The sequence below is a fragment of the Peromyscus maniculatus genome, chromosome 6 (genome assembly GCF_049852395.1).
Source record: "Peromyscus maniculatus bairdii isolate BWxNUB_F1_BW_parent chromosome 6, HU_Pman_BW_mat_3.1, whole genome shotgun sequence".
Lineage (NCBI taxonomy): Eukaryota > Metazoa > Chordata > Mammalia > Rodentia > Cricetidae > Peromyscus > Peromyscus maniculatus.
In genome coordinates this window covers 10516146-10588234 of record NC_134857.1, presented here as the reverse complement: position 1 = coordinate 10588234, position 72089 = coordinate 10516146, and the positions used below count along the sequence as shown (strand labels likewise).

Here is a 72089-nt window from a genome sequence, read left to right as displayed (position 1 = left end):
ACAGCCACAGATCTCAAGTTTCAGAAAATCAAACTGAAGCCCTCATTGTAAGGTTGGCTGAATTACAGCAAAAATTCAAGTCCCAGCCTCAGAGGGTGTCTGTGGTTAAAGTAAGGACATTAACTGGTACAGAATGGGATCCTGTAACCTGGGATGGGGATGTGTGGGAGGATCCTATTGAGGTTGAGAACTTTCAACCCTCAGATTCTCACGGGCTTATCTCATCTGAGGACTTAGTCTCTCTACCCTCAGCAGAAGATGTACTCCTACTGCCATCCCCTGAAATACTGACTTTTCTGCCTTCACGAAGGAAATTAATATTCATTAATTAATCACTGCTTGCTAAGCCAGCAGTGACTTTCTCTGAAGGAAATGCCAGGCAAAACAATTGTCCCTCAGGGCCCACCAGGCCTCTCGAGCCTACAACCAGACTTAAGGCTAAACAGGCTCCTAGAGGGGAGGTAGAAAGTGTAGTCCATGGGGAGATGTGCTATACTACTAAAGAGATAGTGAGTTTGCTAATTCGTTCAAGCAGAAATCTGGGAAATATGTATGGGAATGGATTTTAAGGGTATGTAATAGGAGAATATTGCCTGAAATCCACGGAGTCTACTTAATGTGCAAAGGAATTTATTTAGGAGAGAAAATTCATAAGACTAAATAGAGAAAATTGTCACAGGAGTCTGGAAGGGTGAGGCATGGTCCAAAGCTGTTCTCTGGTGAGATCTGCCCTGGTCCATTCCAGCATCCAAAACCACAAGGTAGTGAAAAAAGAGCTACATATGTGCATCCCAGGTCTATGGGGTCCTGAGCAGCCACACCCCAGGGGCATGTACTTCAAGGTCATAGGCAGGTGTAACCGTTACCTGCTACCTCACTAGGGACGGTGCTTCAGGACATGTGAGAAAAGCTACCCACTACATATCCCCCTCTTGTCTAAATAAGAAAGTTCTAGCCTAACACAAAACTATATACAATAGGAATGATTATTAAGGAAAAATAAAGGGTAATGACATAAACAAAATGGAACTACAACCAAAAACAACATCAAACAAGAGACATATACTAAATCCAGAGATGTCCAGAACATAGGTAAATGGCATATTACAGAGATTATTCCAAAAGCTGTCCTATACTGAAGAATCTGAATCTAGTACTTAATATGTTCTAGCTAAGATACAAGAAGATTGAAACTGTAACTATCAGTCTTCAGCTCCATCAAAGACCTGAGATGGAATATAATATTACCTGAGAAAATGGGAAATGCATGCAGGCAACCTTCAGAAATCTTGCAAGAATAGACAGAGACAGCTGGCAGCCTGGGCAGTCACCTGAAGTTTCTCAGCATTGTTGGGATATCCACTTTGGCTACAGGCCTAGAGTCCATTTTCAGAAGCAGGAATTCTGAAAGACCATCTCAGCCTGTCTTAGCAGAGTTCAGTAGTCACTTTTCCTTGTGTCCCATGAGAGCAGCTTGTGGTCCATGTGTGTCCACTACAGGTGTGGGACAATGGTGGAAGGAACATAAACTCAGTAAAGTTGAGTATGTTGAGATGGACCCATTAAATGGAGATTCTAGGGTTAATATGGAAGCTTATTAAAAGATGTCAAAAGTTTGTTTGAATGGTTGGCTGAAGCATTTGCCAAAAGATGGCCTACTGAAAAGGATTGGAGATGCCTAATATCCCTTGGCATAGTGTTGATGGAGGTATTTTAAGGCTCAGGAAATTGCAATACCAGAGTGGGTGTGCTGTGTAAAACCTAATCTTCCACCATGGGAAGGCCCAGAGGACCCGCCCTTCACTAATCGTATAAGAAGCAAAATGGTGAGAGGGGCACCAGCTTCTGAAGAGCTTTGTTGTCGCCCTTTTCCTTGTGCTGGACCTCAGGGTTTGAGATGCTGCTGCTCAGTTGGATGAATTAAATGCAGTGGGTTTAATTGGACCCCAAAGTAGCAGGGACTAGGTAGCAGACAGTGGCAAGGCAATCATAGTTTTTGTAATGGGTAGCAGAGACAAAGCAATGTCCATAATGGCCTGACCCATAATTAGTGCAGGCAAAGTGATTTTTATGGTTATATGACTTATATAACCATTGGTTCTTGTTAATCAATCATGAAGTTTACAAGCATTTGATAGGTAATAAGCCTACTGCATTTTGTTTGATCTGTATAAGTGGAGAATTCTTAAACAAATAAAGAAAGTCTACATCAGATTGTGGCAAAACGAAATCTTAGCCCATGAACAAATTTCTAGACTTGAATTAATTTGCAGGCCCAGAATCCCTTACATGAAGGGAATGCAGGTTTCCCTGAGGAAGGACCTTGACAAAATACCTAAGAGTTTTACTGTTAGCCTCTCCCCAGTCCTTCCTCAGAGGAACCTATGGCCTTTTACAAGGGTAATTGTACACTGAGGGAAAAGGAACAATCAGACTTTCTGGGGTTTGTTGGATACTGGTTCTGAATTGACACTGATTCTGGGAGACTCCAAGAAACAAGGTGGCCTTACAGTTAAAGTAGGAGCTTATGGAGTTGTAGAGGCCCCCCAAAGGTTTCCTAGTGAGATCTGAGCTTATTTTACCCAAGCAGGGCTGCATTAGAGGATTGCTTAACCATGTGCATGGTTACTAGGTGATTGGAAGGGTCTCCACTTGGTTGAGCTGGGGGGGGTATTTTGCTCCACCCCTTGGCATTCCTTTAAATAGCCCTTTAGAAGAGACAGGAAGGGCTGGTAGATAAGAATCCAGGCCCTCCTGAGGCTATCCTATGCTTCTATCTGTTTCTCTCCCCTCTATCCCTCTATCTAAATCTCGTATTCCTCAAGAGTACCCTGGGGTAAAATGTGGAAGCTGGTCTCCCAGCTGGGCTCCCACAGATGGTGCCAGGCACAGGGGCCAGGGACTTGACGAAAGGAAAGAGGGAGCATCTCTGGTATAGGGAGGCATGCCTGATAAGGAATTCAAATATAAAAACAATGGTATTTTATTCTTTGGAGTGAAAGTTAGGCAGTGCAATGCAGGAGTTGAAAAGTGAGGCTATAGCATATATTTTTCTCTATCTAGGTTTCTTTCTTTTTTAAAATCTCTCTCTTAATTTCTACTATAAAAATTAAGGAAAAATGTAAGGGAGAATTTAGGAATATAGTGCAAGAAGAAATTTAGAATAAGAATAGAATTAGGAATATTGGGTGAAAAGAAACTTAGGATAAGATAAGCAACAAGACAGAGGAACTATGTCCCTGATTTTCCAACTAAGGAACTATGAACACAAACTCCTGGAGAAGAATCAGAGAAAAATCTATCAAAGATGAGAAAAACAGGTAGAAAAAGATTTCTGTTTTATGATGAGCCACAAGAATATATTATAGAGACTCAGCTGTGTATTAAAGCTATACTTTGACTGACCAAGGGTCTGTCAAAAGGCAAAGCCATTTATTATGAATATTTGGTGGTATCTAGCCTTTAATATTTCAGCTGTCTTCTACTATGAAATTTTTGCATGCCCCAATATTTCCAGACCTGATGAATTTCTAGGTAAGTAACTCCCTCACTGAGCCTAGGAAACAAGCTGGCTCGAGATGCATAGCTTTGTTTCTTGTGCAAATGAAGCTCAGACCATGCCCCTGCCTCAAGGCCTAGCAGCTTTCCAAAGCAATTGGCTGAGGACAAAAGAAGTTTTAACATATTAAGGTGGAAGGTATGGTGGATGAACATTCCTGAGAAGGCAGAGAACCCCATGGCCAGGGAGAGGAGGATAGGCATTTTCTGTAGAGACAGACAAAACTGCAGGACAAGAGAGAAGAGAGGAAGAGGTTCTGTAGAGGGCAAACAGATCTCAGGTAGAGTTTTCTGAGAGCCAGGAGTAGAGAGTAGGAGAGATGGAGAACAAGAAAACAGAGGACAAAGATGAGTCTGGGAACATTAGAGTTTAGTCATTAGCAGGCAGAACTGAAGCTATGTAGACAGGATTTCACCCCAGAGAAATAAAGTAGATGGATAAAGAGCTTGGTGCATCTAGAGTTATTCTTGTCCTGAATGCCTGATGGAGCTATAGCTGTATTGATAGAATTTTGTCTTAGAGGAATAAAGTTAACAGACAAAAGAGCATTGTGTATGTAGATTTTTTTCCCTCAGATATCCAACGCTGGACATAGTGAAATCCCCAGTGTGGAACCAAAATAAGACCAAAATGCTCTCACCCCAAAACTAAAGGCCTAAGACTGCTCCTTTTAGCTACAGGCCATAAGTTACTGGAACAGGCCAGAAGTTACTGAGACCAGTCAGTTCAGATTCCAGAAACCAGGAAGTGTAAAAGTACAGAGCCACAAGATAGTCACGAGGTAATGCCTGCCAGACTATGGAATGTCCTCTCCCTGGTTTCCAGGGTAACTGATCACAGAAATGCCTCCACCTGAGGGCAGCCAATGAGAAATGGTGGCGGGCAACCACTCCCTTAGAAGTAATTTCTAGAAGTCCCTAGAAGCGAGCCAATCAGAATTGTACCTGTACTAGCACCCCTAAATGATGTAACCTTGTGACTTTTCCCTTTAAAAACTGAGCTTGCAGACAGGTGGGCGCTTCCTCCAGCCTCCACTGCGTTGGATGTATTGGACGAAGTCCCTGCTTAGGCTTGTATTGCTTATGGATATCCAGAATTAAACCTTGCTTTTGCATTCCGGCATGCTCGTCTTTGGTGGTCTCTCTGGGGGTCACGATCTGGGCACAACATTTGGGGGCTCTCCCGGGATCCCCAGAGACCCCCCGCCGGGACACCTAAGAGCTCCGGAGGTCCATCTGCACCGATCGGTAAGAGCGCTCCATTTTCTTGTCTTTGTTTTCCTGTTACTCTCATTCTCTTATCTGAAGCCGGCGGTTGAATCTGACAGGCTCACCTTGGCGGACGCACCTGTAAGGTGACGCTGGAGGAGTTGGAAGACGTTCCAACCCCTCATCAGGACGCGGGGGTCCTCACAGGTCCCCCCCCCCCGTCATAGGACGCCCGAGAGGGGTCCGTCTGTTAGGATGCCCGTGAGGGGTCCGTCTGTTTGGATCCGTCTGGGGATCGGGAGATGCCCGTGAGGGGTCCGTCTGTTTGGATCCATCTGGGGATCGGGAGAATTGTCCCTGTCCCATCTGTAGGTCTTTGGCATTATCGAGGCTCCTTCTCCAGACTCTCGTCTGCCTGGACCATCTGTAGGGCCCTTGTTCTTTCTTTTTGTCTGCCTATCTTGTTCGTCAGTGTTATTTGTTATACCTTCATAAATGTATAAATGTGTGAGAACTGTGGCCACATGTGTGAGTGTTTTATGCCTGAGCTTGTGTGTGCATTGGGATTTGTGGGCTGATTGCCAGCCGAAGGGATGGAGACCCCTTCGGTGGTTGAACTGGCACAGACTAACCTAACATTGCTTCCTTGCTTTCTCTGACCAGAGCACAGGCAGCAGGCAGCAGAAAGCTTGCAATGAGTCCGGCAGGCAGCGGCTGCACAGCTGCTACTTCGGGGACCCAGGGCACCGCTGAGAGGGCTAGGCGGCCCGTGAGCATCACGGGGCCTAGATGCAGCGGGTTCGGGCCCCAGCTCGCTCAAAAAGCTATGGAGTAGAGGCTTGGCTGCATGGGAACTAGGCATGGCTTGTGCTAGAGCGGGCTGTGAACACTGTGGGGCTCAGATATGGTCGGCAGGTTCTGGCTGGGCTCCTGTGTGGACATGGGGCAGAGCTGGCAGGAGCCAGCAGGAGCCTCAAGGAGCTCAGTGTGGGGGCTGGTGGAGAACTAACTGCCCCTCCAGGGTCACAGCTGAGGAGTGGCCTACAGGTCTGTGGGCCCAGCCAGGGCGTGGAGTCACTTTCAGTCTGTCATTCTTGTGTTCTTGAAAATCTGAGGTTAACAGCAATCTTTTGTCTCAATGGTGCATGCTTTCCCTGTCCTCCTCTTCCAAGCTGTTGGGTGGGGCTCCCAAGACCTGCCCTGGGGCTAAAACCTGATCAAGGTCTGGCTCCAAGAATGGAATGTCACCAACAGTTTGTCTGTGGTACAGTGCTGATGCAGATTGAGTTTTCTTGTTATGGTATATAATCTAGAGTACTGAGGGAAATCACAAGAAAGACTTTGGTAAGAGTTTCTGTTTTAAAGGAAAAGAAAAAGTGGAATTTGTCTGGAGTAAATGTCTGAGGGATCAAAGGAATGGGAATGGACTGAGGGTACATGGAAGGTTGTAGAAGGTCAGAGGGGATGTGATGTAAACTGTTTGTTATGGTTTCTTATACCTGCAAATACTGAATTTGAAAGTTAATTCTTATTGGTTTTCATCTTAAAAATGGCTAATGATTCTGCAAACTGCTTATGTGTGTATGTATACAGGCATGTGAGTTAAAAATGTAAGCAAGCTTTAATTGTATGTATGTATGTGTGTAACTTGGATCCAACTGTGTGTATGTGTGCAAGTAATTATTGTTTAGAAAAACGAGCTTTAAACAGCAACCACGTGGCTCCCTCCATCTTGGCTGGTGACCTCATGGGCAGCCATGTGTCTGGTAGCCATCTTTTACTAAGGTTATAAAGATCTACTTGGGTTAACACCTAATACTTTTGTCTTTACCAAATGTTCAACAGCAAGTTTCTAGAGAATTTAAATAGATGGCAACATATGTTTAATAAATAAGGTATTTGATTAATATTAAAGCTGCACATCAATGCTTTTATACACAGGAATATACCTTGCTCTGGCAGCCAAACTTTGCAACATAAAGGAATCATAGAAAACAGCTGAGGTTTGCAAATGTATGGCAGGACTAGAGTTCCAAAAAGAGTCTAGTTGCAATGGTGGAAGACATTTGAGAGATCTCAGTCTTTTAAGAACAGTTTTTATAGTTAAAAACCAATGGCTTAAAAAATGTTTCTTCTTACCCAAGGTACATTCAGGCTTAAGAATGTTGTATAATGATATTTTGTTTTGATTTCTTTACTGAACCTGTATTTGATGCTAGAAGAGCTTCAACTTAAAAGCATTGTTTTTAGGCTACTTTTGTAGACTGTTAGAGAACATAAATAGTCAGTCATAAGTAATCAAGTTTTTTAATTGTAGTCAGGGTAAGTAAGTACTGATGTAAGTTTACTCATTTACTCAGTCTCTTGCATATGTTTTCAGGGTTGAGCTTGAAACAAGTAATTAGAAACAAAGTTTGTCTATTCAGATATGCCTGGACAGCCCTCATACTTCAGAGATCTGCAGAATATGGCATTTAAATGTTGATCTAAAAGCTTACTATATCAGACAGGCTTCCAGATCCTAGCAGTGACCCAAGGTCTCCAAAGAAGATTACATATGAGGCACCACAACGGCTCTGCCTGGAATATGACAACGCTGACCACAGGGCAAGATGCCCCAGTGCAACGCCTGCCGCCAGGACCCAGCCCAGACTGTGGACGAGCAGTAGGACACTGGAATTGATTGCACCCTTTTGCCTGATCAAGGTCAGTCTTCCATGTCCCTATTCTACAGGAAAAATACTCTGCCTTATGGACCTGATGGCGGAAGAAGATTGATGCTGTTCTGACTGGTGCCTCCAACATATGGAGACCTGGGTAGGGATTGATCCCTGTAATTTATAGGATTGGAAGCTTCTTGGTCTGCACTCAGATATAGTTTATCCTTCTCAGATTTCTGATAGTACTGATGGCTGGGCTAGCTCTAACTTTGTCAGCATGGCAGCATCAACCAGATCCTTCTGCAAGGCTATAGCTAGCTTGTTAGCTCACTTTTAGGAAAATGTTCTAAGATATAAAAGTTTAAGTAAGTCATAAAGGTTCAGATATGAGTCCAAAATGAGATAAGTTTCAGATTACTCTCCTGTTCTATGGTTCAGAGCTTAACATTTAGGAGTCCTGATGAGCTGGTAGAGCAATGACTACTTACTGTTCAGTCACAAGCTCAATGTTTTGTACCTAAAAGTGCTTCTCATCAAGCCAAAAATCTCTGTCCAATTTATACCTGGCTTTCTGGACAGAAGGAAAATGCACAAGCTTTTAACCCAAATCTGTAGTTCTTCTTGGGACTCAAAGGCATGAGTCCACTTCTGCTGTTTTACAGACAATATGGATTTCAGTATAGATTGGTAATACTAATGTATCTAAAACTTTTATGTCATTTTGTAAGTAGGCTTCAAAGGAACAAAAGAGTCATAAAAACCTAGACCCACTTCACAGAGGTCAAAAGGACCCCAGATAAGTATTCCTAAAGATGGTATTTTTCCTCTCTCCTGGTCTTGGGACTACTGCTTTTCCCATTACTAACTTCTGTTCCTAGTTTAAATTTGTCTCAACAGATTTCTACTCAGCTGGCAGTCACCTCCAGGTTTCAGTCGCTGACTCCACTGCTCCAGACGACTGTGAGCTCCAGACTTACTAAAAGCTGACGTGGACCAGCCCAGCTGACATGGTTCTTCCCTGTCCCTATGGGGTCAGGCAGCTACATGCTTCTGACAAATGCCCCCTTGCCCAGTCTTTGACTAGCTTTTCAGCTTTTTGGGGCCCCCTGATATCGGCGCCCCAATGCCAGCTCGAAGCAGTTCCAGAAGAGAACGTCACCCATGTTCCCTGTTCAGAAAAGGCTGAAATGCTGGGTCAAAAGAAAACTCCCTGGCATAGAGACAAGATGGCTAACTATACATGGCCATTATTAGAGAGGGATACTTAGGAGCTAACTGTCCAAAACCCATGATTGGGTTCCATTAGGCACATGAGAAGGGGGAAATGTGGAACCAAAATAAGACCAAAATGCTCTCACCCCAAAACTAAAGGCCTAAGACTGCTCCTTTTAGCTACAGGCCATAAGTTACTGGAACAGGCCAGAAGTTACTGAGACCAGTCAGTTCAGATTCCAGAAACCAGGAAGTGTAAAAGTACAGAGCCACAAGATAGTCACGAGGTAATGCCTGCCAGACTATGGAATGTCCTCTCCCTGGTTTCCAGGGTAACTGATCACAGAAATGCCTCCACCTGAGGGCAGCCAATGAGAAATGGTGGCGGGCAACCACTCCCTTAGAAGTAATTTCTAGAAGTCCCTAGAAGCGAGCCAATCAGAATTGTACCTGTACTAGCACCCCTAAATGATGTAACCTTGTGACTTTTCCCTTTAAAAACTGAGCTTGCAGACAGGTGGGCGCTTCCTCCAGCCTCCACTGCGTTGGATGTATTGGACGAAGTCCCTGCTTAGGCTTGTATTGCTTATGGATATCCAGAATTAAACCTTGCTTTTGCATTCCGGCATGCTCGTCTTTGGTGGTCTCTCTGGGGGTCACGATCTGGGCACAACACCCAGGACCCCTGGGTAATCAATACTGTGGAAATTTGGGGGTTGTGGATAGCTTAGCTTTAAGACCTGAGTGGCAGGGAAAAAAGAATTTTCCCTGAGGTGGATTCAGGTGAAATAAAACTTTTCACTCTGCTGATGCTGCCACTGTATGAAAATATCTTACAACCAAAATCAATTTATGTTTGACCATGAAGCCATTTAGAGAACAGAAATCTTGGGGAAAACTTAGCAATTTTTCCCTCTAAAAAACTAAAAAATTTTGAGGTCTTTCCCTCTCATATTTTTCTCTTTATGTAAGGACAAAAATTTAACTTACTTGTAATTGCCCTAGAAAAAAAACAAAAAACATTTTGGAATATGGCAAATATTTTTTTCTAGTCCTGTCTCTCTTTAAGCCAGTAAAAACAGCATACAGAGTCCCCTGTGGCCAGAGCCTATGCCCAAGAAAGTGCAGGCAGAAATCAGAGCAGAGGAAGCATCCCTCAAGGTGGAGCCACAGCAGAGGTGGTGCAGGACCTGGGGAGGGGCTGCTGGTGTGGAAGCAGTTAGCAGAGAAACTGAGCCTCGGCTAAGACATCAGGGACTCTACATCTTGGGGGAAGGAACAAGCAGGGACAATCAGAGGATCTATCCTTGGGGGGGGGGATCTTACTGAAGAAGCTTTATTTTAAGTACTTTCATCTTCTTTCACTGATCTGGTAAGGTGGGGGAGTGAAGCACCAAGAAGTTTGAACTTCTGGCAACAAACACCTATCTGAGTGCATACGACAGGCACGATCTGTTCCAGAGATGGTGCCAGGTGTAAAGCTTAATCTTGACTTAAAAACCTCCCATGATAAAAGAGCAGAAACTTGACTTCACTGTTTGAAAGAGACCAGGAGAGTAATGGCCTCCACTGGCTGCAGCTGAGTTTTCTCCCAGACCCAGAAAGGCAACCTGGGAAATGTAGTTCAAAAAGTAGCTTGGGAAATGTAGTGATGATATAGAGAAAGGCAGTTTGGGAAGTGAAGTCTGTAAAAGAGATACCAGTACTGCACTGCCCCAAAACTCTGTTTTTTTCAGCTCAGAGTGGTATTTTTTCCAAAAGCTTTGTTAGCTTATCTCTGGGGAATGAGAAACAGGCAAACAGCTTGCCTGTCAGGAGACAATTAAAATGCCGATACCATTTGTCAGCAAACCATTTTGAAATCCTTTACAAAACAATGGAAAGTTATCCTTACACTGGGAAATTTCTTTGGGTGAAAAAAAAAAAAAACTTACAGGAATGAGTTGTGCCAAAAATGCAAGAGGGAAATATTGGCATCATTAATAACACTCATGGTAATCTTAAAAAGCAGCTTTAAAAAATTAAGGAGAGGGAATTTTACCCTCAGTTAAGCTTAGAGCCATTGATAAATTAGTTTCTGACTTTAAACTCTGAAGAAAACTTTCAGAATAATATCAAAGCTCACTATAAACTCCAAACCTTAGAAATAATTTGCGCACTTCCTGTCTGGTTAATAGTGCGTTTAAGAGATCTCTTCTAAAAGTTTGTAAAATAATCTTATTTGCTTTTGAATGTAAGTTAGTTCTGTTGTGATTCTTCTAGATAAGTTTGTAAAATAGAGTTTCCTTTTGAATATAAGTTTGTGAAATGGAGTTTCCTTTTGAATATAAATTTGTAAAAAGTGTAAATATGTATAATTAAATATTGGATGTAAAAAGTGTAAATATTGAATGTAAAAAGTGTAAATGCTGAATGTAAGTTTGTAAAAGTGTATAGCGATGTTCATACTAGAACTGTTTTCATTACTCTTTTACCTACAGATATATTTGAATACTTTTCATGGTAGCTTAAAATATAATTTTATGATTTCAGTGGCCCCTTGAAAACTTAACTGAAGGTGTCATAATTAGGGGAGCTTTTCTGTCTTTCTTCCTAGAAGTTTCCATTCTTTCTGTTTCTGTTTAGAAAGGGGTAGGCTTCACACAAAGGAATAAGCCTCCAACAATCAAGTTAGTTTGCAAAAGTGTTTTTATAATTAGCATAGGTTTTTGTTTACTTGAGTGGATATTTTGAAATTATTTGAAATGACTGTTTTCTGGGAATCAAAAATAGTCTCTTGAAAGCTTTATTGAACATCTGTTAGGGGAGAGTTTTGATCCAGGAAAAGGGCTCGGTGCAGCTAAGACTGCTGTAATCACCATAGACCCATTCCAATAAGGATATTCCATTTTTATTACCCTCTACTCCTTTACTAGGAGGTTTGGTAGTTATGGAGATCACTATGAATGTTTGCAAGCTCATAGTAGGGGCCTGGGTCAGAGCTAAATTAAGCTGTGTTTCCCCTCTTTTAAGAGGCTGGTAGCCAAAGACAGGCAACTTTCTTCTTGATAGCTTCCTCAATGTATATATGTAAAATCAATAAAGAACAACCTAATACATGCACAGTCTATCTGAGAGGCCTGAGGACCCCTTTTTTTATATCAAAAAGGGGTAATTATGGAACCCACAAAGGTTTCCCAGTGAGATCTAAGCTTGCTTTACCCAGCAGAACTGCTTTAGAGGATTCCTTGACCATGTGCACAGTTACTAGGTGATTGGAAGGGTCTCCACTTGGCTGAGGTAGGGGGAGGTCTTTTGCTTCATCCCTTGGCATTCCTATAAATAGCCCTTTAGAAGAGAAAGGAGGGGCTTGTGGATAAGGATCCAGGCCTTCCTGAGGCTATCCTGTATTTCTATCAGTTTCTCTCCCCTCCACCCGTCTATCTAAATCTTTTATTCCTCTTTCCTCAAGAGTACCCTGGGGTTAAATGTAGGAGCTGGTCTCCCAGCTGGCCTCCCATATGGAGGTCAGGTGGTTAATGGAGTTTTGGCTGAATTCGAACACACAGTAGAGGTCCAGTGGGTCCCTAAACTCATTCTATGGTTATTTACCAAGTTCTAGAATATATAATTGGGATACATATACTTAGAAGTTGGCAGAATTCTCACATTGGCTCCCTGACCTGTGGAGTGAGAGCTATTATGATTGGAAAGACTAAATAAAAGCCTTTAGAGTTGTCCCTTCTAGGGAGAGTAGAAAATCAAAAACAGTATCACATCCCTGGAGGAACTGCAGAAATTAGTACCACCAAGAAGATGAAGGGGTGGTGGTCTCTATCACATCTCCCTTTAACTCTCCTATCTGGCCAGTGAGGAAGACAGATGGGTTGTGGAGAATGACAGTTGACTATTGAAAACTCAATCAGGTAGTAGCTCCAATTGCAGCTGCTGTACCAGATGTGATGTCCTTACTTGAGCAAATTGACACATCTCTTGGTACATGGTATGCAGTTACTGATCTAGCAAATGCCTTTTTCTTGGTACCTGACCATAAAGACCACCAGAAGCAATTTGCTTTCAGTTGGCAAGGTCAGCACTATAGCTTTACAGTTTTACCTCAGGGATATATTAACTCTCCTGCCCTGTGTCATAACTTATGGAATCTTGATCATCTGTCTCTTCCACAAAATATCACACTGGTCCACTATATTGAAGTTATTATGCTCATTTGTGGTGGTAATCTAATTGTATTGAAATATTATTTTGATTTGTACTGAAATATTAATTTGATTGTATGTTAATAAATAAAGTTGTCTGGGGGTCAGAGCTATTAGAGCCATAGCAAGAGTGTGGCGGTGGTGGCACACGCCTTTAATCCCATAGATATCTGTGTGTTCAGGGTCAGAGCTATTAGAGCCATAGCAAGAGTGTGGCGGTGGTGGCACACGCCTTTAATCCCATAAGATCTCTGTGTGTTCAGGGATACAGCCAGCATTGGAGACATATGCCTTTAAGACCTAGGGGGCTGTACATTCAGACAGTGACGAGGCAGTCATGTGTTTGGGTTTACAACCAATGAGAAGGCAGAACAACATACTTTAAAAATACGAACCGAGAGGAAGTAGGTCTCTTTTCGCGAAGCTGGGACAGCAGGAGGAAGGGTGAGATTTTAGCTCTGAGCTCTGACCTCTCGGCTTTCTCTTTTACATTGTTTCTGTGTTTCTTATTTAATAAGACGGTTGGTTACATCTACATCTGGCGCCCAACGTGACAAGAATCCATTAAAAACTGCTTGGCTTGGCGGCAGGTCCGCTTTCCCGCAAGGGCGGCAGGCGGCCCGCGGCGGCGGCGGCGGCGGCGGCAGCGGCGGCACACGGCAGCCGGCGGCGATCGGCTTCTTAGTCCGAGCTGCTGGCGTCCTAGTCCGGGTAGCAACTTCTAGCCCGGGCCTAGGTCTGTGAGCAGCTTGCCTAAAGCCGGTGCTACAAACAACTCAGACCTGCCCTGCCGAACAGGGCCCTGCCTGTAAAACCAACGCACGTGGTCAGAGCTTAAGGAAGCCAGACCCAAGCCTTGACTCGGCACAAGAGGGAACACGTGGCTGCATTTAAGCTTTAGCCGGCTACGCTTTCTTGTGCGTTCTCTCTTTCCTCTCTCTCTCTCTCTCTCTCTCTCTCTCTCTCTCTCTCTCTCTCTCTCTCTGGATTTACACCTGGGACACTAGGTGGCTGCTTTGAAAATCCCCTCAGATTTCTACTGTTCTACGCAGATTTGGTAAGTCATAATATATCAGATATTTTAAAGGAAACTATCTAAAAGAGAATTTTTTTCCACATTAAAAAACAAATGGGTTTTATGTGTACATTGGAAGAAAATTGGTTTTTGTTCGAAATTTTAGGCAGTCTGGCAATGGAACAACTATATAATATTAGTATTGGTGGAATTATGCACCTCATCACTATAATAATCCACATTTTAATATTTAAAAAGATAGTCAATTTAAGTGCCAGGATAACAGCATTAGAAGAACTTGTTAAACCTGTAAAAATTCAGACAGAAGAAATTAACAGTGAAGTTGTTTCAAGTCGGGATCATAAGGTTGCAGAAAGAAAGCCTGTTTTCACACAGTCACCCTTAATTTATCCTGTAACAGTACAGCAGATGCCTGATCAAATGGCTACACAAAATACTTGGGCTCCAATTGAAATGTTGGATTTAAAAAGGTTTAAGGAGGCAATAGTATCTTATGGCATGCATTCCCCATATGTAAAGCAAATGTTAAACACTTGGTCAACATATAATAGGATAGTACCACAGGACTGGCGGGACCTCGCACAAGGTGTTCTGGAACCCAGCCAGAGACTTCAATTTCTGACTTGGTTTAAGGAGGAGGCTAAAAACATAGAAAAACAATGGAGGGATAAAGGAGTACAAGTTTGCCAGGATCAGCTTATGGGCGAAGGCCAATATGCTTCAGCACAAGCACAATGTTTATATGATGTCCAAACCCTAATTTTATGTCGAACGGCAGCCTTGAATGCATGGGACAAAGTTGAGGAACCAGGAAAAAAATCTGAGTCATTTACAAAGGTGAAGCAAGGCCCAAAAGAGTCTTTTACAGATTTTCTACAAAGACTGGCTTCAGCAGTAAAGAGAACGGTCTCGGATTCAGAAGCTGGTAAGGCAATAATTGAATCTTTGGCCTTTGAGAATGCGAATGCAGCATGCAAAAGAATAATCAGGCCATTAAGGGCAAGATCTGCCCCTATGGAAGATTGGATTAGAGAAACAATTAATGTTGAAGCTGATGAGCATGATGATACATGGGTAGGAGAAGTAATTTCAAAAGGTTTGAGGAGTGTTAGATGTTTTGGATGTGGAAAGCAAGGACATTTGAAAAGGGACTGTAGACAGGTCATTTCCAGAAACAATGTTTCTTCAAGGAACAATGGCAACAGAATGCCCCTTCCTTCTGGAGTATGCAGAAGGTGTGGTAAGGGAAAACACTGGACCAACGAATGTAGATCAACAAAGGACAGACAGGGTAATCCTTTGCCTCAGTCTTCGGGAAACTCCCAGAGGGGCCTCAGGCAGGCCCCCAGTGCAAATCCAGTTCAAACCTTTCCGGCAGCCATAGAGGAAATGCCTGCTCTGGAGAGCGATTAAATAACCAAATGCCTATTGGAATAAATCATGCTGGTCAGAATGATGAAACAGAGAGAATAGAAAATTCAGGAGAAAACATAAAGAAAATTTTTTGGCAAACTTCTATTAATGAACAAAGACCAAAATTAATGATAAAAATAAATGGTGTTTTGTTGTCTGGTCTGGTAGACACAGGTGCGGACGTTACCATAATTGCACCAGAATTTTGGCATCCAACTTGGCCTCTTCAGGAGGTAAACGTTCAACTGTTAGGAATTGGGACATTATCTCAGGTGAAACAGAGTGCAAGATGGCTCGAATGTATAGGTCCAGAAGGACAGAGAGGAAAATTAAAACCATATGTGGCTAACATAACTATGAACCTGTGGGGTCGAGACTTGTTGCAACAATGGAATACTCAGATTAACATCCCTCCAATCTCAGAAACAAATCATAAACTAGCACATGTTACTGAGAGAAATATTAGAAGATATTGTTCTAATGAGTGGTCACCAGCCATCCATATTATACAAGAACAGGGCACAATAACTGATGATCTTCCAAAGACACCAACAGCTCTACCTTTAAAATGGTTAACAGACAAGCCTGTATGGGTCCAGCAATGGCCTTTAACAACAGAGAAACTCCAGGCTTTAGAAGAGCTGGTAGAAGAACAGTTAAATGCTCAGCATATTGAAGAATCAACCAGCCCTTGGAATTCTCCTGTATTTGTTATTAAAAAGAAACCTGGTAAATGGAGAATGGTAACAGACCTTAGGGCAATTAACAAAGTAATTCAGCCAATGGGTTCTCTACAATCTGGGATGCCTTTGCCTACTCTGTTACCAAAAGGATGGCCTCTCATAGTTATTGATTTAAAAGACTGTTTCTTTTCAATACCCTTACAAGAAAAAGACAGAGAAAGATTTGCTTTTACAGTGCCTACTTATAATAATTCTCAACCGGTTAAAAGATTTCAATGGAGGGTCCTCCCACAGGGAATGTTGAATAGCCCAACTCTGTGCCAATATTTTGTACAACAGCCATTGGAAGTGATACGTAAAAAATTTCCTAAATCTATAATTTATCATTATATGGACGATATTTTACTAGCTGACTCAAATGCAGATACTTTAGAAATAATGTTTGAAGAAGTAAAGAAAATTTTGCCTCGCTGGGGATTACAAATTGCTCCTGAAAAGATACAAAGAGGAGATTCTATTAATTATTTAGGATATAAAATAGAGCTACAAAAAATTAGACCCCAAAAGGTGCAAATTCGGAGAGATAGACTACAGACTCTTAATGACTTTCAAAGATTATTTGGAGATATTTCTCATCTACGAACTATTGTTGGGGTAAAAAATGATGAACTGACTAATTTGTTCAAAACCTTAGAAGGTGACAAGGACTTAAATAGTCCAAGAGAATTATCACCTGAAGCTGAGAAAGAATTAGCATTGGTAGAAAAGAAAGTGCATGAAGGACACGTGAATCGTATTGATCCAAAGCTGGATTGCATTTTGGTTATCTTACCTTCTAGGCGTTCTCCTACTGGAATATTAATGCAGAGGGAAGATATTATATTGGAATGGATATTTTTACCAAATAAACCAAATAAAAAATTAAAAACTTATGTGGAAAAAATCTCTGACTTGATTTACAAAGGAAAATTGAGACTTCGTCAATTAGCAGGCATAGACCCAGCAGAAATTGTCGTACCATTAACTAAGGAGGACATTGAAAAATTATGGACAGAAAGTGAACCTTGGCAAAGAGCTTGCAGTAATTTTTTGGGAGAAATTAACAGCAAATATCCCCAAAGCAATAGAATTGATCTTATAAAGAGAGCTGAATGGATCTTGCCTCGAATTGTACGGCAAAAACCCATATCTGGAGTTCGTACATTTTATACAGATGCCAACAAAGAAGGAAAGGCAGGTTACAAATCAGAAAATTTAAGTAAAGTGGTTCAAAGTCCGTATAATTCAGTGCAAAAATCAGAATTGTATGCTATTCTGTTGGTATTAATGGATTTTTCAGAACCTCTCAACATAGTAACTGACTCTCAGTATGCTGAAAGAGTGGTGTTACATATTGAGACTGCAGAATTTATCCCTGATGCTTCAGAATTAACTTCACTATTTATTCAATTATAAGATACAATCAGGAAAAGGAATCATCCTTTATATATAACTCACATTCGATCCCATACTGGTCTGCCAGGCCCTCTAGCACAAGGCAATGAAGAGATTGATAAATTATTGATAGGAAATGTGCTGGAGGCCTCAGAATTTCATAAAAAACATCACGTTAATAGTAAAGGTTTAAAAAAGGATTTTTCCATAACCTGGCAACAAGCCAAAGAAATAATAAAGAAATGTCCTACTTGTTCCTTCTACAATCAGACGCCGTTACCAGCAGGATGTAACCCAAAGGGTACTCAGAGAAATGAAATCTGGCAGATGGACGTGTTTCACTTTGCAGAATTTGGAAAATTGAAATATGTACACCACACTATCGATACTTATTCAGGATTTCAATGGGCAACTGCTTTGAGTTCTGAAAAAGCTGATTCTGTAATCACTCATTTGCTAGAAGTTATGGCCATCATGAGTATACCTGCACAAATCAAAACTGACAATGCTCCATCATATGTCTCTGTTAAAATGAAACAGTTTTTTGCTTATTACAATATAAAGCATATTACAGGCATACCACATAATCCTACAGGTCAAGCAGTTATAGAAAGATCAAACAGAACTCTAAAGGATATGCTAAATAAACAGAAATGGGTAACAAAAACCCCCAGAAATAGACTGCATAATGCTCTTCTAACTTTGAATTTTCTGAATGCCAATGAGAAAGGAACAACAGCTGCAGAGAGACATTGGATAATAGAAAAAACTACAGAATTAAATCAGCCTATATACTTTAAGGATGTGCTGACCTCAGAATGGAAACCAGGGTATGTATTACATTGGGGACGTGGTTTTGCTTTTGTTTCTACAGGAGAAGATAAGCTGTGGGTACCATCAAAATTGATAAAGGTTCGATTTGAACAAGAGAGACCTCTTAATTAGAGGAGGTGATAGTTCATCAACCAGCATGAACATCCAATTTAAACTAACTTGTATCAATAAAACATGCCTTTTCATTTCATCAGATAATAACTTGCCAAAAAGGAACATCCCCAAAATTAGTCTTGGGGAAAGGTTTTTGTTTTTGTCTTTTAGGAGAATGAAGGTTAAGGAATCTGAAGAACACTGGACAAATGAGACAACTGAAGAAAAGGGACAAATCATCTATCCCAAGAAACAGAGTGAAACGGTGTATGGGTATATATTATCTAAAAAAAAAAAATTTTATGTCTTCCTAAATGTTTGTTTCTGCTTTTCTCTAAAGATTTAACACTATTGGTCTTCTAACAGTCCCAGTTCAATTAAAATTTAAAGCTGACTTTGGAGTTGGAGAATGGCTCTCTCCTTCTTTAAAATCAAGCATGTTGTTAAAAGGAAAATGCAAACTCCCTGTATCATGCCAGAATAAGAGCCATCTTCTGCTATGGTACAGGACAAAAGCAAAATTAATTAAGGGACTATTCTATTACTAATCTCAACTCTTTGATTCTATTCTGATTCTTTAAACTTTTCTCAAAGTATAAATTTTATATCAAAATTTACAAGATTAATATATATATATACATTTTAAACTTTGTTAAGATATGAATGGTCACATAGAGTACTAACTAATTCTAGAAAAAAGGCTAGCTGCATATATATGTTTTTGTGTTCGAGTCTCTTATCAGTTTTCTGCAGGAAATCACGGCCAGGCCTAATATCAACTGAAGTCTCCAGAAAGAAGATGGGGCCCCACAACAACAACAATTCCACGTGGACAATAATAATATCATTAAGCTGACAAACATCATCCATAGATTAGCTTTGAACTATAAGATGCTCAGAGCAAATTTGAGATGACTAGCTGAGATGATCCAGTCTCAAAGACTACTTGAATAAGGACTTGAGATAAACCCTAAACTTTGGCATTATACACAGACTGGATAATGAAGGATATAGTTACCTCTCCTAGAATTTGACAATTAACCTAAAATTTTTCTTTCAGGATAAAGAAAACTTCGCCCATACCCAGCAGGAAGCAATTTTAAGAATACGACGCCCACATTCCCAAAGAGGTGGTGTGGGGTGGGTGGTTTTTTGGTCTTTTTAATGGGTTTTGGGTCTGGGATAATTTTCAGTATTTAGGGGGGTTGGTTACAAGTTATTGTCAAGGGTTAGGAAAAAGGCTAAGCAAAGGAGATTAGATTTAAGGTTCTTGTTTAAAAAAAAAAGAGAAAGAAAGAAAAGAAAAAGACAATTACTAGTTTTAAATACTTTACATTGGATTGAATTGTTTTATATTGTACACAAATTTGAAACTGATATTGTTAGAAAATGCTATATGTATATTTCTAATTGTATTTATTCCATCCATTTAACAATGTAATGCAAATTTCTGATCCTTGAATGTTATTATTATCAACTATTAGGATATAAAGAAATGAAAGCTAGTAGTTAGACATTATCATAGAACTTGTAGTCATATTAGATATGTTTTAAAAATTGAGCAGAGATGTTTTAGACAGGTCATCTTCAAACCCTTCAGAGATCTACAGAATATGGCATTTAAAATGTTTTAATAACTCAGAAAATTTTTCTTTTTTGAGACATGTCGGCTCCTGGCAGTACCAATCTACTTTAGAGAAAATATGGGCATTGAAGAAACTGCATATGGAGTCAACTTTCATTCTGGCAAAAGTTAGCCACTGGACAACAAAGTATCCTCGAATCAACAGGACAAAATGGACAGACAGATCATGAAACAAGGGACTACTGATTCTTGCCAAAACAAGTGTGGTTATGGCTTTATCAAAAGGCATCTTCTGAGGCCAGGACAATATGGCCCCATCCCTGAAGTGGCCTTCGCATCCGGAAAAGGTACGGTGCCCTTTTCTTCGAAGGCAGCTTAACAGGCAGAGGGCCGATGGATTCTGTTGTACAATGGAACAGCAGCTGAAAGCTCATGCCTCTCAAAAGTAGACTGGCATTTAATAGAGGGATGTGGAGAAGAAGGGGATGCTGAGATGAAGCCATATATACACAGCCAAGAAGAATGGACAGCTGAATTAAAAAACTGTCAACAATTTCCAGAATTTAAAATCCTGAATCATGACAGGACACTAGTGGAATTCAGGTGTTTCTGGTACGTGGACTGCTCTCACCCAATGTGAGGTTGAACTGTTGACCTTGTGTACATCCTACTTCACAAATGAGTCTGTCAGATACACTAAGCCTATAGGCTGAAGATGATGCCCCAACACTGCGGAGAAACCTCAGGTGACTGCCCAGGCAGCTGGCTGTTTCTGTCAACTCACAAAATTTTTTTGGAAGTTGCTTGCATGCACTTCCTGTTTTTATTTTTGTTAGCTAATATTATTCCCTTCTTGGGTCTCTGAGGGAGTTGAAGATTAGTTAGTTATGGTTGAAGATTAGTTAGTTATAGTTGAAAATTAATTAGGATAGAAAGTACATTAGATACATCTTGGAATTATCAAAATAGGATAGATAATGGAATTATTTTCTCTGATTCGTCAAATACCTGTTTAGGTATTTATTACTTGTATATATTGTATATAGTTATTGTACTTTTGTATATAGTTTTTCTTTTGTTAGTCATAACCTTTTGCTTTTTTTCTTTTTATTAAAATAGAAAAGGGGAAATGTGGTGGTAATCTAATTGTATTGAAATATTATTTTGATTTGTACTGAAATATTAATTTGATTGTATATTAATAAATAAAGTTGTCTGGGGGTCAGAGCTATTAGAGCCATAGCAAGAGTGTGGCGGTGGTGGCACACGCCTTTAATCCCATAGATATCTGTGTGTTCAGGGTCAGAGCTATTAGAGCCATAGCAAGAGTGTGGCGGTGGTGGCACACGCCTTTAATCCCATAAGATCTCTGTGTGTTCAGGGATACAGCCAGCATTGGAGACATATGCCTTTAAGACCTAGGGGGCTGTACATTCAGACAGTGACGAGGCAGTCATGTGTTTGGGTTTACAACCAATGAGAAGGCAGAACAACATACTTTAAAAATACGAACCGAGAGGAAGTAGGTCTCTTTTCGCGAAGCTGGGACAGCAGGAGGAAGGGTGAGATTTTAGCTCTGAGCTCTGACCTCTCGGCTTTCTCTTTTACATTGTTTCTGTGTTTCTTATTTAATAAGACGGTTGGTTACATCTACACTCATTGGACCAAGTAAGCAAGAGGTAGCAACCACTTTGTACTTGTTGGTAGTACATATGAATATCAGAGGATGGGAAATAAATCCATCCAAAATTCAAGGGCCTTCTACCTCAGTGAAACTCTTAGAAGTCCAGGGTATGGGGCATGCAGAGATATTCATTCTAAGGTGAAGGATAAGTTATTCCCCCGACACCTCCCGCCACCAAAAAACAAAGCACAGTGTTTAGTTGGTCTATTTGGATTCTGGAGAAAGCACATTCCTCACTTGGGTGTGTTACTCAGCCCATATACCAAGTGACTTGGAAAGCTGCCAGCTTTGTGTGGGGCCTGGAACAGGAGAAGGCTCTTCAACAGGTTCAGGCTGCTGTGCAGGCTGCTCTGCTGCTTGGACCATATGATCCAGCAGACCTGATGGTAGCTGAGGTGTCAGTAGCAGCTAGTGATGTTGTTTGGAGCCTTTGGCAGCCTCTTACAGGTGAATCACAGAAGACCTTTGGGAGTTTGAAGCAAGACCCTACTGTCATCTGAATACAACTATTCTCCCTTTGAAAGACAGCTCTTGGCCTGCTATTGGGACCTGATGCCAACAGAAATGCCAACAGAAAAGATCAACATGGAGCTTCACATATGACACCACTCCCCAAGAATGACCAGCCAGTGACCTGGTTGCAGATTTGACTACATTGGACCACTTCCTCCATGGAAAGGACAGCACTTTGTCCTTACTGGAGTAGGTATTTATTCAGGTTATGGATTTGCTTTTCATGCATGTAATGTTTCTGCCCAAACCATCATCCATGAAATTACAGAATGTCTATTACCATCAATGTATATTCTATACAGTGTCGCTTTTGACTAAGGAACTTACTTCATAACCAGAGAAATGTGACAATGGGTCCATGATCAAGGAATCCACTGGTCTTACCATGTTCCCCACCATTCTGAAGCATTTGGCCTGATAGAAAGATGGAATGGCCTTTTGAAGACACAGTTTCAGCACCAATTAGATGGCAGCATGGAGGGCTGGGGCAAGATTCTCCAGAAGGCAGTATATGCTCTGAATCAGCATCCAGTGTATGGTACTCTTTCTTCCATAACCAGGATCCATGAGTCCATGGATCAAAGGGTGGAAAGGAGAACAGTTCCACTCACTATCACCACTACTGACCCACTAGGAAAACTTTTCCTTCCAGTTCTTGCAACCTAAGTTCTGCTGGCCTAGAAGTTCTAGAGTGTGGAGTGCTGAGCCACAACAAACAGTCCAGTGGACTGGAGGCTCAGATTTCTTCATGGCCACTTTGGGCTTCTGATGACCTTAAACCAAAGGCTAAGAAGGGAATAACAGTGTTGGTGTGTGTGTGTGTGTGTGTGTGTGTGTGTGTGTGTGTGAGTGTATGTGTGATTTATGCAGATTACAATGGGAAATTGGATTGCTTCTCCACAGTGGAGGTAAGAAAGATTATGTATGAAGATCAGGAGATCCTTTAGCACAGCTCTTGGTGCTACCATGTCCTGTGATTAAAGTCAATGGGAAGCTACACAGCCCAGTCCAGGCAGGATGACAAAGGGCACAGACCCATCAGGAATGAAGGTATGGGTCACTCCTCCAGGAAAAAAACTAAGACCTGCTGAGGTGCTTGCCAAGGGTGGAGGAAATGCAGATGGGTAGTAGAGGAAGCAGTTATAAATACCACCGAAGGCCACATGACGAGTTGCAGAAATAAAGATTATAATTGACATGAGTGTTTCTGTCATTTTTGGTAAGAATGTGTTTGGACAGATTATTTGTTTTCTTTCCTTTATTTCCTTATCATGTAAATAACATCAATTAAGAAAATATCAGTGCTTATATTTAAGTTTGGCTTGTGGTGGCTATTCTTGGTTGTCAACTTAACTACATCTGAAATTACTAAGACTCAAGTGGCCGGGTATACTTGTGAGGAATTTTTTGCCTAATTAAATCACTTGGAGACACCTGCTGCCCAACCACAGGCCATTCCTGCCAGAATACCAATTTCTGACAAACCCAGTCCTTAGTTTCCCTCCCTCTGTTGTGGCTGGGTCCCAGACTCCAACTCCAAGAGACATACTAGGCCCAAACACAGGCCATGCCTGCTAGAAGACCAGGTAGACTACCACCCAGGGACATCCTTCACTCTCTTGGTGTTCCCCTTCCAACACTACCCCCACTTCCTCTCCCCCCTCTCATCTCCATATCCTAGCCTCCCAAATTAGGCAGACTCCCTCCTGTACCAGAGGCCACAAAGGTCACCAGAACTCCAGGTGGGCCACCTGCCCAAATACCTCTGCTGCAATCTCTGTGCCCCACCCCAACATTAGCCCTAATTCTCCTTCCCTCCCCATCACCATGTACCGGCCTCCAACTCAGGCAGAGATGCCCTGCTGGATCAGAGGCCATGCAGGCCACCAGAAGTCCTGCCCACAACTTGGGCAGAAACTCTCTGCTTGACAAAAGACCATGCCAGCAATCAGAAGTTCAGCCCCCAAATCATGGCGAGACCCCATGCTCAGCCACAGACCACACAGGCCAGAAGACAAGAGAAGAAACAGAAACCAAGGAGCAAAACACACATCCAACAAAGACAAACCCAGAAATCAGCACATAGACCTACAATCACCCCAAACCCAGATGTCTAGATGCCAGTTTAAGAACACAGTCAATAGCAGGGCAATACGTCACTGTCAGAGCTCAGCAAAGCTAGATATTCCAACACAGTTAAAACACAAGGAAAAAGGCCTTGAAACCAACTTTATGAAGACAATAGAGGCCCTTTAAGAAGCGAATAAATCTCTTAAAGTGTTCAAGGAAAAGACAAACAATTAGAGGAAATAAGTAAATCTCTTAAAGAAAGCCAAGAAAAGACAAACAGTGGAAGGAAATTGAATAAAACAGTTCAAGACCTGAAAATGGAAATAGAAGAAATAAAGACAACACAAGGTGAAGGAATTCTGGAGATGGAAAATCTAGGTAAGTGAGCAGGAACTACAGATATAATCATCATCAACAGAATACAAGGGATGGAAGAGAGAAGCTCAGACATTAAAGATATAATAGAAGAAATACATACATCAAAGAAAATTTTAAATCTAAAAAATTACTGACACAAAAAAATCAAGAAAATCTGGGACATTATGAAAAGAAACAACCTAAGAAAAATAGGAATAGAAGGAGAAGATTCCCAACTCAAAGGCCCAGAAAGTAATTTCAACAAAATCATAGAGGAAAATTTTCCTGACCTAAATAAGGAGACGCCTATAAAGATACAAGAAACATACAGAACACCAAATAAATTGGATAAAAAAAAAGGAAGTCCCCTCTCTACATAATAATCAAAACATTAAACATACAGAATAAAGAATATTAAAAGTTGCAAAGGAAAAAGATCAAATAACATATAAAGGCAGACCTATTAGAATTACACCTGACTTCTCAATGGAGACTCTAAAAGTCAGAAGGGCCTGATCAGATATGTGCTGCAGATTCTAAGAGACCATAGATGCCTCTCCCATCCCAGATTACAATAGCCAGTAAGACTGCATATAAAGCATGATAAAGTCAAATTTAAACAATATGTACCTACAAATCCAACCCTTCTGAAGGTGCTAGAAGAAAAACTACAAACCAAAGAGTTTAATAATGCCCATGAAAACACAGGAAATAATCTCACACCAGCAAAACCAAAAGAATGGAAACACACACAACCATCATCACCACCACCACCAACAACAATAACAACAAAATAACAGGAATTAATGATTATTGGTCATTGTTATCTCTCAATATCAATGGTCTCAATTTCCCAATAAAAAGACACAGGCTAACAGAATGAATGCAAAAATAGAATCCATCCTTCTGCAACATCAAGGATAGACATTACTTCAAAATAAAGGTTTGAAAAAAGATATTCTAAGCAAATAGACCTAAGAAGCATGCTGGTACAACCATTTTAATATCTAACAAAAATAGATTTCAAGCCAAAATTAATCAAAAGAGATCAGGAAGGACACTTCATACTCTTTGAAGTAAAAATATATGAGAAGGATATTTTAATTATTAACATCTATGCTCCAAACACAGAGGCACCCAAGTTTATAAAAGAAACACCACTACAGCTTAAATCACATACTGACCCTCACACACTGACAGTGGGAGACTTCAATACCCCACTATCACCAATGGACAGGTCATCCAGACAAAAATTACACAAAGAAAGGCTGAAGCTAACTGACGTTATAAGCCAAATGAACCTAACAGATATTTACAAAACATTCCACCCAAACACAAAAGAATATATCTTCTTCTCAGCATCTCACAGAACTTTCTCCAAAATTGTTCACATACTGGGACACAAAGAGAGTCTTACTACAAGAAAACTGAAATAACTCTCTGTATCCTATCAGACTACCAGAGATTAAAGTTAGATATCAACAACAGAGACACGGGAAAGCTTGCAAACTCATGGGAACTGAACAACTTCCTACTGAATGAGTCCAGACAGAAAAAAGGACAGATATTAAAGACTTTCTAGAATTCAATGAAAATAAATACACAACATACCCAGACTCATGGGACACAATGAAAGTGGTGCTAAGAGGAAAATTCATAGCACTAAGTGCTACGTAAAAAAATGGAGAGATCTCATAGTAGCAACTTAACAGCACACATAAAAGCTCTAGAGCAAAAAGAAGCAAGCACACCCAAGAGGAGCAGATGGCAAGAAGTAGCAAACTGAGGGCTGAAATCAATAAAATAGAAACAAAAAGACTCCACAAATTGTTGTTTCCCAGAGCAGTTCCAATTTGGAGTTACAAGTTTTAAGTTAACATTTTGTTACAGATTTTTAACCATACCCAATTCCCTTATCTGTTTTTCTTAAATAAGGTAGAACATCATAAAATAACTTTCATATTATTATTCCCAAATGACATATGAATCTCTCATTACAACAGATTCAGTGGCCAGAAAGCCCAGAGGCAGATTCTGAGCCCAGACAGCTAGTTGCAATAGTAACAGCTGAGCTATCACCAAGACACATGGAGCATGTAAACTCAGGCAGGCAAGACCAGTCAGAAGCACGCATGCAGTGACCACATACATTTACACACCCAGCTGAGTCTGAAGTAATTCTGTGTGGCTCCCATGTCCACAAGAAAACATACAGGCACAGATCCTTACATACATACATACAAAACAGAACTTTTCTAACAGTGAGTCAAACAAAACTTTCGGTAGAAAACAGACTTTGTTATAAATTATATAGATTTTAAACCTTGCCAGATGAGCAACTAACAAATCTCAAAATAAGAGTTTATAGTATAGAGCAGCATGCAAGAAACCACAGGAATAAAAGACTTTTACGAGTGAGGAAGTAGAGCCTTAGAGGTAAGGGGTTTTTGGAAGAGTAGCAGAGTAAGTTTAGGTATAAGACCCTTTGTCTGTGGCAGTAGCCATTGTTGACGATTTATGAGAATTTGGAAATCACAAGTTCACCAATTTTGGCTGTTGATTTGTTCTGAGGCCATGCTGTTGTAACAAAATCTGACTCTGTGGAGGAAGAGAGAGAGAGAGAGAGAGAGAGAGAGAGAGAGAGAGAGAGAGAGAGAGAGAGAGAGAGAGAGAGAGAGAAAGAGAGAGTCACAAAGTGAAAGACTGTGCAAGTGTGTTCCTACAAGTTCCAAGAGGGTCTGCAGTCTGACTGCAAGGTGAGAGAAAGCCAGGAAGGAGCAGAAAATATGGAAGGTGTCCATATGGGTCTGCAGGCCAAAGAGCCAGAACTTCAGCTGTGGATCCACCAGGCTGCTGGGGGAGGGGAGAGAGCAGGAGAGGAGATGTCCATGTGGGTCAGTACGCTGCAGGAGCCAGACCAGCACACATGTGTTCATGTGGAAAGTAACATAGGGAGAATCAGACTCTAAAATTTGGAATTAGATTCGGTCACAGACAAATGATCCATACATACCCTGTTGAGGGCCAGATCGGCAGACCCTGTGAGGAAGAACAGGCATGTGCTGGGCACGAAGCAGCTCCTCTGTCTGGCTCTGACTCCCATGTTGTAACCAAGGCAGGGATGGGACATTCATGCAGTTGGGCATGGGAGAGCAGACAGAAAAAAACAGAGAACAGATCTGTTGGGGGTAGAATCCCAGCGTGGCCAGACCAACGCCAGGAGAGCCTAGCGAGTAAGAAGGCAACGTGGGTACCTTTCAGCAGGCCCTGCCAAGGCGTGCTGCTAAGAGAACACACTGGGACAACAGAGGTAGTGTAAGAGGTTTAGTGGGCATGCAGAGAGTGAAAAGGTGAAAGGCTGTCTCAGAGTGGAGACATGAGAGGCGGGTAGACAGACAGACAGAGAGACAGAGAACAGGGAAGAGGGAGGGGCAGAGTACAGGGCTCAAAAACCCTGGGTGAGGAAGCTCAGACCATGACCTGGGGTGTGAGACAGCCCTAATTTGGATAAATTTTGCAGCAGACACCCTGAACTGTCTGAAAATCAGGTTTAGATCCACAGTTGCCCATTTCCAATCCTGTGCTGGAGACCGAAGACTCGGGTCTCCTGTTCCTTCTCCCTGGGCTGAATTTGTATAAATTACCCCTTCCTTCCCTCAGCATTGTTCCTTGACTTAGCCAGTGGTGTGGCGAGCTGACAGACCTTCATCCTGGTGACAGTCCACGCTCTAAAATAAATACTAGCTGCTGCCAGGAAATCTGATGGAGGCTGGATTCCTTTGCCTTAGCAATAGCTTGGCCATTTAGCGCTCTCTCTCTCTCTCTCTCTCTCTCTCTCTCTCTCTCTCTCTCTCTCTCTCTTCCCCCCTCTCTCTCTTCCTCTCCCCTCTCTTTCTTATCGAGGACTATGGGGGTCCAGCCCCTCGATAGTCCCCTCCCAGGGTCCGCAGAAGGCTCTATCAACCAGCTGAGAATCTATTCTTTAAGGTCGGTAAATCAGTTTACGCATGCAGAGTTTCTTGGTCCATTCGCTTTAATTCCTCTGGCATAACATCCTTTATACACAGCTTCAGTTCTGTTCTCATGTCTAGCTCCTTTCTTGCCTGATTTCTCTCTATATTTATCTACTGTCCCCTCTAGGTTCTCATCTATCTAGTTCTTTCCCCTATCAGCTCCTCTCCCATCTCCTTCTCTCTCATCTGGCTCTTCCTCATCTTGTTCTTCCCCATCTGGCTCTTCCTCATCTTCCATCTCGTTCCTCTAGTCCTCTCTTTTAGCTCTTCAATCTAGTTCTTCCCCATCTCAGTTCGTTCCTCTCAAGTTCTTACCCATCTAGTTCTTCCATTCTCTTCTCTCTTCTCTGTCTTCTCCTGCCCTGGGAGTTCTGGTATATATATACACTTACAAGCAGTATTTCCTTAGCAGTGCAAAGCCAGGCTTCCAGGGTCAAATGGAGGGGTGATAAGAATAGGCTTAATTGACACATCCACCAGGCCTTCTCAAACAGGTAACCTGGATGCTTAAGTCTGTTCTTAGAGAGTACAGAGGTATCTCTGATAAGGTACTTTCCTCCATCTGGTGATGGACCTGGCCGGATGCTACCAATAATGATAATTACAGGGAGGCTTGAACTGGGAGTTCTGGCTGAGCATAGCTGTTAGTACAGAAGGTTATCTAAAAATTCCTAGAAGTGGTTAGGTAAGTAGTTAGAGGTCTATAAAGTTAGTAAGGCTGTAAGAAAGGAGGGGTCTGAGCTAAATTGTGTAAAGCTATTACTTAATGTCTACCTGACCTAGGCGGTGTCCCCTTGTGGAATTTACCTTAAGTCAGGAGACTCGCCTGTGGGTTGTTATCACTGTTAATCCTCGGAAATAGGGTGACCACCTGGGTGATGTCTCCTTTAGTCCTTGAAAGTGGCTAGGGGAGATATCTGATTCCAGAGAAAGCCTTTCCTGAGGCTGTTCTCCAAATGCCTGGAATGTGTATGTCTAGAGAGTGATCAGTCCACATTGTTAGCCCTTCTTAGGGAAAAATCAATTGGGAAAACTATGAAGGCACACATGATTTTCATAACAGAATACAGCTGATATATAACAAGCCAAGTAACACCAAAAACTCCTTGGGATTTGGCTTCCTCTGGAGGAATTCCATGATCCTTCCAGGTAGTGACTTTGCCATAACCAGCTGAGTTCTTATGATATATTCCTGCGGCCCGCAACACTTTCTTTTTCAGACTTATTAGTTTTACTAGCTAAACATGTCTTGGTGTTATCAATTATAGATAAATTTTCTTAGTCACACAACGTGTTAGCTCAGTATGTGAATTGTTAGGGTTTTTGTTTGTTTCATTAATGTTTTCATGAGTTAAAGGTTTCAGTGTTTGCTTTAGGTTTTTGTTTTAGGGAATCCTATTATATAGAGGGTGGTTTCTCTCTGTCTTCCTTTTGTATGTTTTACTTTGCTGTGGGATGTCTTTCTGTATGCTGTGAATATGTGTGGCTTCCATTAGAAAATAAATAAAATTGTTTTGGCCTATGGCAATAAAGACTACAGCCAGATGAGAAATCCAAGCAGAGATATAGAGAGAAAAAGGAAAGAGTCAGGAGAGACATGAGCCTTCCGCCCAAGGAGCAACAAGATGTCAGCAGAACCAAAACACCACGGCCATGTGGCAACATATAAATTAACAGGAATGGGTTAATTTAAGATGAAAGAGCTAGCCAGCAAGAAGCTGAAGCCATAGGCCATAGAGTTTGTAATTAATAGAAGCCTCTGAGTGATTATTTTATAAGCAGGACCATGGGTGGGAGAGATTCGTCCTGACCATAGGCTGGGAAGGACCAGAGAAACTTCCATCTACGTTTGGCACCCAAATGTGAGGGCAAGAGTTTCCACCTAAAACCTGAGAGAACTTACTAAAATGGAGCTAAGAGCAGCTTCCTAGTTCATACGTCTCATGGGGGCCGCAGTATAGAGATGCTGCTGTACAAAGATGTTCCGGCATTCAAGCTTGAGCACAGCATGGTGGATTCCTGCTGCGGTACACTGAGGCATCTCCAAGCCATGTAGCATGCTGCATAGTAGATTTAGCTTTTGCTAGTACAGACAAAAAAAAGGGGGGGCAGTGGGTGGGCCACACACTTCTTGATGAAGGCATAGACCCACTGCTTCCCAGAGCTGGCAGTGAGCAAGGCTCCCAGAGCTGGCAGTAAATTTACCTCCACCATGTTGGAAAGCCGAATGGGGTGGAGTCAACAGCCAAAGTTGAAACACAGCTTAGCAGTTTAAAATCTCTCCTGGCCAGAAAAGGATTATAGATACACAATAAGACAGATTCAGATGGAATAAACATTTAAATGGTTTATAATATATGTAAAAATATAGATATGCTTGGAAGAGAGAGAAAAATGAATAAAGATAGTTATATAAAGAAATAAGTAGTTTTAAAAAAATAAAATCCTTAAACAGACAGTAAAAAAATATAAAAGTTAATCCATATAAGGGTGGAAATTACACAAAAAATCTGGATACTGTGTATTATATTGTTTTTGGGATTTTTCGCTAGAGAGGGACATTTAACTTAGTAGCCCCTGCTAAGTTAAACCAATATATGAATTGTAAAGATATCTTGACTTCAAAATTTATGTCTAAGGATTTGTTACTTTGGAAAAGAGGTTCTGCTTTTGTTTCCACAGAAGATGAGAACTTATGAATTGCTTCCAGGGTAATATGGTTTGATCAAGGAAGACTCCCTGAAAGGTTGATACAGCCTCACAGACAGCCAAGATTTAACTATAATTTTTAATTTTCTCAGGATCCCCATAAGATTGCCAGTGCCCCCAGTCAACAGGAAATAGTATGGGAAGCTATACCCAACTTCCCAAAAATATTGTTTATGATTGTTTATTTTTATTTAAAGTGGGTTGATTATAATCTATTTTTAAAGAGCAACATCTTGTTTTACATTGCTATGGATTTTAATTTATTGATACAAATTTAAGTTAATTTTGTTATAATGTGTATATATATATTTCTACTCTGGTTTAAGGTATTATGTTTATGCAACTCATTTAAAATTGTAATGTATAATTAAGAAATACAGATTAATAATTAATCATCTCCGATAATCAAACTTATAGTCATGTTAGTTAAGTTTTCTAGGTATACATAGATATATTTCAATTAGGTAGGTAATCTTCAAACACTTCAAAGACCACAGAATATGGCATTTAAAATTTTTTAAGAACTTAGACTTTTCTGGACACTGAGACACAATTGCTCCTGGCAGCACTGATCTAATCCTGAGAGAATGTTGGGCTTCTAAGACACTCAGTTTGGAAGTCTGTCTTCTTCTTGCCACATAATGGCCTGCTGGGCAAAGAGCTGCCCTTGCCTCGACCACTGGCAGTATGCTGTCCTTTCTGGATGGGCGAGACACAAGGAAAAGCGACTACTGAACTCTGCCAAGACAGGGTAAGATGGTCTTTCAAAATTCCTGCTTCTGAAAATGGTCTGTCAGATATTCTAGGATTGTAGCCAAAATGGATGCCCCAGTCGTGCTGAGAATCTTTAGGTGACTGTCCAGGCTGCTAGCTGTCTCTGTCTATTCTTGAAATTTTTTGGAAATTGCTTGTTTGCCCTTTCTATTTTCTCAGGTAATTTTCCTTCCCAGGTCTTTGATGGGGTTGAAGACTAGATAGTTACAATTACAATCTTCTCATATCTTAGCTAAGAATATTTCAGATACCAAAGTTAGATTCTTTGGTAGGATAGGACAGCTATTGGAGTAATCTCTGTAACATGCCATTTATCTATGATCTAGACATTTTTGGATTTTAGTATGTGCCTCTTTTTTTTTGTTTTGTTTTTGTTTTTTGAGAAAGGGTTTCTCTGTGTAGTTTTGCGCCTTCCCTGGAATTCACTTTGTAGACCAGGCTGGCCTTGAACTCACAGAGATCTGCCTGCCTCTGCCTCCGAGTGCTGGGATTAAAGGCATGTGCCACCACCGCCCGGCAGTATGTGTCTCTTGTTTGATGTTGTTCTTGCTGGTTGTATTTCTATTTTTTTTTTAATGTTATTACCTTTCCCCTCTCCTGGACATTACTTGATAATCGTTCCTATTGTGTATAGTTTTGTATTAGGTTAGAGCTTTCTTATTCAGACAAAAAGGGGAGATGTAATGGATAGCTGTTCTGTCTATGACCTTGAAGCACCACTTCTAGAGAGGTAGCAGGTAACTTTCTACATATCTATAACCTTGAAGTACTTGCCCCTGGGGCTTGGCTTGGGGCTACTCTTAAGACCTGGGACATACTAGGCTGCTCTCTGCTCCCTCATGGGACTTGGATGCTGGGACAGTCTCAGGCAGAAGAACAACATAGGACCATGCCTCACCTTCCCAGGACCCTGCGACAATTCCTCTGTTCTGTCTTGTGAGTTTTCCTTTCTTAATAAATTCCTTTGCCCTTTAAGCAGACAATATTGCTTTATTGCTTCCTTAAGCTGTGATAGTTTGAGTGTAATTGGCCCCCATAATCTCACAGGGAGTGGCACTATTAGGAGGTTTGGCCTTGTTGGAGGAAGTGTGTCACTGTGGGGGCAGACTTTGAGGTTTCCTATGCTCAAGCTACCTCCCAGTGTCTTAGCCGACTTCCTGTTGCTTACAAGATGTAGGACTTTCAGCTCCTCTTTCAGCACTATGTCTGCCTGCACACTGCCGTGCTCCCTGCCATGATGATCGTGGACTGAACTTCTGAAACTGTAAGCAGCCACCACAAATAGATGTTTTACTTTATAAGAGTTACTATGGTCATGGTGTCTCTTCACAGCAATAGAATCCCTAACTAAGACACTAGCCCTCATTATATTTTAGGGCAGATTTTAAATATCCACAAATTTTTTTGATACTCCTTTTTCCAAGAAGTAGAGTCTCCTCACCATGGTGGTGTGCTGGACTTACTTTGAAAATTTTTGTATTGTGTACATTTGTGTGTGTGTGTGTGTGTGTGTGTGTGTGTGTGTGTGTGTGTGCGCGCGCGCGCGCGTATCTGCAGAGGCAGGAAGGGGTCTTTAGACCTCCTAAAGCTGTAATTACACATTGTGGTTGTGAGCTGCACATTGTGGGTTGACCTTGTGTCTATAGTGACATACTATAGACATGCTGTAGACACTAGGTCCTTTGCACCCCTTAAATTCATACATATTGAAGGTCTACCCTCCCAATGTGACTGGATTAGAAGTATAGTAGTCTTCATAGGGAATCAATTGAGGTCTTGAGGCAATAAAGTTAGGATCCTAATTCGAAAGGACTTCACAGAAAGAGGGGGGATGCAGAGGTTTCAGTATGGATGTAAAGACACAGGAGGAAGGTGGCCATCAGCACAGAACAGGGAAAGATTCCAGAGCCAACACAGCACCTTGATGATCACGGCCTCTTCCTCATCTATAGAAAATTTCTCTTTTTTAAACACACATATCTAAAGATTCAAAACTAGGATCCACATATAAGAGAGAATGTGGCATTTGTCTTGGTGGGTCTGCATTAGCTCACTTAGAATGGTTATTTCCAGCTCCATCCATTTGCCTGCAATCTTCATCATTTCATTTTCTTTATTGCTGAATAAAATCATGTTGTATAAAAACTAAACATCAAGAAAATAAGCAACCCACTTTAAAAGTGAGCTAAGAAGTGAATGGTGAGCACTCAGAAGAATTACAAATGGCTAAGAGACATTTCTTAAAACGTTCAGCATCATTATCTATCAGGAAAAATGTAGATTAAAACTACTTTGAGATTTCATTTTACCCCAGTCAGAAAACAAATGACACAATGCTGGTGTGGATGTGGGGAGAGGGGAATCCTTATTCACTGTTTGTGGGAGTGCAAATGATTCCAGCCCTGGTGGCAGTTAGTGTGGAGAGTCCCCAAGAAGCTAGAAATGGAACTACCATACACCCCAGCCATACCACCCCAGGGACTCCATTACCACAGAGATGCTCACTCACCCACGTTCATTGCTGCTTTATTCGTGATAGCCAGGAAGTGGAAACAGCCAACATGTCTGTCAGCTGATGGGTGGACAATGAAGACAACCTAATCTATCATGGTGAGCACTTTAAGTGACAGTTCAATGGTGTGAAGTCTATTCAGACTGCTGTGCAAACAGCTGGCCCATTTTGCAGACCTGAGCCTCCACACTGACATCTCTTTCCTCACCACGATCCTGCTGTTTGGTTCCTGGTAGACAGAGCCTCCTGTTTGCATGGATTTGACTTTTAGAAACTTGATGTAAGCCGCCATGTAAAGCATCTCTCTTGCTGTGACTGGTTTTCTCCTTGGCAGAATATTCTCAAGGCTCACCATGTCCTTACAGGCAACTAGATTTCCTGTCTTTTTAATAGAATATGTTTTGAAGAGGGGAAAAATGAATCTCTATTTGATAAGCAACAATGAAAACACAATGCTCTTTGAAATACTGGGTCAAAATAAGCCCTTAGAAGCTCTCTCCCCCACAAAATTACATAATATGTTAAGTCCAAATGTAAAGAAAAGACAGCAAGGAAAATTACTCCTTATCTTTTCAAAAGTAATGAGATAAAAACATCTTATACAAGAGAAATATGTCAAATATTAATTCTTTTTGGGATTTCATGGAAAATAATCTTAACCTACCAACAGCATATTAGACATTGAAAGTAACTGCTGAATCAGCACTGTCAAGCTGAAAGTGAAAACACAGCCATTGGTTTTCCCAGACACATTTTTGAAGAGAAAAAAAGAAAGGTTTTCTGTGTGTGAGTGCGGCGGCTTGCTGCTCCAAAGGCTGTGTGCTAAGACACAGCAGGTGCTCGCCTGCTTAGCCCCACCGCTCCTCCGTGTCCACGGGCCTCCTTCCTCAGTGCCTTGCTGGCCTCCCAGCTGTTGACGATCTCCTCTTCTGCTCGCCGGCCTTCCCTGGCTCTCTGCTCCTAGGTGTGTTTGCATCCTGGGACCGCCTGGCAAGCCTCCTTAGCTGGGTGGGGTTCCATTTGATCAAATGGCCGAGCCCTGGTTGCACCATCTGGCAATTTCCCTAAAGACCTGGGGAGTTTAGGAAGAGAAAAAACGGAAACCATTTTCTGAGCCAGCTCTCCAGAAAGCAGCCCCGCATAAATCCTCCAAAGGTGAAACCCGCGAAGATGAGCTTGGAGGTAAGTCTTGGGACTGGAAAACCCCGGGAGGAAGATGTGGACAGGGAGACGGTAGTGCAGGCGCTGTGGCTGGATTTAGGAATCGGTCTCTAAAAGTCCTTCCTGCCTGTTCTTACCCAACCCACGAGACTCTGGTGGGCTATGGAGTTGTAGAGCCCGTGGTCAGGAGCAATTGTCTGGTTCCATTGCTGTTTCTGGGTCTATCAGGCTAAAGGCGGCTCTAACCTAAACAGGAAAAAGTAAGAGCCAGGTGCAGTGGCGCACACCTTTAATCCCATCATTCAGGAGATGGGCAATGGGTCTTTCGGAGTTTGAGGCCATCCAGAACTACATAGTGACACCCTGTTTAAAAAAAAAAAATAGTCGGGGAGGGAGGCAAAAAAAAAAAAAAGTCTAGTTGTGACTCTCAAGACAGCACACTGTGAGCATAGGGTGGTGGCCTTCCTCCAGACAGACTCTCTAAGGTCAGTTTAAAGAGATCCCTATGTAAATTGCTTTGGGGCCATTCTGGAACATAATATCACAGAAAAGCTCTTTTATAGGGAAAGAACCACAGTGTGTTTTTTAAGGACTCTTAACAGGTAGGGGTGGGGTGGGGCTGTACATACCTTTTAACCCCAGCACTAGGGAGGTAGACATAAAGACATCTACACCCACACAGATATTCCTCTGGGTTTTTTTTTTCTCCTTTGATACAGACACCTAAACAAACAAATCCAGTCTTATTTGAGATATTTTAGAATGTCATTGTTTTGCTTTTCATGTTTATGTCTCAACTTCATCATCGCCCAACACACCTGTCTCTCCCTTTCTCCAGCTTTATCTCCGCTCTGTGGTTAACGCCCAGGCACTGTTGCTCACTGTGCAGAACCTGTCTTTAAGGAAGGCCAAACTCCCCTGCAAGTTCCTTTTCTCTGTTTCCCCTTCTTGATAGCCTGGTCCCATGTAATCATGGATGTGAAGGTTTAGAGTTCACCGAAGAGAAGAGTTGTGTCTTGTTCATCACTGAACATTATTTGTCTAGAACAGCAATTGTCTCATGGAAGTTTAAAAAATGCTCAAAAATGAATTAATTCATTACTACCCGAATGTGTTTCCAAGGGGTGGTGGTGCAGGGCAAGGATGGACATAGTGTGACAGACAAGGACAAAAGGAACCGTAGACAAGAAGAGGGTAGGTCACCCTAGGACAGCTTTGCAAGTGACCAGCCCTTCTCAGAGGTGTGGGGGAAGCCTTCCGCACCAACAGTTTTTACAAGGAAACTGTAATCAGATCAGTCGTGTAAAATGTGTTGACACACTTGACTCCCTAGCCACGGTGGTGTTTACAGATCTACATGTCACACAATAAAGTAGGGCAGAGTTGCACACTCAAATCTGTTTGGGTTTGTATCTGATACCCACCTATTGGTTCCCGGATCCTGGGTCATATACCTTTCTTATTTTTATATTAATTATTAACAACAGTGAAAACAGAAGAGGAAGGTTGAGAGAAGGTAAATATGTTTAAAGGCTTGATGGGCTGTTCCCTCTCAGAAATCCTTGAAAACAGAAAGCATCAGGAAGCCGTCTCTTTCAGGAAGGCCACATTCAACTTGACCATGGGTGAAATGAGGAAGAAAACTCATCATCTGGAGAAGCTAAATCCCAAAGCTTATTTGCTAACAGATTCCTCAGAGGCTCAGAACTCAGGTCCTCCAAGTCTGAAAGCAAAAAAGAGAAAAATGACCTTGAAACTGACCCCGCCTCTGGCCAGCAGCAGCCCCAGAAGGTGTCCGGCTTGGACACTGGAGAACTCTGTCTGCTGCTTGTTCATTATTTTTGTTTTTTTAAGATCTGTCTTTTTCTGTGTTTGGGCATGCTGCCTGCATGTATGTGTGTGCACATGAGCTCATGTGGTGCCCACAGGACAGAAGAGGTCCTCTACAAGCACAGCAATGCTTTTAACCACTGAGCCATCTCTCCAGCTCCCAATACTTCTTTATTTTTTAGAATAATTTTCTTTGCTAGAGTAGATTAAAACAACATTCACGTTAGTCTCTGTGGCATGTACTTATTACTTGACTTAAATGCTTTAGTTTATATTTTTATTTTGTATTTTAAAAGATGATATAATACCACAGAAGGCTCACTGACACAAATGATTTTTCCTTTTTTTAAAAGTAAATTTTATTACTTGGAGATTTTATACAAGTATATAATGCATTCTGAGCGATCTTGATTCCACCCTCATTTAGTTCCTTTGCATCCCTATCATAACCCCCTCCCCTTTTCTTCATCTCTATCATAACCCCTCCCCCTTTCCTTCAAATCCCTATCATAACCCCCTCCCCTTTCCTTCATCCCTATCATAACCCCCTCCCCCTTTCCTTCATCCCTATCATAACCCCTCCCCCTTCCTTCATCTTTATCATAACCCCTCCCCTTTCCTTCAAATCCCTATCATAACCCTCTCCCTCCTCTCAGTCCCTGTCACAGATTCGTGACCTTTGGTTTGGTTTTGTGGCCCTTTCTGTTTATCCCTGGCCATCTGTGTGACCCTTGGGTGAGAAGCGTGCCCTAGAGCCTGGTGAGGTCACCAGAGGACACAGTAGTGAAGTAACCACCGCCCTGAATCTATTAATAGCAGAAAGTTCAGCAGTGAGTGGTAGGGTCCTTCCGCCCTCCTCCACCCTCTTCTGACGCCTGCATTGGCCCTTCTTATTGCTGGCCTGTGCCTGCGTGAGCAGCCGCTGTGGGATCCTGACTAATAGAAGACGTCTTTCCCAGCTCTTCTCCCCTTCATCCAGCTCCTACATTCTCTTCACAGATAGACTTTTTTGAGATAGGGTCTTACAATGGTGCCTAGGCTTACCTCAAACGCTTGTGTTCAAGTGATCCTCCTGCCTCAGTCTCCTGAGCATCTGGAGTTTCAGGTGGGCATCACTACGCCCTGATCTAATCATTTCATCCAAATTCTTGCCGGGATTTTTTCATTTTGTTTTGAATGTATATATTTATGCTCAGTCAGCCAGCAAATATTTATTGTTAACTTTTTTAGATTGTTTACTTTTATGTGTAAGTGTTGTACCTACATGTATGTGTGTGCACTGTGTATGTGGTACCCACAGAGGCTACAAAAGGGCCTCAGATCCCCATGGAGTTACACATGGTTGTTGTGGTGGTTTGAATAGGTATGACCCTCAAAGACTCATACGTTCTAATGCTTGGTTCATAGGGAGAGGCATATTAGGAGGTGTGGCCTTATTGGGGTAGGTGTGGCCTTGTTGGAGGAAGTGTGTCACTGTCAGGGTGGGCTTGTGATGTCTCAGAAGCTCAGGTCAGTTTTCTCACTGCTCCAGATGTAGAACCCTCAGATTCTTCTCCAGCACATGTCTGCCTACATGTTGCCATGCCATCTGCCATGACGATAATGGACTAAACCTCTGAACTGTAAGCGAACTCAAATTAAATGTTTTTCTTTATAAGAGTTGCCATGGTCATGGTGTCTTGTCACAGCAATAGAAACCCTAACTAAGACAGTTCTGAACCGTCATGAGGGTGCTGGAGCTGAACCTGGTTCTCTTTAAGAGTATCAAGTGCTCTTAACCACTGAACCATCAGCAAACATTTGTGGAGTGCCTACTGTATGACAGCCATTGTTCCATCAAATGAGACCTTACGTAAACAAAGAACCTAATGCAACTTTAATTACAGATTAATTACATTTAATTGTGATAGGAAGAATAAAGCAAGCCAAGGACATGGGGCATGGTGGATGGGCTGCTGAAAACATGGATCTGGACTAAAGGAGTCTGTTTTGGTGGCACTTGAATAGAAAGCTGAATAAAATTTGTCACATAGGGTGAGAGAATAAAGCCAACACATAAATGGATGCACTTGTGAGAATAGCTTTTCCAGAAACCACAGACAGACCGCCACTACAAGGGAGGCTCAAGGTGAATCAATCCCAGGTTGAGAAGTCAGTAGAAGACAATTAGGAAACTAGTCAAGGAGGCATCTCACACAGCTGAGGTGCCCCACAAACTCCTCCTTTGTTTACAGGGGTCTCCATCCTTCCTTTTAAATGTGCTCTTGTCTGGCTCAGTTCCCACCCTGCTATATGAAGTTCAGAAGAAAAGTCTTTGCACTATAGAATACCATGGCGCACACACACACACACACACACACACACACACACACACACACACACACACACACGATACTGATTAACGAGCAGCTTCCCTTCAGTGAAGCCTTGGGTTTTCCATTCCCTGTTTCGTTGTATTTCAGCCATTTTGAATACACATTCCTAGAACAGGGATTATAATGGTAAGAATATTATAGAGGCCTCTCCAAAGTCATGTTACATGCATGCAGCTTTCAAAACATTGTCAGGGCTCACTAAACATGGTGGCAGCTTCCAGGGATGTGGATAGTCTCATCACTAGCACAGCTAGGCCTACATGCAAGGAACCATGTCTGAGGGACCTGCAGTTGCCATGGATCATGACACCACCTGCTCCTGTGTGGGTGTCTTCCAGCAGAGAAAGATGGAAATAATTGCCAATGGCCAGAGTAACTGAATCACACCAAATGTGATGCTTTTACGGATAAAGACTGATTGATTAACTGAGGGTGCTGTGAAAAATAAGGTTTCAATGAACCCCCCCCCAACACAGTTTTTGATGGCAAATACCTGACTGAATGTAGGTTTGCTGCTGCTTCTATTCAGTCTGACATAAAGTTTTGGCCTTTCATGATGGTGAATGATGCAAACAGGCCCAAGGTCCAAGTAGAGTACAAAAGGGAGACAACGTGTTTCTTCCCAGAGGAGGTGTCCTCTCCGGTTCTGACAAAGATCACAAAGATAAAGGAAATCACAGAAACCTATCCTGAGAAGCCTGTTACCACAGCTGTGGTCACCATGCTGGCTGACGTCAGTGACTTTCAATGATGGCCAACTAAAGATGATGAACTATTGCTGGCCTTAATGTGCTTAGAATTATCAATGAACCAGCGGCTGCTGCTATTGACTGTAGCTCCACCAGGAAGGTTGGAGCTGGGAAGAATGTGCTGGCCTTTCCTTTGGGGGTGGTACGTTTGAGATGCCAGTCCTCACTGTTGAGGATGGAATGTTTGAAGTCAAATTCACAGATGGAAATACATACTTGAGTGGAGAAGACTGACAACAAAATGGTCAACCATTTTATTGCTGAGTTTAAACAGAAGCACAAGAAGGACATCAGTGAGATCAGAGAGCTACCCATCATCTGTACACTGCTTGTGCATGGCACCCAGGCCAGTACTGAGATTGAGTCTCTCTGGGAGGGAATTGACTTCTATACCTCCATTACCCATGCTGGGTTTGAAGAATTGACTCTGAACCTACTCCATGGCACCATGGATTCTGTAGAAAAGGCCTTCAAGGTGCCAAACTCGACAAGTCAAAGATCCGTGATGTTGTCCTGGTGGGCGGTTCTATCAGAATCCCCAAGATTCAGAAGCCTCGGCAAGACTGCTTCAGTGTAGAAGAGCCGCCTCCGAGCATTAGCCCTGATGAAGCTGTTACTTACGGTGCAGCTGTCCAGGAGGTCATTCTATCTGGAGACAAGCCTGAGAACATTCAGGATTTGCTGCTCTTGGGTGTGAGTCCCCTCCCCTTTGTATTGAGACCACTGGTGGTGTTATAACTGTCTCTATAGCACATTCCTGCCATCCCCACCAAGCAGACACAGACCTTCACCCCCACTCCAACAAACAGCCAAGTGTGCTCATTCAGGTGTATGAAGGTGGAAGAGCCATGACCGAGGACAGCAACCTGCTTGGAGAATTTGGACTCACAGGCATACCTAGTGTACCCCGTGGTATTGCTCAGATTGAAGTCACTGTTGACATTGATGCCAATGGCATCCTCAGTATGTCTGCTGTAGATAAGGGCACACAAAGGGAGAACAAGATCACCATCACCAATGACAGGGCCACAGCAGGGAGGAGACTGAGCTTAGGGTCAGGAAGCTGAGAAGTACAGAGCTGAGGACAAGAGGCAGGGGTGAGGTATCCTCCAGGAATTCACTGGAGCCCTACGATTTTAACACGAAAGCAACAAAGAAGAGAACCTTTAGGTCAAGATCAATGATGAAGTCAAACAGGAGATACACGACACATGTGGTGAGGTCACCAGCTGGCTGGCTAAGAGTCTGCCTGCAGACATAGAAGGAGCTGAACACCTGCAGAAAGAAAGGGAGAAAGTCTGCAACCCTATCACCAGCAAGCTGTAGCAGAGAGCTGGAGGCATGCCTGGAGAGTATCTGGGCCTTCCCTGGTGGGGAGCTGCATCTGGTGGTACTTCCTCAGGACCCACCATAGAAGAGGTGAAGTAATGTCTAAGTAACAATGCAGCATTGTTCCACAGGGAAACATTTGAAGGACCCAGATTTAGCAAGTTCGGTGGCAGTTTTAGAGTTAAGTTGCTAAAATAAACTAAGCATTCTCAATACTTGAACATGGAACATGTACACAGGGAGAGGAAATAATATTGCACTTTATAAACTACTATATTCTAAGTGGAAAATGCAATGTCTAAAATAAAACTATTTAAAATTGGCACTATAAAAACATTATCAGATTAAATATTTTTATTATTTATATTTTATTACATTTATTTGTTGATTGTGTGTGTGCATGTATGCATGCACTGATGTGATAGATCAGTGTCACAGGACTTATGTGGAGGTCAGAGGACAACTTTCAGGGTCTCACCTTCTACTATGTGGGTCCTGGTGATCAAGCTCAGATATCGGGCTCGGCAATAAATATCTTCACCTACTGAATGATTTTAATGGCCCTATTTATTTATTTGTTTTTGTGTGTGTGTGTGTGTTTTGTCTTTTAAAAGTGTTTATCACATTTATTTGTGTGTGGGAGGGAGAGGTGTAGTGTGTGCCATGGCACACTTGTAGAGGTCAGAGGACATCTGGGAGTCAGTTCTCTCCTTCCACCATACGGGCCCTGGGATTGAACTCAGGTCGTCAGGGTTGGCAGCAGGCACCTTTACCCACTGAGCCCTCTCAGCAGCCCGTCGGTCATCTTTTTTTAATATGCAGTCTCATGTAGTCCAGGCTGGCCTTGAACTTGTAGCTGAAGATGACCTGGAACTCCAGTTCTTATCTCCGGCTTCCCAGTTCTGGGATTACAGACATGCATTGGCCCCACCCAGCTTTTGTTTTCTTTGGGTGGAAGAGGGCAGAGGAATAATAAATATGCTTGAGTAATTTTACACTTACATGCGAACATATAAAAAATAGAATAGTATAGGGTTTTTGTGGCCACCTACCATTAGCAATCACCAACTCAGGGTAGTCTTTTTTGTTGTTTTTGAACTACCCTTATTATCCTAGGATTGTTTGGCATCAAATACTAAACACAACTGTTTTACCAGTATATAAGTTAAATATACTTTAGACATTTATCTTGAGAAAGTTCTCCTATTCCTTTGAAAAGGGGCCTGCCTGTCAGGAGCTCCCTCATGTTGGTTCTAAAGCGTGGCCGGGTTCTGGAAAGCCATTAGGGAGTGCCAGCCACTCAGATCAGGGGTCTCTGCTGCCACACTGGCCATCCAAGTCACACCCAGCTTCTCCACCCCACTGTGTCTCCCCAGAGCTCCTGGTTCCTCTGACTCTGGCCTCCTGAGCTCCGCTGCCCTCCCAGGTCCCCTCTCACTTGCTTGGCCAGCTGCCACTTCCTCACCGCCCCTCCCCATGTTTGCTTTCTCGCCAACCTTCCATCATGCTGCTTCTTAAATAGGAGGCACGTGTCACTTGCCTGCTTCAAATGCTTCGGCTAAGTCTCTCCGCCCTGAAAAGAAAGTCAGTGCTCCCGGGCATCGACTTCCCGTAGACCGTGTAGCTAACTCCTCAGGACCCCTGCCCTTCTCGTGACCTCCCAACAGCCCCGCATCCCCCCTCTACTCCTGACTGCTTAATTGGCTTGAAATTTCCTGACTTGTCCTGGTCTCCCCAAGTAGCATGTGCCCAGAGCGCTCTCCCTGTGTCTCCCCCTTCCCTTATGTCACATCTGCCCACCTGGCTGGTCACCCTGGCAGTTTACAGCAACAGCAGCCCCAACACGCCGTGGGCTGTCCTCAAAGTCCTCAAACCTGACGCCCAGGGCCCACAGGATGGAAGGAGAGACAACTGACTCCCGCACGCTGTCCTTTGATTTCTACATTTGTGCTGTGGCTTGCACGAGTCCCCTTCCCCAAGGTAAATAAATAAGTAAGTAAACAAACAAACAAACAAATAAATAAATAAACAAATAAATAGATGTAATAAAATAAAACAGAACAAAAGCCCACTGCGTTCCCACGAGCCCCCGCCTACTGTCCCAGAGTCTCCGCACCGGGGTTCTTACCCACTCCAGCTGTCTTTGAACTGCTTTCTTCTTCGTAAGTCTCCTTCATGAGCAGGCAGCTCTCTGAGCTCAGGGCCTCGTTATCTTGCTTCCCCGAACTACCTCCTGTTACCCACAAATACCAAGTTCCAGGAAAGCCCCTGGTTCCTATCGTGAACCTGAAAACTTGCAGCTTTGTTCAGATCATAAAACAGGAAAAGATTCCCGTGAGGCTCCACTCTGTTTGACACGAGAATGTGACTCAAGAGACACTGTTTGGAAAGGGCCAAAGACTAACCAAAGTTGAAATGCACACTGTGTTGAGACGCCGAGGACCACTCATAAAGAGGCGTTCGTTTTGATGTTTTGATAGAGATTTGTCATACTGAGTTATTTGGCTTTTAAGGAATTGTGAAGATCATATAAATCATTTTTCGCTGTACAAGTATTTATTAGTTGTCTCTCAGGTCCCCTGCCCCTGGGATTCCCCAGAGTTTATATCACTCTGGTCCAGAGAAACAAGTTGGGCATGAAATGTGTCTGTTCTGTAGGCAAGTAAGCCGAGGCTCAGGGAAGTGAGCTGAGCTGTGCATCCATCTGATGGACTCGGGATCTGAACCAGTGCTGCCTCGGGGGTGTCCGGTGCTCACCTGTTTGCTGAACTGAGAAGAGATTTCTAAGTCTCTTAGTGCAGAGGCCATTGTTGGTGGCTTTTACAAAACGGTTTGGACGGCTGAGTGTGGCAGCTGCTGAAGACCAATTGGCAATTGTGGTGACGAGTTTGGGCTGGTAAGCAACATTTCCGACACTTGGTAGTAAAGAGAAGATCAACAGAACAGCGGCTTGAGGGAAAAAAAGACTTCGGAAGGGCTAGAATTTATAAGCATGATTATAGATTGTTTCCCAACAGGAAACAAAACAAAGCAAAAACCCAAGCCCTTAAAAACTAGACAGAGAAGGGCTAGAGAGTTGGCTCAATGGTTAAGAGCATTTGTTGTCCTGACAAAGGACCCAGGTTCGATTCCCAGCACCACATAGAAGATCACCACCTCCCTGGGCACCAGGCATGCATGTGGTATACAGACATACATGCAGACAGAACATACATATTCATAAAATAATGAAAATAAATAAATCTAAAAAAGAACTAAAAAGCGAAAGCAATAAGATATAATGCAAAAGCTGGGAGGTGGTGGTGCACGCCTTTAATCCCAGCACTCAGGAGGCAGAGCCAGGTGGATCTCTGTGATTTTAAGACCAGCCTGGGCTGCAGAATAAATTCCAGGATAGCCAAGGCAGTAACACAGATAAGCCCTGTCTGAAAACACACACACACACACACACACACACACACACACACACACACACACACTTAAAACACAGGAGCCACAAACACAAATACATAGAGCACACATGGACTTTGGAGCAAACAGTTCTGAGTTCAAATGCTGCCCCTGCTTCTTGCTGTTAAATGTTAGTTCTCTAGGTCTCCAATCTCTGAAACAATTTAAATGATTTCTGGGACTGAGTTTGGATAAAATGCTCTGGACTTGCTGGCAGGGTATTAACAATAGTCCCTCTTTACTTCCTGCCCTACTCAAAATTAAAATTGCCTGATAAATTATGTGTAATCATGAGGCATACTAAAAACATTTCCTTGTTTTTCTAAAATCTGAATTGGCTGGGCATGGGATCTGTGTTTTTCCTACATCTCCACTCTACCAGACTTCCCCCCAAATACCTCTGCTCCCATGAACCATGATAAAACTTAACCGGCCTTAGGGAAGATGTGAAATGATGTGTGGTGCTGCCCCCTACTGGTAGGTTATGGCAACACCATCCACCTTAATAGAAGTGTGTCACCATACACAACATACATAGCTAACTGGAATTTGGTTACCTCAACCCCTTAGTCTAAACTTCTGATAACTTTAGCTCCCACTAACACAAAATGCATTCATCCTTACTTATGTGGCCTTACAACTTTTCTTTGTGTTTTAAGACACGGCCTTGCTAAGCAGTCCTGGCCAGCCCAGAACTCACTGTAGACACCAAACTGGCCTCGAACTCATAGAAATCCTCCAGGTTCATCCTTCCAAGGGATGGGACTACAGACAAGTGTCACCACACCTGGCTGGCCTTACACTTTTTAGTTAGGGTGAGTAAAAATATGTGTATATTTAGGAGTTAAAATTGTATTGGATTTCAATGTGCTATGTGTACCTCTCTAAAATGATACATTTTCACTTAACAAAACCACGTTAAGGCCACCATCAGTACATTCATGTTCTTTTGTTATGACAGAAGGACATTGTGTGCCTTAAGTGGTATTGCATGCAAACACATGAAGAATTGGTATGTAATCAGTGTTTGGTAAGGTCGCTGACTTTTGCTATTGTGTATATATGCACACACACACACACACACATACATATATACACACATACACACATATTATTGTAGCATAGTGTTGTTATAGAAGAACTTGGTAGGGTGGTGCAAAGATCTCCCTAATAGTGAGGAGGACACGTGAGGCTTCTGAAGGCAACCCCTGGCAGTAGAAAAATGCCGCAGCTCTCTCAAGAACTGCTCTCTTTGCATCCCGCGTTTGCAGCCGAATAGTCTGCATCTGGAAACTAACCTGCACATCTTTCCCTCACTCCCCAAGGCCTCCTGGACCTCGATAACGACATCTGTACCTGCCATTCTTCACTGGTTGGTTTTGGGAGTTACCTACATCGAATTGGCCAGAGAGATGGATGTTCTTCAAACAGCACACCTCTGAAATGCTAGCCCAAGCTGCTCAGTGCACACTCAGTTCTGAAGCTGAGAAGCCCGGGCTGGCCAGGAGAGGAAGTCCACTGACTGCCTCAGGCTCTCGGTGCATATCTGAACACCTGGGAGCAGGAACAGGGCCAATGATTGTCCCAGGTCAGCATCTCTCACCTTGGGAGGTTTCCTAAGGGAACGAACTCAGGGCTGGTACCCATCTCTTTCCACACTGGATCATGATTATTTATATTTTTAACTGTTGTCAAAAGCAAATTCTTTGGGTTTTACACAGCTATGCCTCTTGGTTTAGAAATGGAACGGAAGTCCAGTATGAAAGAAAGTGACTGGTTCCTGAAGAAGCTGTGCAGGAAGGCTGCGGACAGGTGTCTAGACTTCAACACCTGCGGATTGACAGCAGCAGCTGCGAAAGAAGCAGGTCTGTATGACGCTGCCTTGTATGAGGATGTAAGGCCTTTATATCAAGAACAGTCAAAACACACATAGTGACCCACGTGGCACACTGAGGCCTCTCACATAGTGACCCACGTGGCACACTGAGGTCTCTCATGTGGTCTCAGAAAGCAGCAAAACACTGTTTATTTAGAAAGCAAACAAACTCATGCCAAGGGCTGGGATATAGCTTAGTTAAGAGAGCATTTACCTAGCTTTCTCGAAGCCCTGGTTTCCACCCTAGCTCCTCACGCACCTGTAGTTCAGCTCTTGGGAGGTGGCGTCAAAGGAGAAGTTCAAGGTCATCTTTGGCTATCCAGGGAGTTTCAAGGCAGCCTGGGATCCATTAACTCACTATTGTGAAACAAAACAAAACAAACCACCTTATATTCTAATGAGAAACAAGGCTGGTTTGTTGGTTTTGAAAGTACTGAAGTTATTGGGGCTGTTTCTTGTTTTACTGCAAAAGGTATTTGCTGGGGGATGTCTTTCTGCACACTGTGAATATATGTTGTTCCTGTTGGTTGATAAATAAGCTGCTTTGGCCTATGGTGAGGCAGCTTAGAGGCAGGCGGGAAATCCAAGGAGAGAAACAGGAAAGAAGAAAGGCAGAGACAGAGAGTCGCCAGCCAGCTGCTGGAAGAGCAACAAGGTGTCAGCAGATGGGTAACGCCATGGCCACGTGGCAACATATAGATTAATAGAAATGGGTTGATTAAGATGAAGGAGCTAGATGGCAAGTGGCTAAAGCCATAGACCACACAAGTTTGTAAATAATATTAAGTCTTTGAATAATTATTTTATAAGTGGCTGAGGGACCTCAGGGCCAGGCAGGACTGGAGGAACTCGGGACATGGAGGAAACATATGGCTAAAGGTATTGATATCTTTGAACAAATAAAAGCTTTCTGTGGGTGGTTCCCTTTTGAAAAAAAGAAAAAAGGTCCTTCCTAAAGCTTCTCAGATGTGAGTTGAGCTGAGAAGATCAATTCATTTCTTTTCTTCCAGAGCAATTTTACCTATGTAGTGATTGCTTCTTGTTCTTTGAGATAAATCTGTTCCCCCAAATGATCAACTCACCAGATGCAGAGAAGTTAAGGGTATTGCCTTGTTGAGTGACAAAAAGCATTACTCCCAGCAACCACAGCTTACCTCTTGTACAAACAAAAGTAACCATGTTTGCTGCCATAGCATGCCTAGGGGTGTCAGGAACCCTCCTCCCTTGCCACTCTTGTATTCTGCTTCTCAGATACCTTAAAATAAGCCCCCGATGAGACTGTGTGTGTCCGCCAATGAGAGATGCCAAAACTGCACCTGAATTTGGTGTCCTCTCTTGTGGGATATTAGTTGAGGATGTGTTACATTTATTTGTTTATGCTGTGGAATATTTGTTTAATGATGCAAAGCTGTGTTGCATTTTTTTTATGTTACATTTGTTTATCTCTGTGAAGCTGTGTTACTGTGCCTGTTTAAAATACCTGATGGTCTAATAAAGAGCTAGGAAGGGGCTGCCAGACAGAGAGAATAAATAGAAGAAGGAGAAGAAAAAGAAGAAGGAGGAGGAGGAGGAGAAGGAGACGAGAGAAAAGGAGGACAGGAGAATGCCAGGGGCTAGCCACACAGCCAGATGTGGAGTAAGAAGGAAAGAAAAGATATATAGAAATAAAGGAAGGGAAAAACCCAGAGGCAAAAAGTAGATGGGATAATTTAACTTAAAAAAAAGCTGGGTAGAAACAAGCCAAGCTAAGGCTGGGCATTTGTAAGTATAATAAGTCTTCGTGTGATTGTTTGGGAGCTGGGTGGTGGGCCCTCAAAGAGCCAAAGTGTAGACAGAAGTTTCTGTTCTGCCAGTAATTCCCAAATACCCAGCAGCAGCTTACAAAATAATTGATTTGGAGACTTAATATTACTTAAAAATGCTTAGCTGGTAGCTCAGGCTTATTACTGACTAGCTCTTACACTTAAATTAACACCTAATTCTTATCTATGTTTAGCCACATGGCTTGGTACCTTTTCTCAGTGTGGCATTCTCATCTCTCCATCTACTCTGCCCTTCTCCTTCCCAGCATTCTCAGTTTGGGTTTCCTGCCTAACTTCCTGCCCAGCTACTGGCCTGTCAGCTTTTTATTAACCAATGAGAACAACACATATTCACAGCATACAGAAAGACATCCCACAGCACCAAAGAGTAAAGCAAAACAACTACTGTCCTCAACTGACCAAAGCTAGTTACAGGGAGGCGAGTTTGTTTTAGGCTTATGGCTCCAAAGGTTCGAGTCCTTAACTTTGGAGTGAGGTAGCAGGCAGTAGGGAGACATGCAGGCTGGAGCAGCCGCCAAGAGTGCACATCTCCAACTACAAACAGGAAGCAGAGTGCGCTGGAAACAGGGCATGGCTTTTGAAACCAACCCCAAAGCCTGCCCCAGGGATACACTTCCTTCATCCACGCCACACTGCCTGAGCCTCCCCAAACAGGGCTGCTAACAAATGGCCAAGGATCCAAATGCCGAGACTTATAGGCACCCATTCAAACCACCATAGCCACTAATTATGCTCACGAGGGCTCCACCTTCATGAATTAATTATGTGATGAGGATACTGTTCTTCTCTTTTTAAATTTTTTTTGTTTTATTATTTTACATGTATGGGTGTTTTGCCTGCATGTGTGTCTGTGCATTGTGTGCTATCAGTGGCAGAAGAGGGCATTGGACCCCTGGAATTGGAGTTACAGATGGCTGTGAGCCATCACAGGGGTGCTGAGAATTGAGCTTGGGCCCTCTGGAAGAGCAGCAGGGCTCTTAACTCTCCAGCCTAAGATCCTACCTCTTAGTAGCATTACAGTAGGGATTAGCTTTCAATGTGTGCAGGGGGAGGGGAGGAAACAGATATTTAGACTATAACACTATTTTAATTACTTAAAATTAATTTAAATTAAAATCTATGCCATTATGGGACAGGGTTCTTTAAAAAATGTTTTTAAGTTACACTAATCATTTGATTAATTTGTTGTGTGTGGGCGTATGCAGATGTGCATGACATATCTCATATGTATTGGTAGGAAGACACTTGAGAAAGTCATTTCCCTCTCTATATAGCACAGGACTTTGAGATCAAACTCAAGTCTTCAGGTTGAGTGGGCAAGAGTCTTTACCCACGGAGCCATGCCCGCAGCCCTGGGATAGGACTCTTAGTGGGAACTATAAGCCAGCGCCTAAGGATCAGAACCGCTTGAGCAGTTCTGGGAAGGCAGCCAAACCTACCGACCCAAACCTACAGAACTGGGCTCTTTGAGCCTTAGGTCCTATGTCTTAGCAGCCCTCAGGGGACTCTGATGGAGGCTGTTCTAGGACCCATGCCTCAGCCAGTCCTCAGGGGACTCTGATGGAAGCTGGTTTTTACCACTGGCCTGTGTTTTGAGTACAGTAGTTGTATTTTCTTCATGAAGTTGTCACCAGGAAGGAGGCCTGACTTCCTTTATGAGTTCAAACAAAAATTGGAACGAAAGCAGTCAGCAGCAGCCAACTCAGTGTTTGGTGTCAGAAAAGCAAGATTTTTCTTTTCCTCTATTTTTGTTGTTGATTTTGCCTTAGAATTCAGTGGTTTGATCCTGTATAAAGTTTGGTCATGATGAACAGGATCAATGGCTACAGTGCTTTGAATGCTGCTAGAAGAAAGAGGTTTTTGCTGGAGCTGTCATTTCAGAACTGGTAACTCCAGATTCTCTTGACCCGAAACCACAGAAGCCCAGTGCATTGCGTCCTGGGCTGTCCTTTGGATGCTCAGACAGACTTGCAGAATTCATGCGTGCCTTGCCTCCTCCACTAGGCCATCTCCACCCTCAAGTCTTGCTCTTCCTGAAGATGAAGGTGTCCTTTGAGAATTTCCCACAGAGGGTAACTTTGCTCTTTAACAAGCTGTGATAGGTCCTCAGAGAAGGTTGAATCCACAAAATCTCGCATCACTGGCCATTTAGGTATAAGGTTGTTGTAGAATATTTTTTTCCTCCAGAGCTGAGGACCAAACCCAGGGCCTTGCGCTGTGCTCTACCACTGAGCTAAATCCCCAAACCCATAGAATATTATTTTAAGGTGTGTTACTTTTGTTTATGTTGCATCTGTTTAACTCTGTGAAGCTGTGTTTTACTGTGCCTGTCTAAAACACCTGATGGTCTAATAAAGAACTGAATGGCCAATAGTGAGCAGGAGAAAAGATGGGCAGGGCTGGCAGGCAGAGAGAATATATAGAAGGAGAAATCTTAAAGGTGAGAAGAAGAAGCCAGAGAAGGAAGAGGACATCAGGGGCCAGCCACCCAGCTACACAACCAGCAATGGAGAAACAAAGAAAGATATACAGGAATAGAAAAGGAAAAGCCCAGAGGCAAAAGATAGATGGGATAATTTAAGTTAAGAAAAGCTGGCTAGAAATAAGCCAAGCTAAGACAAGGCATTTATAATTAAGAATAAGCCTCCATGTGTGATTTAATTAGGAGCTGGGTGGTGGGCCCCTCCAAAGAGTAAAAACAACAACTTAAGCTAGCACTGAGCATGGTGGGGGGCAGGCCTTTAATCCCAGCATGCTGGAGGCAGAGGCAGGTGCATCTCTGTGATACCTGGCAAATCCCAGGCCAGCCAGGGCTGCATAGGGAAACTCTGTCTCAAAATTAATAGTAATCAATAAGTAGAAGGTAGTGATGGCTGGGTGATCAAGATAATAAAGAAAATGTGTTGTGGAATATTATTTTAACTAAGCAGAGATGTGTTGCACTTGTTTATGCAGCATGTGTTTAATTATGTAAAGATGTGTTGCTGTTTCACCTTGCCTGCCTAAGGCACCTGATTGATCAACTAAAAAGCTGAACGGCCAATAGCTGGGCAGGAGAGGGACAGGTGGGGTTGGTGGGCAGAGACAACAAGTAGGAGGAGAAATCTAGAAAAAAAACAATAGAGAAGAAAGGGGGAAAATGAGGGAGAAAAAGAGGGACACACCAGGGCCAGAAGCCAGGCAGCCGCCAGCCAGACACAAGAAGCAGTGAAAGAAAGACACACAGAAGGAAAGAAGGTAAAAGCCCCGAGGCAAAACATAAATAAAGAGAAACAGATTAAAATAAGAGCTAAGATAAGGCTGAGCATTCATAAGTAATAAGAAGTCTCTGTGTTATGATTTGGTAGCTGGTTAAAAAAGAAAAAGTCAGCTACAAAAACATGCAGACAATCCTTTTCTCTGCTGACCTGGCCCCGGTACATTCTCCAGCTTCCAGTCTGAGGGTCTGATAGAGCCAGGGGATGCGTGTCAGAGGGCTTAGCAACATCAAGAGCAGTATTCACAGACCAGTAACAGCTGTAGTAGTGGAGCAGAAACAGAGTTGCCATTTCTACCTCAGCGGTCAACAATAACACAGAAAGTTCTATACAATCCCGTGTAGATATCACTGTGTTTATAGAGTGCATTTTTTTTCCCTTTCTGGCAAAAAATAGAAAATATCCCAAGAAATGGGGAATATAAATGGCACAATTTCCTCTCTTGCAAGCAAGAGATCCCTGATTTGCTAAATGTCAACATGCCTGCCCCCTGCATTTTCATACTATCCAAAATTACATCCCGAGCACATGGGCACTGAGTTCTGATCATTACCAATCACAAGTCACACACACAGATCTGCATTTCTTCTGCCCACTTGAGCTGCTTTGCTGCCTTCCCTCGCAGACCTGGAGGAACTGGACATTTCCTGGAATGACTTTGTCAGCGGGACACTCCACTTGTTCACTGAGCAAATGCATCTGGCCAGCAAGCTGAGAGTCCTCAGGCTGCGTGGCTGCGGACTCACCACTGAGGATGTTCAAACTCTGGGTAAGGCGACGCCTCCCCTAAGATGGGACTTCTCTCTGCACGACAACTTGAAAAACAATTGAAAGACCCCCGGCTGAGATCTTCCTCCGGGAGAGACCCCAAACCCAAGGAACACACCGAAACCACAGATCAGATGCAAAAGCAAGAGGGTTTATTTAGACCAGGTACCTGGGGCGAAGTCTCTTGGAGGACTTGCGCGCTTTCTTAGGGCAAGGGGGACTTTTTATGGGATCCCAGGGGCAGAGGCGCGGTTACAGAAGCGAGAAGCATAGTTACAGGGTCCCTATTGGTTGTTTCAAAGAAGGCCAGGGTGAACTTGGGGTCGTATGTGTGTGGCTGATTTGGCCTTGTCCAGGCCAGCTGCTTATTCTTCAAGGCCAGGGGCCCGCCATAAAATATCAACTGTCTTACTCCCAAGGCCGCTGACCCAATTATCCCCTATCTTAGGCCCGATGGCTGGCCATAGTTATCTTTTTCTTCCAAGGCCGGCTGGCTAGTTAGTCACAGCTGTGAACTCCTGTTTTTCTGATTCCTGCAGAATGGCGTTTCTTAGGCTAAGTTATGGGGGGGAGCATTTCATTGGCCCAAAGCCCCATGTCCTCATAATGGAGCGGGGGTCTTTCACAATAAAAGAACAGGGGCTGGGAAAGTGGCTACGTTCATAAAAAGCTTGTCTTGCGAACATGAGGACCCGAGTTTGAACTTTAGAATCCATGGAAGCTGAATGTGGCGGCATGGGCTTAGAATCACAGTGCCATGGAGACAGAGACAGGCAGATCCCTGAAGCCTGCTAGCCAGCCAGCTCAGCAAGCTCCAGCGAGCGAGTGAGAGACCTCTTTTCAAAAACAAACAAACAAACAAACAAACCCCGAGGAAGATAGAGGCACTTGAAGCACACCAAAGGTCATTCTATGGCTTCCCATGTATGTGCGCATGCACGCACATGCGCACACAAGAGCACACGCGCTTTTAAACACACAGATCAAAAACTTAGAAATAGAAACAGAAAACAGGGCTTCCCTTGAAGTATCTTGTCGTCCTGACCCCTCAGGGGCAAGCAGTCGGTGTTGTCCCTGATGCGGATGGTCAAGAGCATGGCTGGGCACTTCCGTGCCTTGCACCCCAGATTGTGGATAAGGACGGAACAAAACGGACCAGACTCCGACTGCATGGCTTTTACCGGGCTATTGTAATGCTAGCTCACTCTGGGTCTCACAATCTCATCTATAAAACGGAAGAACTGGAGTAGATAGCAGTTAATCTGTTTTTAAATTCCAAAATAATACTTACCTCCTTTATTTTTCTAACCCACCTTAAAAAATTGATCAAAATAAGTTTTTTTAAAAACTAAAACTTGGTTTAGCTGGCACTAGAGCCTCAATTAAGTTAAATATACGCTGGGAAAAAAAAGGATAACATTTGTGCAAACTCATACTACTTACCCAAATGCTTTACTAAAATGTTTGCTGCTTTATTTACTTTTTTCTATTTTGATGAAATATTTTGGTCATTCCCTTATCTTCAGAGATTTGTGTTAACAAAATGAGTGCCAAATGTCTTTTCTTGTTAGTCCCTTGGGAGGATTTCAAGACTCCCACACCTCTGATTGGTTGCTGTCCCACCTCAGTGGTTTTCTCTATGAAATGGTTCCAGGCAAGAAGGAACAAAGTTTCCCCCTCTGTCCTCTGAGCCCCCTGGCTGTGGCTGCTGCCTGTCCACCTAGCTCTGCTTCTTCTCTCTCTAACGTTCAGCGCACGTTACAGTCTTGGTGTCCAAGTGAGCTCGACCACTGTGGTGTTAGGTTTCCGGCTCGCCTCTGCTCTACCTGTGCCCAGTCTGATGCCAGGGAGAGTGGGTGAAGGGAGCAGACGGGTTGCGCGCAATAGATCCTGGCTTCCAGAGAACAGCCTGGCAAAGACGCTGCCTCTGGGTCAATTGTTTACAGCTGTGGTTCCCCCGGAACAGGCTTCCTGAACTTTGGAAGGACTAGAATGCTGTGCTTGCACATGGAGGCGCTCACTCTGTTGTTAGGGGCAGGACCCAGGTCCCTTTCTTCTCCTTGCTCCTCATCAGCAAACACAGTACCCGCCTCAGCATCGGTATTCCCTAATTACTGGCGGTCCTGGTTGTGAATGACGTCTCTGCCTTTCTGAGCCAGCGCCCACTGAATTATGGGATATTTGGTACTTAGGAGCCGCTCTTGAAAAGATACCTGTACTTGAAGAACTGAGTTTATCCTGGAACAGCAACGTGGGAGGAAAGTTGCCTCAGGTTCTCCGTACATTCCGAAAAGGGAGCAGGATTCGAACACTTGAACTTGCGGACTGCGCCCTCACGTCACAGGATGCAGAGTTTGTGGGTAAGTGGAATTCATAAGAGTTCTTCCCAGAAAAATGTAGGAAAGATGCCTGTGATTAGCTGCTGGGACTGCCCGCAGGTGCTTTTTGTCCCCAGGGCCCAGGGAGCTGCAGTAGACCTCGGGCTAACCTCTGGCTTCCACATGGACACTCTTCCTGTTTGGATTTATTCCCTTTCAGGTCACTTGCTACCTAAGCTGCAGAGACTCGAAGTATTTGACCTTTCCATTAACAGGAACATTGGCAGTAGTCTAGACGTCATAGCACAAGGGTTAAAATGCACCTCAGGCCTGAAGGTATTGAAGTTGCATTCCTGTGGATTATCCCCAAAGAGTGTCAGAATACTGGGTGAGTTAACGATTGTTAAATTTAAGATTGTGCATGTAAAGTATAAAATGTATTATATGTCAGGGTCGGTGAGGCAACTCACCAGGTAAAAACACCCAGGTCTGCCGCCTGAGGTTGGTTCCCAGGACCATGGTAGAAAGAGAGAACCATCTCCATAAGGTTGTTCTCTGATCTCCATATATACACTTTGGCACACACACACACACACACACACACACACACACACACTCACACCCATACACACTCATACACAATAGAGATAAATGAAAAAAATTTAAATGTATCATATAGCATATATGTTATTTAAAATCTATTAGAACATATGAACTTAAATATTCATTGTTTTATTTATTTGTTTTTTTGTTTATTTGCTTCAGTTCTGGGAACTGAACCAGGGCCTTAGTACATGCTAGCCTTATTTATTTTTGAAATCATTCACAATAAACGTAGACTTTATTATTACAAAAAAGAAACAGAAAAACACAAAACAAAATAAAAGGACCCTCTTAAGTCAGGCTTGGTAGTGTAGACCTGAGATTCTAAAGGCTGAGGATGTTAGGTTACAAGGTCAAGTCCAACCCTGGCAACTTAATGAAAATATCTCAAATCAAAAGTAAAAAGAGGTGAAGAGGCTGGGCTGTCTCAGTGCCAGGACTCCTACATGCTGAGCGAGTGGAAGGCTCAAGGCTGAACACCACAGAACAGACAAGCTTTTCAACTGACTAGCTCTGAAAGGCCAGCAAATCTAAGGTATTATCTGGACACTGGGTAGGTTCATTATCGCTGTTGAAGACATCAACTTTATTGTGCTCAGTGCCCGGAAGATATTGATATTGATAAAATAATAATAATGGCTCTAGTGGGATCCATAGGAACACTTGCTCTCTGTGTAGAGTGGCCTCGTTATAGGGAATGACACCATTTTCCCCTGTGACCTTCAGAGCCTTCAGTGTCCTTCTAACTGGCAGCCTGAGGAAATAAATCTAAGGTCAGCGCTCAAGTGTAGGTGGTGGTTATAGACAAGTGTCCTCAGAGATTCAGACAAGAACTAGTGGCAGCCAATTGGATCTTAGAGAGAGGGCTTGTGAAGTCTCTGTTGGGTCTGCTGAGGCCCAATCGGCAGGGACTCTGCAGTTACCCCCCCACCTCCACCCCCCCCCTTTGGCTCTGCTCCTCTCCCTCCCCACTCACCTGCCCACTGCCTCACAGTCCAGATTTCAGGAGGGGTTGGAACCTGCTTTGCAGATGGTACCTTTGCATCCTTGGATGTGCTGAGAACACTGGATCTCTCTGGCAACAAAGAGCTGGGTGGAGGCTTTGAAGAAGTGCCCGCTCAGCTGGCTTTGCTGGAGCATCTAGAAGTCCTAGATCTTCACCAGTGCTCACTCACAGCCCATGACGTGGAATCATTGAGTAAGTGCACCCCGGGGAGCAGAACCTGTGGAAATGCCTGGGAAGTTAGCGAGTTGGGGTGGATGCTTGAATTCACTGACCAGGTCATCAGAGTTGTGTGTGCGCTGACCAGTAAATGTTAAAGAATCCAAGATTTGGTACTTGAAGGAGAAAAATTTGAATTTCTCTCGCCTTTTAGAAACAAGTGTCTTAGTGTCACAACCTTGATTATGTACAGATCTGTAGAGAGAACACCAAAATGTGGCTTTTAAATGACAGCATCAAGATACTAGAGAAAAGGCAGTTACTGAAAAGCAGCCGTTGGTGGTGCATAATGGTGGGCATCACAACTTCAAAGAGCAGTAGTTATTTTCCTACCATCAATGTAGTTCTGTGGTTGTTACCTGTAATACGGAAATGCACTTTCCCATAGCGAGACCAGAAATTATTCCTCCCCGCCCACATGCGGCCATACTGAACCTTCAAGACACTGAGCATGCTTAGCAAGAGCCCAAATGTCTCCCTGCCCCTTCTCTCTGCCTCTGTTCCGAGATCCGCATCTCACTGGACTCCACTCAGGCCTCACCAGCCTCAGACATACCTGGCATCCTGTGGCCTTTGAGCCTTTGCTCTTCCTTTGTTCAGGTAGAGGGCAACCTCCAAGGTAGGAGTGGATCTGATCCTGAATCTCTCCATTGCTCAAGTGTAGGTACCGGCATATTCCCGTCTCCCACTAAGGGCATGCTTAATATGCAAATGGATGACAAATAATAATAATAATAATAATAATGATATAGATTTTAAAGTACACTTTGGGGAAGGAAAATAGTAAAAATAAAATTCCAGGTCTAACAACCACCTTTGGGGTCTGCTGAATTATTCCTTAGATTCTTGTCCCTCAATCTGGAAAAGTGTGAAAAGTTCAAAGTGTTCATGAAGGCTTTAAGTGGAAAAGTCCTTTTCACTCTCCACAGAGCACTGTGCAAGAGCCTTACCCCTTCTATCACGGGCGGAGGGGACACTACTGAGTTACCTGGCTACCAGATCGCCGTGGCACAGCTCAACACTGAATGTCACATCTTACATTGCTGCTCTCAGGGGTGAGAATGTGCTAGAGGGGCTTCACTGTTAACTGCTGTCACAGCACGGGAATAAACTCCCTTGTCTAGGACATGGGAGAGTCTCCCGGGCAGCTGATGATCATGTAAGAACCTCAGCAAATGCATTGTTCTTCTGCTGCTTGATTTTTAAAAAAGGAAGTGAGATGCTGCTGTGATCTGCATGGCTTTGGACTTGGTGTGACTGGGGTGTTGGGAATGAAGAATGACAGAAACACAGAAAGGCTGACATCAGGTGGGCCATGTGCTTTGATGAAGACACACTGACAGCCTGGAAATTCAGTGCATTTATTATATACCACTGAATGAGGAAGGGGTTTTATTGCATACAGCTGAGAGAGGAGGGAGCTTATTATATACAGCTGAATAAAGAGGTGGTCTTATTATAGACATTTGAGTGAGGAGAATGTTTATTACACATATCTGAGTGAGGAGGCTGTTTATTACATACATCTGACAGAGGAGGATGTTTATTATATACATCTGAGAGAGAAGAATGTTTATTACATACATCTGAGAGAAGAGGGTGTTTATTTACTACACATATCTGAATAAGGAGGATGTTTATTACATACATCTGAGAGAGGATGATGTTTATTACATACATCTGAGGAGGCTGTTTATTATATATCTGAGAGAGGAGAGTGTTTATTACACACATCTGAGAGAGGAGGGATTAACTAATCTAGGGAGTCTCTGTAGGGAGCAGTCTCAGGCTACAGTCATCACAAGGAGGAAACTTTCTGCAAACACTGTCAGCATCCATACTTGGACCAGGGGAAGGTCTTGCCGTTCCTGTGGGATTGAGGCATTGGGGTCTCTGACATGGTGGCTCTTGTGTCAACTATACATATTCACTCAGGATTTCATGGGTTCCCCACAACATGCATCCATTTTCTACCTTATGATGCTAAATAATTGAACACTTATTTATCACTGCAAATAACTTCAAAGAATTACTGCTTATTTAGCTAGTAACTGCTGATTAATCTTCCAGTTGTGAGGCTCTGTACTATGGCCCATGGAAATTGAGACAGAGTATCAGTCTTCTAGGGCAGGAATAAAACAAAACCTATCCACAGTATGTGGTGAAATGTGAATTGCTGAGGAGGATACCAGGGAATGGTTACCCCAACTGGGACCACGAATCCGACCTTCTCTTCCTTTTCTTTCTTTTCCCATACCCCCTCTCTCATACACACTTTTGTGTCTTGATGTTTCAGATACTGGCCCCCACTCTGGGGATGAGGTAGTCTCCCACACACAGTGCTCGCCTTCAGTGAGGGAAGAAAACAAATATGTAAGCAAGAAAAGAGTGTGCAGTCATGGGTGCTGGGAGAAAGATGAGTAGCAGTTATTCTTTTCTGTTGCTGTGAGAAAACACCATGACAAAGACAACTTATAGAAGGAAGAGTATTTGGGCTTGTGATTTCATGGGTCTAAGAGTGAGTCCACGGTAGTGGAGCAGGGGCATGGCAGCAAGTGGCAGGCATGGCTGGAGGAGCAGAAAGCTGAGGTGCACATCTGGAACCTCAAACACAAGGAGAGAGAAAACTCGAAATGGTGTAGAGTCTTTAAACCCTCAAAGCCTACCTCTATCAGCATACTTTCTGCAAGGCCACACCCCCTAAACCTCCCCAAACAGCACCACCAACTGGGAACCAGGTGTTCAGACATCTAAGCCTGGGGGGGACATCCTCATTCAAACCACTACAGATATGACAGTGACTGAGAGGTGCCTGGGTGGCCCTGGAAGGCTCCACGAGATAAGCCAGCTCCACGGATCTCCTAGGATAATGTTTCCTATGTTGGTAAGGGCTCCAGAGAGGCCTCGAAGCAGGCGAGTAGCAGGAAGATAGTAGACTCTGGCTACGTGTAGCTCCAGCACTTACTTACCAGGCCAGGGTTACCTGATATGGCTGGTGAGAGATGAACCTTTGACCAGGTACAGGTTGGAGGGGTCACAGCAGGACTGAGGCTGTGACAAGTTTATTCCAAGCAATCATTTTTTATACATTTATCAGAAACAGAATATAATGGCAGTTGCCAGGATCAACACAATGGTAGTTGCCAGGATACAGTGACGTTTGCAAACCATACAGGGTCTACAAGATTCGTGTCTAAGACCAATTGTCCTGTCACATATCTTCACTGACTTCCATGGAACATATAGAATCACAAGGTGGCCTGAGTGTTTCTCTGCCTGAGGGAGTGCCTCAGTTTCTTGGGAACTGAAAGGCTCACAGTGCCCCAGAATCCATGGACTATAATCTGAAAAACCTATGATGCATGCCTCTCAAGGCAGCAGGACCAGGGCAACTCCATGATTCCCTGCAGCTCCTTTTGGCTCAGCGGGCTCCTTAGGCCCCCTCTCCAATGCTGGCACTGGCAGGCACGTGCTCTGGTGACTTGTCTTTACTGGCACTTGACATTCTGAGAAGAGAATGACCATGTCAGACATTAATGTGTGCCAGCACTAAAGGAATCTATTAGGAGCAAGCCTTTTTATTTCTCTAATTCTCTTGTGATGCAGGTGTCTTATGATTAATGAAACTAAGCTCCAGAGGAGCTGGCTGGTGCTGATCTCCTACAGGATTAGCTACCGCGATTGTTTTTGTGGTCGTGGGGTTTGGGCCTACTCACACCAGCAACTACTCTACCACGGGGCTCTACCTCCAGTCCTCTTCTATGCCTTTTATTTTGAGACAAGGTTTCACTAAGCCAATCAGGTGGGCTTTGGACAACCAATTCCCCCCTTTCCTTAGAATTCCAACAATACAGGTTTGAACCACCAGGTCCAGCTAGTTGCACAGTTCTAGGATTAGAACTCAGTCTCCTAAACTTTTGCTTTTATGTTCTAGTCCACAGAGAGGCTCGGGAACAGAGAAGCCCGAAGAGCAACCTGGAGAGAGGCTGATTTGCCTGTGGTAGAGTCTGTGTGGGGGTCTCAGGGAGGGTAGTGCTGTACAGATGAGTTCTGTAGAAGCCACGCTAGGAAGACTGTGGGAGCCAGACGTTCCTGCGACTCTGTGAAGCAGTGCCTCATACATGTCGTGGTTGATATTTCCACAGCTCAGGTGATCCCTTTACTCTCACACCTTCAAGAACTGGATTTGTCCTCCAACAGAAAGGTGGGCTGCTCTTCCGAAAACCTACTCAGCAGGCTCCGATTTTTACCGGCACTGAAGTCATTACTGATCAACAGTTGTGCTTTGGAAAGTGAGACTTTCACAGCTCTTGGTAAGAGAGCTTCCTAGCTCCTAGCATGCACCAGGCAATGACCTGAGGGAGACCCACACACACACATATATATAACCATGAATTTCATCCCAAGAAAAGGACTAGTCACTAAAGACTAATTGGGTGTTTGTTTATTTGTTGTTTTTTTTTTTTTTTTTTTTTTTTTTTTTTTTTAGAAAATATATTCTCTTAAAAGTGATCTTAAAAGTTGTATGAATGACAGTGGCATTTATTTTATTTTTATTATTTTTTGAGACAGGATCTCATAAAGCCCAGGCTGGCCTTGAACTTGCTATTTAGCTGACAGTGATTTAGAACTTCTGGTCCTCCTGCCTCTGCCTCCCAGACCTGGGAGTACAGGCATGCACTAGTATGCTCAGTTTGTGTGGCACTGAGGGTCGAACTCAGGACTTTGTGTGTGTTAGGCAAGCACTCTACCAACCAAGCTACAGCCTAAGCTCCGAATAGCATTTTGTTTTACGTTATATGAAGCCAACTCTGGAAGTCTGTGTCCAGTAACTTGTAATTTTGCTGAGAGGGAACATGAATTGAGGATGCTGTGAGTCTGATGGAAAGAGATATTGTTTGAAACACAAATTACTCAACAGTCTTTTAATAAAAATCCCAGAGCCAGATATTGGGGTAAATGCTGAAAGATCAGAGAGACAAAAGAACAAGCCACAGCTATTTCTCACCTCACCAACTCCACGAATCCTCTGACTTAATGATTCTGAGTCCTCAGCCAAAAGGGGTCCAGCCAAAAAGGGGCTTATGGTGGTATTTTATTTGTACTGAAATGTGATTTTATTTGTGTGTTAATAAATAAAGTTGCTTGGGGGTCAGAGCTAATAGCAAGCCACAGCAGAGCTGGATGTTCGTGGTGCACACCTTTAATCCCAGCACTTGGTAGAAGAGCTAAGTAGATCTCTGTGTGGTCAAGGATACAGCCAGCATTGGAGATACACGCCTTTAATCTCAATACCATAGAAGACCTGGAGGGCTGTACATACAGGCAGTGATGAGGCAGTCATGTGTTTGGGTTTACAACCAGTGAGAAGGCAGAACAGAAAGACTATATAAAGACAAACAGACAGGAAGTAGGTCTCTTTCAGAGAGGTCTCTTGGCTGAAGAGGCTAGCTGCAGGGTAAGGCTCTTAGCTCTGATCTCTTGGCTTTCTTCTTTGCATTGGTTCTGTGTTTCTTATTTAATAAGATGGTTGGTTACATCTACAGGGGCTTCAGCCAGAAAGCTTTCTAGCTGAAAGGGCTCCAGTCAAAAAGGCCTTTAGCTGAAAAGGGCTTGAGTTCTCAGCAGTTGGGGCTCTAGTTCCTGTCTCCTCACACCTTATACGCCTTTCTTGGCCCAGCCATAGCACTTCCTTCCTAGTGCTGGGATTAAAGGCGTGTGACTCCCAAGTAGAGGGATTAAAGGCGTGTGACTCCCAAGTACAGGGATTAAAGGTGTGTGACTCCCAAGTACAGGGATTAAAGGTGTGTGTCACCATTGCCAGGCCTGTTTCTGTCCTAGACTGAATCAATCTCATGTAGTCTAGAGTAGCTTTGAACTCACCGAGATCCAGACAGAGCTCTGCCTCATGAGTGCTAAGATTAAAGGTGTGTGTGCCACCACTGCCTGGCCTCTATGTTTAATCTAGTGGCTGGCTCTGTCCTCTGATTTTCAGGCAAATTTTATTAGGGTATGTTATTTATTTGTTGGCGTTATTTACCGGGCATGAGAAAACATGAGGTACAATGGAACCCACTATAAGATTTTTTTTTTCAGGGAAGGGAAAGGGTGGAGGTGGGTAGGCCTACCTAAAAGAAAGGTGCAGGGGGAGGGAGGAAGAAGGGAGGGAAGGAGAAAGAGAGGGAGAGAGGGAGGAAGAGAGAGAGAGGTATGTGCTACCTCTGGCAAGAGGGACCGGGTAGAGTCTGCTTTTATAGGTCACCTTGCACATGCGTATATGGGCTTATGTAGTGATGCCATGCATGTGCATAGAGTACATGATCATGCTGCATGCAGATTACGTGACTACATCGTGCACGGATAATGTAGGACATAAGGCCCTGAAGTGACTAAACATTTTGCCTGACTGCTGACAGTGCATGCATGGTCATGTGACTCCAGAAGTGGCTAGGAGTAATAACAGGGTATACAATATATCATCACAATTACTAGTGTCTGAGTCTAGCTGACCACCTAGCATTCATTCCCCACAGCACCCATGCTGTGTTAGGACTCCTGAAGGCCATGCCTCCATCCTTGCCTATATCAAGATTTGGAATTTCTTCCCATCACGGCTGGCAAGTGGAAGGAGGTGCTTAGAGGTAAAGGGACATTGGGGAATGTCCCCAAACATACCACTCAGGTAAACCAGCACTTTGTGCATACAGTACTGGTGTCCCCAGCAGTATTCCAATTTCATTGATTCCTAAGAAGACTCAAGTCTCAGTATATAGCTGTACTCATAGCAAAGATTTATTACAGGGAAAGGACACAAAATAAAACCAGAATAGGAAAATGTTTGTGAGGAAAAGCCCCAGGGAACCAAGTACAGTCTCCCAAGAGTTCTCTCTTAGTGGAGCTACACAGGGCACACTTAACTACTCCAGCAATGAATTGTGATGTGTGTGACCTATTTTAGTAGAACTCATCTGAACCTGCAAGCAAGGGTTTCACTGAGGTTCAGTCATGCAAATATCCTCTCAGGAATTCCAGACTCACAGAAGGAAACTGGTGGATGTCATAATTCACATTATTAATACACTGGAGTGGTATCCTGGGGCGACTAGTTGTGTCTTACCTCATCAGTGTGTCAACCATGACAGACTCGGAGTTGAGTGGGCTGTTTTTTGGAAGCGCTGGGATCTGTAGGAGCTGTGGTCCCGTCAGGAGAAGGAATCCTGGAGCACTCCAGGTTCCGCTGCTTCCTCCTGTTTCTTGGCTGTCTTGAGGCGAGCAACTCTCCTCCACCACTCTCTCCTCAGCAAGACGTTTTGTGTCACAGAGCCTGAAGTCATAGAGCCAAATCTTTGCTCCTTTGCTTCCCTTGGGCTGTTTTGTCTTGGACTGTTTCCTTGACACAAGGTCACACTATGTAACTCAAGCTGGCCTCAGAATCTCCGTTCTCCACCCAATCTTCCCACACGATGGCATTATAGGCAGGCACGACCATGCCCAGCCTTCGGAGGCCTTTTGTTACAGCAGCAGAAATCTGACTGACTGACTAGACTGGTCTTGGCTCCTGAGGACATATTACCAGTCTCAAGAATTGTTTAATTATTAATGTCTTTAAAGTGTTATCTTGATTCAAGATTTAAAAGAGCAATTCAAAACAAAACAAAAACCCACCACATTCCCTAGAAACAAGGTATATTCTCTGGCATCAACCACTGAAGAAGATACAGGTTGTTCCCCAAATAAAAATTTAAAACAACAAGAAACCTAATACACTCTTTGTAAGTGTGCACATGGCTAGAACTGTGGACTTGGATGTGAATTAGTCACTTTACTTGAAGTTGGGACAAAATGCCTGGTGAAAACAGCTTAAGGGGAAAACTGTTTTGTGCACAGTTTGAGATACAGTGCCGGGGCATGGTCACGTGACAGCCACACTGAGGGGCAGAGAGATGGATGTGCCTTGGGAGTGTCTTAACGTCTCTGGAAACACACTCATAGGCACACCCTGAGGTATGTCTCCATGGTGATTCTTGGATGACGGTGGAAACAGTCCTGCTTTTGATCCTCTTTTACATATTATGCCAGTTAAAAAATCCTTTAAAATTGTGCCATGGAGCAGACAGGTCCATAATTAAAGGAAATAAATGTACCCTATTAATGATAAGGTTATTTTCTAGTAACTATTAATAAAACCACTTAAAGAAGTCTGTATTTGGAGAACCCTTCCTCTCCTTTCAGCCCCACATACTTGGTCTTTTCTGTGGACTTCTGCCAGCCCTGTGCCAGGCTGTAAACCTTTCAGACTTGATGATTTTAGCATGGGGCCTTGGAATGTCTACAGAATGTCTATGATGTGTTTGATGGGTCTATGAGTGCCTTAAAGTTGGTTATAATCACTCTGTGGGGGAGTGTTCAGTTCACCTGATGACACACCGGCAGGCAGATCTGGCTCTGGATCTTGTGGCCTGTGTGACTGCAGTTCCCCGAGACCTCAGCGTTTTTACTTCCTCATCGGTAAAATAGAAAACTGTGGCAACCGCATGGACATCAGAGGGTTGTAAAAAACAAGTGGCTTTAATACATAGACAGTTCTGGGATAGCTGCCTGGCTCATAATGCTCAACAAATGTTAGTTGTTTATATTACTGCAGAATCTGTAAATTTCATTTAAAAGCAAATTGGGTTTCCTCAGTTTTAGAACGGCCAGAACAGCTCCTGCAGTAGCTCAGGTGAAGCCCATGCTCCTGAATGTGACCTAAAAGGGCCCAGTGAGCTGGCCCAGCACCCCTCTACCTCTTAGACCCAGCCTCAGGCAGATTCCTGCTGACTCTTCAGCATCTCTGAGTTCTCAGCTGCTCCGGTTCTGATCTCTGGAACATTCGGCTTTCAGCCTCTGCTCTTTCCTGGTAGTTCCCACACAATTTTCAGGTCTAGGTGTGACTATTGATCCTTAACACAGTCACCAGCTAAATTAGGAGCCTCTTTGTAGCCTTTGTCAAAATTATAATTAAGGCAAAATGTGTGGTGCCTGCCTGTAACACCAATACCCCGGAAGCTGAGGCAGGAGGATCACAGAATGGAGGCCAGCCTGGGCTGTACAGCAAGTACCTGTCTCAAGACTAAGATCTAATTCATGTACTTATTTGTATGGTTGTCTAATGTCCCTCCCTAAAGCACATTTTCTACATTCTTTACATTTAGTTATTGTAAGTAGGTAACAGACTTCTCAAGGGAGACTGTAATTCACCAAGTAATTAGATAGGCCCACAAAACAGACATTCTGCTGCTTAATGTTCATGTGGAAAAATTACAGAATACAGTAGTTTTGGGAACAATATGATGTTTCATAAATATACCTCCTATTAAGAAAAGCCTATATTGCTCTAGAAAAAAAATGTTGAGGAAGTGGCAGGTCTCCAGAGACAGCCCGTCCACTGCAGCTGTATAACCAGTAGAGAACAAGGCAACTATTACACACAAGCACATTATGGACACAAGTCTACCACTCAAGCTGATTCTACATCACTTTTGTAAGACAACTGGAACATTTGACTTTTCTTTATTATAGACCTATGTGCCATGAGTGGGCGGGATTTCCTCTTGAATACTTTATAAAAATCAGACAGTTAAAAAAAAGCTTATTATGCTTGGGGATGAGTTGTCATGATTAACTTTAACTTAGGAGCCATCTGAGAATTAATTTAAAAACTCCATCCAAAATGTGTTAGTTCCTTTCCTTGTGTCTTCATTGCTTTTCTATTTCTGTGAAGAGACACCACGACCAAGGCGACGTATATAAGGAAGCATTTAATTTGGGGCTTGCTTAAGGTTCAGCGGGTGAGTCCATGACCATCACGGTGAGGAGCATGGCAGCAGGAGGCAGTCGTGGGGCTGGGGCAGTAGCTGAGAGCTTGCATCTGATTCACCAGCAGGAGGCAGAGGGAGAGAAACTGGGCTTGGTGTGGGCTTTTGAAACCTCAAAGCCCACCCACGATGACACACCTCCTTCCACAGGGCATGCCTCCTAGTCCTTCCCAAACAGTTCCACCAACTGGGAACCAAGCATTTGAATATATGAGCTTATGGGGACCTTCCTCATTCAAACCACCACACTTTGGGTAATTGCATGAAATAAACACAAATACAGCTTGAGTCTTAGAGAAGCTTGGCCCCATCTCTGAATTTCAAACATTGGGATTAAACATTGGCATAGGTACCAATCCAGGTGTACTCTGAAAACTCTGACCAGCTTTCTGGGTTCCTTAGCCCTTTCTCCTTCTTAAGCACAAAAGAAATAAAAGAAATCCCAGCTAATGGGGATCCCATTTAACTAAGTCTAGCTTTCTTAATGTTGCCAGTAGGGTCCCAAGTACAACCTTTTCAGCCCTAGGCATATTCATAGACTACTCTGGCTCTTATGGTCTTCCATGGGATCCAAGTTACTAACGCTCTTATTGTTACAATTTTAGCCGAAGCATCTGTCCACCTCCCTGCCCTGGAAACACTCAACCTTTCTTGGAACAAGTGTGTTGGTGGGAACCTGGAGCTCCTTCTTCAAACACTGAAGCTGTCAAGGTCTCTCCGAGTGCTGAGGCTGAGCAGCTGTGCCCTGGTGACAGAAGACCTGGTTCTCCTGGGTTTGTATTAATCCCTCCCAGGACAGTCTTGGCACAAAGCAGGGACCAGGTGGCAGACCTGGGGCTGAGGGCCCAGGTGGTGGACCAGGGGCTGAGGGACCAGGTGGTGGATCAGGGGCTGAGGGACCAGGTGGTGGATCTGGGACTGAGGGACCAGGTGGTGGACCTGGGGCTGAGGGACTAGGTGGTGGATCTGGGACTAAGGGACCAGGTGGTGGACCTGGGGCTGAGGGACCAGGTGGTGGATCTGGGGCTGAGGGACCAGGTGGTGGACCTGGGGCTGAGGGACCAGGTGGTGGACCTGGGGCTGAGGGACCAGGTGGTGGATCTGGGGCTGAGGGACCAGGTGGTGGATCTGGGGCTGAGGGACCAGGTGGTGGATCTGGGGCTGAGGGACCAGGTGGTGGACCTGGGGCTGAGGGACCAGGTGGTGGATCTGGGGCTGAGGGACCAGGTGGTGGATCTGGGACTGAGGGACCAGGTGGTGGACCAGGGGCTGAGGGACCAGGTGGTGGATCTGGGGCTGAGGGACCTGGGGCTGTGGCAGCTTCCTTTTTCCCAGTATCAGCTTTAAAAAAATCTGGTTAAACCAAGTAATGTAATTCTGAAGCCGAATGACCGGGGAGAGTGTTTCTGAAGAGAAGAAGGTGGTGAGGAGGGAACTCTGCTCCAACCTCCCGTCGCAGAGTCCATCCTCTGCAGTCTACTTGCACTAACTGTGCCCTAACTACGTGGTACTATTAATTTTCCCCAAAATTGACTCCAAAATGCTTTGGGGCCTTATTTAAATAAGAAAGGGGTAAGGGTCTGAGGCTGTATCTCAGTAGTAAAGCTCTTGCCTAGCATGCACTGGATCCTGGATTCAATCCCTGGCATCTCAAAATAAGTTAATAATATAAAAAATTAATGACAGTGAACTGGGGCGATATCTCACAACTAAGAATGCATAATGCTCTTGCAGAGGACCCATGTGTGGTTCCCAGCGCCCACACTGGGGGATCCACAGCTTGCAGGGGCACCTGCGGTTAGGTGTGGTAGCCCCACATAGACACATACACTCATATACAATAAAAATATATTTTTTAAAGTTAAGTACATAAAAATTACATAAAATAAAGAAAAAACATACCAGGTGGTGGTGGCACACAGCTTTAATTCCAGCACTTGGGAAACAGAAGCAGGTGGAACTCCGGGTTCAAGGCCAGCCTGGTCTACATAGTGAGTTCCAGGACAGCCAGAGCTACACAGAGAGACCCTGTCAAAAAAAAAAAGAAAGGAAGGAAGGAAGGAAGGAAGGAAGGAAGGAAGGAAGGAAGGAAGGAAGGAAGGAAGGAAAGAAGAAAGAAAGAAAGAAAGAAAGAAAGAAAGAAAGAAAGAAAGAAAGAAAGAAAGAAAGAAAGAAAGAAGATAAAGGAAAGAAGGGAGGGAGGGAAGAAAGAGAAAGAAAACAGCTTGTCAACATAATTGAACTGAGTATCAATTATTACAGATATAAGCTTGCTGAAGGCTTTGAGTGAAGTTCATTCTTTCTGTGTTTAAAAAAAAAAGACATGAGAAGGCTTAAAGAGGTACTGTAGCACAAACCTGACACTTGCCCTAGGGCAGTTTAGAAGTATGGAAAGAGAATTTAATAAGCAATAATTTAAGTTATCAGAGCCCAGGCAATGTACCTTAGCCCAATATCCCCTCGAATTACAGTCCTGGTGTCCACCTCCATCTGGGAGCAATGGAAAGCCTGGTGTCTCCCATCTAGCTTTGGGAACACCCATCACTACTCTGCTATCAGCTCCCTGATTTCTGGAGCCACAAGTATTCCTCGAGATGAGCTGACCAAGGTGGTGGGGGTGGGGTAGACCGGGGTCCCCAAAAGGGCTTCCTTCCATGAGGTCAGCTTCATGATGGGCCGAAAGAGCATGGAGTGGAGGACAGGCCATGGTGGCCGTCAATAGAGACTGTCAGAGGGATATTCCACAAACCACTGATCTGTGGGTGGGTGAAAGACTCCCAAGATCCTTTGTTCTAAGATTCTGCATCATTTATCTCTTCTTCCTAACCCTCTCCTGGTTCAGCTGAAGAGGGATACAGGTGCCGTTTGCCTTGGGTAACTTGCCTACTTCCTGTTGCAGAAGCATCATCTTCCCTTAGGCCACAATATGATAAAGGCTATTCAGAGAGAAAACTGTCTTGTGCACCAGAAGTCTCTAAAGTGAACAGAACAGTTTGTACATTGGACTTACTGTTAGGGATGGTGATGTAACTCAGTAGTGGAGTACTTACCTGGCATGTTTGAGACCCCAGGCTCAACTCCCAGCACCTCCAAAATAAATGTACTCAGTCAAATAATTATTGGATGGATAGTTAGATAGAATTAACAATAATGAATAACTAGTCAGCATTTAACAGTAAGATGGCTGTGCACCAAATGGTCCTTAATCAAAGCCAGTGAGCCATTATCCTGTGCATTTAATTAGGAAATATCTGCAGTAGGTCAGGCAGTCCAGTGTAGCAAAGACCTTAAACTAATGCAAAAATGAAATTCTTCCAGTTGGGGTCTAGAAAAGGGGGTGAGTCTATTTTTGAGGTGTATATGGGATACATGGAGATAAAGTTTCTCACTAAAATACTTTCTGATGCCCCAAACGAGACCACTAGCTAAAAGTAAGTTATCAATTGCTACTAATCTCAGAAGAGGTGCTGCTGGGTATATTACTGAAAATGGGGAACAGCCAAAGGAGAGAGCATCCTTCTATTTAGAGTGATTTTATTTTCCAGCCTCAGCCATGCGGACAGGCCACTTAGCCGAGCTGCAGAAGCTTGACCTGAGCTACAACAGCAGCGTCTGTGACACCGGATGGGCCATCTTCTGCCAAAACCTCTGCTTCCTTAAAAAGCTAACTGAACTAGACATCAGCCTTGGGCCATCGAGGTCCCGGGGCTGTGGGCAATGGTTTAGGCACTTACTATGCGCTGTGACCAAACTTCCTGTGGTCACTGAGATAGGTAGGGATGAGAAGATGGGCTATCCCAGCCTCACAAGAGGAGGAACTAGGATGCTGCTTTACCCATGACCACGGAAGGGGCATTCAGTTTGACCATGGTGGGTTTCAGTAGGCTGCTCCCTAAGGAATGAACACTTCTCCAATAGAACAAAAGAATGTAAATGAATTGTGGGGGACTAGCCCTCATAATTATTTACCCCAGGAACTCTGAGGAATGAGGGATAAGAGACTTAGTTAGACATAGAGGTGGACAGAAACAGAGAGAGAACACAGGATAGCCTTGGGTGGGCCTGGATCCTTATCCACCAGCCCAGAGCTTTATTCCAAAGGTCTATTTATAACAATGACAAGGGGTGGAGCTAGTTAGACCCTTACAGACACCTGGTACTCAGGGCCGTGGTCTAATCAATCTCCCATGCAGTCCTGCTGGGTACAGCCACCAGGAAACCTAGTGGGCTACAACAGGTTCCTCTTCTTTATATTTTAAAAGAGTTGCAAGCTCTTGATGCAACTGCATCAAACTTAACATAATAATTCTAACATAAACAGAGCTATACAAAATTATAATTACTATTCTCAACCTTCCTAAGAACCTACAAACCTACATTCAAGAACAATTTCTTAAGAGAACTATACAAAACATAACATTAATTCACTCACACACACACATACACACACACCTGCACATGCACACACATATACACAAATACACCTGTATAAGCAAACACCTGTACACACATACACCTGCATATGCACACACATACACATATACACACACAAAATAATGATAATAATAATGTGTGTCTTTAGTATATCTTAAAAAACAAAGATGATGTTTTAGAGCAGAATTTTCGTTTGTTTGGGATGAATAATTAATCCATTGACTATTTAGAAATCCCACCAAAGGTGTTCATATTTTGGTGATGCATCTGATTTATTTATCATTCTGAGATTTTCTGCCTTGTTTCCCTATATGTTACATGTGTTCCACAAAGGTGTATGTGTGTACACACATGTCTATGTATACAATTCTACTGTGAAAAACACTAACTGTAACATTCTCATATAATCTTCTTTGCATGTGTATGTATGTGTGTGGTGTGTGTGCATGTGTATATGTGTTCACATGTGTGTTGGTGTATGTATGTGTGTGA

The 72089-nt window shown here is 43.3% G+C and overlaps 1 protein-coding gene and 1 pseudogene across 1 annotated transcript; both read left to right on the top strand.

Moving 5' to 3' along the window:
• Positions 1–40183: 40183 nt before the first annotated feature.
• Positions 40184–42088, top strand: LOC102913132 (heat shock cognate 71 kDa protein pseudogene; annotated as a pseudogene).
• A 5074-nt stretch (positions 42089–47162) lies between these two features.
• Lrrc31 (leucine rich repeat containing 31) lies at positions 47163–71706 on the top strand. The gene is made up of 8 exons (XM_076573915.1): positions 47163–47304; positions 53021–53164; positions 55356–55523; positions 55702–55869; positions 57115–57282; positions 61452–61619; positions 67769–67936; positions 70709–71706. Exons 1-8 carry the CDS (start codon positions 47163–47165, stop codon positions 71002–71004), a joined length of 1422 nt encoding a protein of 473 aa, XP_076430030.1. The 3' UTR covers positions 71005–71706.
• The last annotated feature ends 383 nt before the right edge of the window (positions 71707–72089 follow it).

Bases quoted from the DNA above. Each gene is read 5' to 3' on its own strand.
- Lrrc31 (XM_076573915.1), top strand. From the start codon at position 47,163: ATGCCTCTTGGTTTAGAAATGGAACGGAAGTCCAGTATGAAAGAAAGT. The intron at 53,165-55,355 runs GTAAGGCGACGC...TTTGGTACTTAG, and splicing joins TGAGGATGTTCAAACTCTGG to GAGCCGCTCTTGAAAAGATA. The intron at 55,870-57,114 runs GTGAGTTAACGA...CCTGCTTTGCAG, and splicing joins AAAGAGTGTCAGAATACTGG to ATGGTACCTTTGCATCCTTG.